This window comes from Mobula birostris, chromosome 8 (genome assembly GCF_030028105.1).
Source record: "Mobula birostris isolate sMobBir1 chromosome 8, sMobBir1.hap1, whole genome shotgun sequence".
Lineage (NCBI taxonomy): Eukaryota > Metazoa > Chordata > Chondrichthyes > Myliobatiformes > Myliobatidae > Mobula > Mobula birostris.
In genome coordinates this window covers 147,751,150-147,823,238 of record NC_092377.1, presented here as the reverse complement: position 1 = coordinate 147,823,238, position 72,089 = coordinate 147,751,150, and the positions used below count along the sequence as shown (strand labels likewise).

Below are 72,089 nucleotides of genomic sequence, written 5' to 3'. Positions count from 1 at the left end.
CCACTCCACCCCAAACACTTGCCCTCGCATCATAATCTTTGATGCGCTGACCGATCAGGAAATTATCTTTTTTCGCTTTAAATATACCCACGGTCTTGTCTATTGCAAGTATTTCATTGCATAGGTCGGGATCTATAGAGTAACTGAGCACAGAAAGAGCTTTTTAACTACCCTACTTATCCTATTGCTGTACACCAGGGGTTCCCAACCTGGGGTTCATGGACCCCTCGGTTAATGGTAGGGCTCCATGGCATAAAAAAGGTTGGGAACCCCCAACCTACACTAATCCAATTTATCAGTAGGTTCATAGCCTTCTATGCCTTGGATGAAGCCCCGACAGGGCCGATATAATTGGAGAAAGACATCTTTATTTTTCGTCTCAAATCCTCTAGTATCAAAGGCCAAAGTACCGTCTACCTACCCAACTGCTTGTTCAGCCTATGCATGAACATTCAGCAATTTGTGTACAAGGAAATTCTGACCACTGTTGTCCTCAGTCTCTCACCGTTCAAGATACACTCTCGTTTTCCACATTTTCTCATCAAGGCAGATGACCTGCCCATTTTCCACGCTATATTTCATCTGCCATCTCCTCCGTTTTTCAACCAATGTGCCCTCTACCTCAGCAATCACTTCCTCTAAGACCCCCATATTCACTTTTTCAGATCTTGACTGTCTATAGCATTATTTATTGACTTTGTAATTTTTATCTAGCAATAACGATTACTATAAGTTAATTCCGCCCTTTTGACCTCAGATCTCCGAATAAAAATGAGGTTTTTTTTAGCGTGTTTCCAAATCTCTGTCATTTTTCTTACTTCCCATTATTAAATCTCAAGTTTCATCCTCCAGGGACCAATACTTCTGTCAGTTCCTCTTTTCTATGTATATTTTTTCTATGAGATCTAACTGTCTACATTTATACTTCTTCTCAGCTTGCTTTCATATTCTGTCTTATCCCTCTTTATTTTTTAACTAATCTTGTATAGATTTCCAATACTCTGGCCTTCCACTGATCTGAAGTGAATTTAAATGCCTGGCTCCCGTGATGGAACCTGTTTTTACTTCACTAGGTCATTAATCCAGGCTTTTGCAGTGCCTGATCAATCCTGCAACTATACGTCTCCCTGTGTGATACAGAAGTTACATATCTCCTTCGTGTCCTTAGGGGTAAATATTGTCAGCAGTTTGTCCTGGGCCCGCCATGTGACTACAATGGCCAAGAAAGCACACCAACACCTCTACTTCCTCAGATGGCTAAGGAATTCCAGCATATCCTCATTAATGCTTACCAATTTTTGCAGATGCGATCCTTCCTGGAATAATCACCGCTTTGTATGGCAACTGCTCTGCCCAAGACCGCTAAAAGTTGCGGAGAATTGTGAACACAACCCAATCCATCACACAAAACAGCCTCCCCTCCAGTGACCACACCTACACTTCCCACCGACAGCTAGCATAATCAGGGACCCCTCCCATTCTGGTCATTCCCCTCTTCCCCTCTTCCATAGGGCAGAATACACAAAATCTTGAGAACATGTACTAACAGGCTCAAGGACGGCTTCTATAACACCGTTGTCAGACTTTGTAGCAGATATCCTATTGATAAAGATGAAGCCTACCCCATCGTGGCCCTTGCACTCTATTTGTCTCCCTGCACTGCATTTTCTCAGTAAGCAGAACACTATAGTCTGCATTGAGCTTTCCCTTTGTACTAACATGATGTACTTCTGTTTTGGAATGAGCTGTCTGGATGGCATACACTCAGCGGGTTTCACTGTATCTCAGTATTTTAGCCAGAGAATGGTGATTTTGTGGAATGTGTTACCACAGGCAGCTGTGGAGGCCTAGTCGTTGGGTGTACTTTAGGCATCAGCTTGCACAAACTAGACAATGCACAATGCAAAGCACAAAAGGTAACTTGATAGAGGAGTATAAGATGAGAGACATCGATATGGTGGACTTCCTCCTCTTCTTGTGTCCTTAAGTCCAGTGGAGAATAGGCCATTAATGACCTCCCATCTCCATCGTGCAAGGTCGATGGCATGGTTGAAGTTCGTCAACGTTTCCGTAATCTATTGCACGGGGGATTGGCCTCTGCAGCTTCCTGTTGGCCGGCCTTACCTGATTCCACCTCTCACGACGGGGACATAGGGTTGGACTTTGGGAGGCAGATTTAGTGGACAGCCGTAGAATTTTTTCCCAGGGCAGAAATTGTGAATGCAAGGGGGCATCATTTTATTGATTGAGGAAGTTGTAGGAAGGAATGTCAATGGAACGTTTTTTACACAGAGAGTAGTAGAAGAGGCAGATACATTTAAGGGACCCTTAGATAAGAAAATGGATGAAAGAAAAAAAGAGAGTTATGAGCTATGTAGGAGGGAAGGACGATCATGAAGTGAGTTTATATAGGTCAGTACAACACTGTAGACCAAAAGCTCCATAGTGTGCTGTATTTTTCTATATTCTATATCCCTTTAAACTTTTTCTATCCATGTACCAGTCCAATTGTCTTCACCAAGCCCGACAGCTTTTTCGGCAGCTCACTCCACATAACCATTATCATTTGAGTGAGAAGCTTGCCCCTCTGCTCCCTTTTAAATATTTCTGCTTTCACCTTAAGTGTATGCCCTCAGCCCTGGGCAAAAAATTGTGGCCATCTACCAACACGAGAAACTCTGCTGATGCTGGAAGTCCAAGGCAACACACACGAAACGCTGGAGGAACTCAGCAGGTCAGGCAGCATTTATGGAAGTGAATAAACAGTTGACTTTTCGAGCCGAGGCCCTTCTTCAGGACTGGAAAGGAAGGGCAAAGACGCTGGGATAAAAAGGTGGAGAGAGGGGAAGCAGGGTAGCTAGAAGGTGATAGGTGAAGCCAAGCGGGTGGGAAAGGTCAAGGGCTGGAGAGGAAGGAATCTGATAAGGGAGGAGGGTGGACCACAAGAGAAAGGGAAGGGGAAGGTGATAGCAGGTGAGAAAAGGTAAAAGGCCAAAGTGGGGAATAGAAGAAGAGGGGGGTGGGAGGGAAATCCTCATGATTTTATAATATTCTGCAAGGTCACCCCTCAGCCTCTTATGGTCTGTGAAGAAAAATCCCAGAATGTCCAGTCTCTCCCTATAACTCGATCCCTCCGGTCTAGGTAATATCCTTAGCAATCTTTTCTCACCTTTTCCCATCCTTATTTACAAGTTGGAAGAACAATCTTCAGGATTTTCCCAAACAGAAAGATCTGATGACTGAACAAAACTAATTTGCTTTTGGGAAACAACACTCAATTTCATGCAACAAACCTCTGATGCTGGTGTGGTGGTTCAGTGGGCAACGCCTGGGCAATCGGAAGACTATGCTGGAGGGAGGGGTTAGACTGAGTTATTTATAAAGTGAGTACACCATCATGGGCTGAAGGGACTGTACTACGCTGTGCTGTTCTGCCCAACACAGCAAGCCATAAGATGCACTTCCTCCTAATGTAGCAAAGCCAATTAGAATTGACCAACGTTCTATAACTCTGAAAAACATGACTCTGTGAAACAACAGCAAGCATCCTCTCAAAAGCAATTCAGGTTTTCTGGAGCGATGAGTGTTCACAGCTCACCAGTTACAATGAATTATGTTTGTGTGTTTTGGTGAATTGCGGGCTCCTGTTCCTCCTTGTGAACACTGTTCGAGGTCACTGGGCCATCACTGAATGAGTCTCTTATTTCACATTGAATTACTGACTGCCGAGCCTCCATCAGCACTGCTTGGGTTAGAAAGCAGGTCACGCAGCCGCTGTGGAAAGCACTGATGTCTAAATGCAGGGACATTTCTCAGCTGATTAATAGCTATCCTTCAAATTAACTTTCTCAGAAAGAAATCCTTCATTGCCACTGTCGGTCAACCTTTGCTTATTTTCCCCTCTAATGTCATTTCCACCACACTAGTGGAAAGGAGAATTTAAAAAATTGTTACCCTGCATCCGATACAGCACAAAAAAAAACACAATCAGATAAAGAACACAATTTTCTGGAAAAGAACTTTCTCTGATGGAGAATCATCAGGAAATAGGGAAGTCACTCTGTCCTCGAATTAAAAAAAAGGTTCGTGGTTCTTGTCTTAGAGTTAACTTTCTGATCAGAATCAGATTTAATAGCACTGGCATATGCCATGAAATTACTTGTTTTGTGGCAGCAGTACATTGTAAAACGTAAAAAAAACTCTAAATTACAACGAGAAATATAATATATATTTTTTTAAATCAAATGAAATAGGTAGTGCAACAGAGAGCAGAAATAATGAGGTAGTGCTCATGGGTTGGTTCATTGTCTGTTCAAAAATCTGAAGGCAGAGAGGAGGAAGCTGTTGCTAAGTGCGTGAGCTGACTGTGTCTTCAGGCTCCTGTACGTCTCTGATGGTAGTAATAAGAAAAGGGCATGTCCTGGGTAATGGGTGTCCTTAATGATGTCTTTTTGAGGCATCGCCTTTTGAATATGTCCTCAGCGCTGGTGAAGCTAGTACCCATGGTGGAGCTGGCTTAGATTGTAATCACCTGCAGCTTTTTCTGGCTCTGTGCAGTGGCCCCTCCATACCAGTTCATGATGCAACCAGTTAGAACGCGCCCTTGGTACATCTGTAGAAATTTGCTAGACTATTTGGTGACATACCAAATCTCCTCAAACTCCTAATGAAATATAGTTGCTGGCATGCTCCTTCGTAATTGCATCAATATGCTGAGCCCAGGACCTATCTTCAGAGATGCTCACACCAAGGAACTTGAAATCACAAAAGGGCATTCTCAAATCAGCTGTTCTGTCAGAACTAAAGGGAGAGGTGATCACAAGCCCAAAAAGACAACTGGTTCTCTTTCCATAGATGCTGCTTGACTGGCTGGGCTTTTCCAGCATTTTTTTGTTTAAATGATTCTATGTTTTAGATATTCTATATTTGGTTGTTGCCTCGCTGCTATTGGAGGAATTAACTGAGAGGAAAATTGGTCACTGCATTTCCTGCACTATCATAATGGATGCACTTCAAAAGCACTTTCATTTTGGCTGTGAATACCCTGAGGACCTGTAACGTGCAAAAGAAATGCAGGTCAGTGAGGAAATGAGGAGGGGGCATTGTGCACATCAATGGCTGGATAATGAGGTCAGGCCGAAGTGGGACGGGGGCGGGGGGGGTTGGCCATGCTGTGGATCAAGGTGTAAGGACTGTGGAGACAATCCTATCTACGGCTGTGCCAGAGAAAAGCTAATCACTCTTCTCCTCCAGAACAGAGCTGACTAGAACATAATGTTGAGGCTTTATAAGGCACTGGTGAGGCCTCACTTCAATAGTTCAATGGTTCCATTTAATATCAGGGCAAGGTATACAATATACAACCTGAAATTCTTGTTCCTCGCAGACATCCACGAAAACAGAAGAGTGCCCCAAAGAATACTACAACTACTACGTTGACTCAGGCCTAGGGGGCCGGCATCTGGCACGATGAGGGACTCTCCACTTCTCCCCCTCCCTCATCAGTGTGTTCAGTTCATCTACATTAGCCGCGCCACTGTCTTCTAGGAGCGTGTTGACCATAGTCTTGGGAGGGAGCCCAAGGTTCATCCTCCCATGCTTGGGCTCCCATACGATGACTAGGCTGGCAGGTAGCTTGGGGTGGTGTGGACAGTGCAAGGCTAGTTGCAGTATTCTAGCCTCGATTTTAGTGGTGAGCATCGGTAGGTCATCATAGAGCTCGACAAAGAATAAGTGACAGTAAAAATATTAAAACCTCAAAGCCCCCCTACTCCCCCCATGCACAAGAGCAACAAAGCAACAACCCTCCCCCTCCCCCTTACTTCAGCAAAAAAAACATCAGCACCCTACCTCACCAAGCAAGCAATAGCAAAGCCCCCAAGAAAGGCCATGATCTGCAGTACAACAAAAACTAATCGTTTCACCTGACAATTCAACATACCACAGACTCTCTCTCTCACCAGTAAAGAGGTGTCCCCTTTCACAACGAGACGGGATCATACAGGTGTCCCCCGCTTTGCGAACGTTCGCTTTACGAAACCTCACTGTTACGAAAGACCTACATTAGTACCATTTTCGCTAACAGAAGGTGTTTTCACTGTTACGAAGAAAGGCAGTGCGCGAAAAAAAGCAACGCGCGCCCCAAGCAGCCGCTCCTCCCCCGAATTCAGAACTGCATTCTAGCTGGCATTGCTTAAACACGTGCCTGTGAGCAGCCGTTAGCAAGATGAGTTCTAAGGTATCAGAAAAGCCTAAAAGAGCTCGTAAGGGTGTTATACTTAGCGTAAAACTAGACACAATTAAGCGTTTCGATCCTGGTGAACGAAGTAAGGACAAAGTGAGTTTGGCTTGTGGAAGTTGACGAAGATGTTGAAGAGGTTTTGGCATCCCATGACCAAGAACTGATAGATGAAGAGCTGATGCAATTGGAAGAGGAAAGGATAACAATCAAAACTGAGTGCAGTAGCGAATGGACCAAAAGTGAAATCGTCCAGGAACTGAACGTGAAGCAACTGCGTGGGATTTTCGCTGCAATGATAAAGTATGACTTTAACTTTGAAATGGTACATTGGTTTAGGGCATATTCGCAGGATGGTTTGAGTGCATACGAAGGACTGTATGATAGAAAAATGCGCGAGGCTAGCAGTCAAGCATACCGTCGTTTCAAGCCTTCCACATCAGCCACAGCAGACGACCAACTTCGACCTTCGACATCGAGGCAGGCAGACATAGAAGAAGATGACCTGCCTCCCTGATGGAAACAGACGACAATGAGATGACACCCCAGTGTCCCACCACCCCAACCCCCAGGCCGCGGACAGATACCGATCCGTGAAGAATGCAGCGGTAGCCGGAACACACCCAGCACATCTTAAAGAAGAAAAGCCGAAATAAACAAACTAATTGATTAGGTGCCACCCAGCACGTAAATGTCGGCCCAGATCAGAGGAGATTGTCACCTCTGATCTGGGCTGACATTTATGTGCCGGGCAGCACCTAATTAATTAGCTTGTTTATTTTGGCTCTTTTCTTAAAGACGTGCTGGGTGCGTTCCAGCTACCGCTGCACCACTGCCATGCTTCATGGTTCAGTATCGGTTGGCGGCCCGGTGGGTGGGGGCCACTGCACCACCCCAACCTCCGACGACTCAGCCTAACACACCATCATCAGTGTGCTCAGCGCTGTTTTCCCAATACTACACTGTACGTACATTATTTCTACTTTATATAGGCTGTGTATTTTTATGTGTTATTTGGTATGATTTGGCAGCTTCATAGCTTAAAGGTTACTGGAGAGAGTGTTTCTGCCGAGAGCGCTTGCATAAGATTTTCGCTACGGTGGACAGTGCGGCAATGATTGTAGAGAAGTATTTCTACTTTATATAGGCTGTGTATTTATCATATCATTCCTGCTTTTACTATATGTTACTGTTATTTTAGGTTTTCTGTGTTATTTGGCATGATTTGGTAGGTTATTTTTGGGTCTGCGAACGCTCATAAATTTTTCCCATATAAATAAATGGTAATTGCTTCTTCACTTTACAACATTCCAGTTTACGAACCGTATCATAGGAACACTCTAGGAAGACTGAGGAGCTGGTGGTAGACCTGAGGAGAGCTAAGGTACCGGTGACCCCTGTTTCTATCCAGGGGGTCAGTGTGGACATGGTGGAGGATTACAAATACCTGGGGATACGAATTGACAATAAACTGGACTGGTCAAAGAACACTGAGGCTGTCTACAAGAAGGGTCAGAGCTGTCTCTATTTCCTGAGGAGACTGAGGTCCTTTAACATCTGCCGGACGATGCTGAAGATGTTCTATGAGTCTGTGGTGGCCAGTGCGATCATGTTTGCTGTTGTGTGCTGGGGCAGCAGGCTGAGGGTAGCAGACACCATCAGAATCAACAAACTCATTCGTAAGGCCAGTGATGTTGTGGGGATGGAACTGGACTCTCTCACGTTGGTGTCTGAAAAGAGGATGCTGTCTAAGTTGCATGCCATCTTGGTCAATGTCTCCCATCCACTACATAATATACTGGGTGGGCACAGGAGTACATTCAGCCAGAGACTCATTCCACCGAGATGCAGCACAGAGCGTCATAGGAAGTCATTCCTGCCTGTGGCCATCAAACTTTACAACTCCTCCCTTGGAGGGTCAGACACCCTGAGCCAATAGGCTGGTCCTGGACTTATTTCATAATTTACTGACATAATTTACATATTACTATTTAACTATCTATGGTTCTATTACTATTTATTATTTATGGTGCAACTGTAACGAAAACCAGTTTCCCCCGGGATCAGTAAAGTATGACTATGACTATGACTCTACCTTCGGATGGCAGGGGAAACCTGTAACAAAACAACTTGCTGATTTGCAATGATAAAATCTGTCACGTCGCATTTACCCCCAGTTCCCCAGCTTGAGAATCGACAACCAACTCTCCCCCACCAATGAGAACGCACGTCATTCGCCAAGTATGGAGCCGCCGTCAGCCAATCCGGTGTTCCCGATGTTCCACTTTCTCCCGCAACACTTTAGCCAGTGGCACCAGCTTAGAATCCGCTCATCCCCAGGGATGCAGAACCTCAGAACCCCGAAGGTGCGCTCGTGTACTAGGCCACATCCTTGGGATTTCAAACAGTGGCCGGTCGTGAGCCCCCAGGAGCGGGCCCCACCACCACAAAGAACCAAAGTCTGAGTGTAACTCCTGGTCAGGGTTTCTGACAGAACTCCATCCACTCTGAAAAGGAAAAAGAGAGATGTTAAAGGTAGAAATTAAGCTGTTTCCGCAGATGAGCTGGAAAAGCCTTATCTTGGGCCCCTTATCTAAGAAAAGATATGTTGACATTGAAGGAGGTTGAAAGGACGTTTACGAAAATGATTCCAGGATTGGAAGGCTGATATGATGGCTCTGGGCTTGCACTCACTGAAATTCAGAAGAATGACGCGGGAAATCTCATTGAAATGTATTGAGTGTTAAAAAGCCTCAGTGGAGTGGATGTGGAGAGGATGTTTCCTTTGGAGGAAAGTCTAAAACCAGAGGTCACAGCCTCAGAATAGAGGGACGTCCATTTAGAGCGGAGATGAGCTAGAGAGTGGTGAATCTGAACTTTGTTGCTAATTTTCAGGCCAAGTCATAGGGTATATTTAAGGAAGAGGTTGATAGATTTTGATTAGTCAGGGCACGAAGGATATGGGGAGAAAGCAGATTGGGGCTGCTCACAAAAATTGTCCTTCCAGATCCAGACAGATGTTTGCAAAAGCTAAGAAGCCTCATTTCACCCATGTTGACCATTCAGATTCAGGTTAATTTATTATCATACACATGTAACCCTCTCACCGGGCTCATATGCAAACTTGGCTCGACGACTAACTCAACTATCAGCCATGTAACTAAGCGGTGAGGAGGCCACTTTTCATAAACCATATACGCCTAGGGTCAGTATGATCTGCGTTCAACCAAACAGGAACGTTGTGATGTTCTGGTTAAAGAAACCTCAATTTGGGTGAATGCTGTGTAGATCCTGCCCTTACACAATTATTGGTTGGCAAGAAATAACAGATTGTACACTGCAGGAGATTATATTTACCAAATTCAGCTTTATCAAACAGTTAATAGGAGGAAAAAATAGGGTTTGTCATGTGTTTTTGTGATATCATTCTGGAAAAACATTTTTATCATTTCTTAATGCATGCATTACTAAATGACAATAAAAGGGGACTGCGTGTCCTCATAATCATAATCATAAAATAAAAGGGCCCATTACAGTTAAACCAGGCCAATGTGCACACAACCATTGGAGCTCATACTGGAGTATTCAAGGTTGGATTTCTTACTCATACGTGGGACCACATTCTGCGTGAAAACACGCACCACATTTTCGAACTCTCCTTTAAGACCATCTCGAGCAAACTGGTTCACTCTCTCAGGAGTACTGCTCTTCTCCTTTGGAGCCGTTCATCTGCACAAAGCACTTCTTGCAATGCGGAGTCTCCTTCCGACGGCATCTTCCCTTCTGACACGAAAGAGTCTTTTCGGTTGATCAGCGTCAAAAAAGCCAAACTAAGTCCACTGTGACTCAATTTTGTAAAATAAAATAAAACATGAAAATTTGCAGGGGGGTGAGTACACTTTATAGGCGCGGTATATAGATTGATCCCATGACTGTAAATTGGCTGGGCACAAGAGTGTCTGTACAAAAGGTGACTGACAGGAGATGATAAAGTAGTGGCGGTGAGGGGTGTGGAGGGGCGGGCTAGTTGCTGGAGGTGTTGATCAGCCTTCCTGCTTGGAGAAAGGAACAGCTTTTGAGTGTGGTGGTCCTGACGTGGGTGCTACATAGCCTCCCTCCCTAATGTAAGTGGGACAAACAATCCATGAGCAGGGTGGGTGGGATTCTTCATGACGTTACTGGCCCTCTTCCGGCACCTTTCTGTATATGTGTCTCTGGTGGGTAGGCTGGCGCCAGTGATGCGTTGGACAGTTTTGACCACCCGTTGTAGAGCCTTCCTGTCCGTCACAATGCAGCTCGCGTACCACGCAGTGATGTAGTTTGCTCTGATGCTCTCCGCCCAGCGTTCGTAGAATGACGTGAGGATAGATGCACCTCCTCAGAAAGCAGAGGCATTGGTGAGATTTCCTGGTAATAATAAGTACATAGTAATAATAGGTATAAAAATAAATTCAGTGACAACTGCAAGAAGAGCAGAATAGTACAAAGTATATTCACGCAAACTGAGGCAGTGCAAGAGGAAATGGTGAAGTGACAAGAGCAGAGAAGATAGAATTGAGGGTTCAGTAATGTGGCAGTTCCACCAGGAAGGGATCTGAAAGAGAAAGTTTCTCAGGAAACTGATGGCAGCGGGGAAGACACTGTTCCCGAGTCTATTCATCCATGTTCTCAAGCTCCTATATCTTCTCCTAGAAGGCAGAAGACAGGAAAAGGAATGGCCATGGCGGTAGGCTTCCCTGATGATTCTGTTAACCTCCCTGCTGCAAGAAATCAGCACCCAAATCAGATTTGTTATCACTGATGTACGCCATGAGATTTGTTGTTTGGCAGCAGTGTGAAGTCCTTCGCTGCACCGTGAGATGGGCTGGAAGGAGGGAGGTGATAAGCCTGTGATGCGCTGGGCAGTGTTTACTGTTCTCTGCAGGTTCCAACAGTTCAGATCAGAGTAGTTGCCATGCCAGGCTGAGGTGCCAACAATCAGGAAGCTCTCTTTCTTTTCAAATCTTTTTATTGTTATATTATACAAAAGAAATAACATGAGTACATTGAAGTAACAACACTTACAATGTCTCAAAAAAAACATTATCTTAAAGATTGAAAAAATTTTGTGATAACAAAAAAAACCTACTAAGCAGAAAAAGTGAGAAAAAAAAAGAACCCATTAGGTGTACAACCCCGGAGCCATGCGTCATACAAAAAGCTTCTAAAAATAAACATCATACGGCCAGCAAGAGAAGAAAATATACTAAAAAAATTTACAATTAGATCGTGGAAAAAATCTATCAATTAGCTCAAATGATAATAACGAGCAGATGAGCCCCATCTTTTCTCAAAATCAAATAAAAGTTCAAAGGTTTCACTTCTAATTTTCTCCAGACTAACAGGATGCTTTCTAAAGATAAGGATTTTTTTAAAAAGTAAGCTTCATTTCTCACATGTACATCAAAACATCAAAACAAAGAGTGAAATGAGTCATTTGCGTCAAATCAGACCAGTGAGGATTGTGTTAGAGGCAACCCAGAGGTTTTGACATACTACTGACATCAACAGAGCATACCCACAACTCACTAACCCCAAGCCTTATGTCTTTAGAGTGTGGGAGGAAACTGGAGCACTCAGAAGAAATCCATGAGGTCATGAGGATAAAACACCAACTCGTTATAGACAGCAGCAGGAATCGAACCCCAGTATTACAGCCGGCGTTGTAAAGCAACTGTACTGACTGCTGTGTCTCCCCTGGACTCTATGGTGCATCTATAAAAGTTTCTGAGCACCCAGAGTAAATCAGAGGAGCAGGTGTAAAGAATCATCAGGATTTATGGCTTGGAAAAAGACCATCCGACCATTGTTTTCATGCTAGCCAAGAAAACTAATCTGGGCAAATCCAACTGCCAGCTCAGTCTAGAGCCCCTGTAGCCTCTTCAAGTGATGGGGATTTTTATCATCATTGTTGGAGAGCTTAATGGAGGCAGAGTCGTCTAACATTCTTCTCTACTGATTCTACCAGCCATGTCCTGTGAAGAGAATTACTTCCCTTTCATTGAGCTTTGTTAGGCTTTGCGTCCCTCACAACTCAATAAACTATCCCAGCAGCTTCCTTTGTTCTGAAGACAGGAACCCAGGATCTTTTCATAGAATTAAAACTCTCCAGATCTGTCAACATCCTCAGAGGTGTCTTCCTGTCCCTCTCCTTCCCAATCACATCCATCTTGTGAGGCAGAGAGAAACATCAATGCAATGCTCGAGGTATGGCCTGTCGAGTGAAGTGTATGGTTCATGCGCTGATATTTAATACAAGAGATAGGCATGTGTCTACCTGGAGACATGAGAGACTGCTGATGCCAGAAATCTGGAGCAACACAAAATGCTGAAGAAACTCTGTGAAGCATTGACTCTCCATTTCCCTCTAACAGATGCTGCTAGAGCCGCTGTGTTCCCTCAGTCTTGTGTGTGTTGCTTCAGACTGCGTGTCTACTCTACACATAACAATAAACTCCAATGATCTATATTAGACCTTATGTTACTTCCTATAAACCAGAACTCTGTGAAGAACCATTCTGAAACAATTGAAACTTTGTTGACAGAAGCTTTCTCTGTCTATCAGAAATATTTCAATGTTGTTCTTTTGTTGTTAATTGCATGGTAAACAAAGCTAAATAGTAGTATGAGTCTGTAGCCATTGGTCTGTTCATTTTCTTTATTCTGTCCTGGATATACTTTCCACTGCTGGGATATGGGTTCACACATACAGTTAGAAGTAAATGCCTATTCTCAATTACTCTGGAAGTGGCAGCAAGCTGTTTATTTGAAGTAGTAAGAGTATAATGTTCTCCTAAAGGGTTATTCCCTTAGTGGAGATCGCCTGTGTGATCGTGGGGAGGCTGATGTATGGGCAGCCACCACAGGTCCTTGAATACTGTTGAGATTTATCATCATCTTCTGCCAACTCCACCACTGAGGTCTTGTTTGGATCGCTCATTGTCTGGAATCTCCCCCTTGACCTTACCACCATGGGTAACCCTACCAGGAGCCAAGCACCAGACAGCTAAGCTCCAGACTGCATTATTCTGGGGATCTCAGGAACTCACAAGCCTTTCCACCGCAGGGTGACAATCCTCGGCAAAGTCCATGGTAAACTGTAATTGGGGATGAAAGATTACTGATGTACTTGCAATTTAGGGCAATGCTTGTGTTATGGAGAAGATCTTTCCAGTGTGTTGGCAGTCCTCATCTTTCTATAGTAGGCAGAAGGCAGAAAAGACCTGGGATGTGCTGCCAAACAAGGAGCCACAGTGTGCTTTGTAGATGGTCCACACTCCATCCATTGCCCCATTGGTGAAGGAGGTGGATTCTAAGGATGTTTGGTGGGTGCCAATTAGCAGAATATTCTTAGCAATATTACACCTATGAAAATTAGACTATTTCATAGATAGATAGATAGATAGATATACTTTATTGATCCCGGGGGAAATTGGGTTTCGTTACAGCCGCACCAACCAAGAATAGAGCATAAATATAGCAATACAAAAACCACAAACAATCAAACAACAAAATGCAAACTATGCCGGATGGAAAATAAGTCCAGGACCAGTCTATTGGCTCAGGGTGTCTGACCCTCCACGGGAGGAGCTGCAAGTTCCATGGCCAGAGGCAGGAACGACCTCTCGTGCCGCCAGGTGTTGTATCTCGGTGGAATATGGCCGAAGTCCAACAGTAAAAAGTTCAATGTCCAGTCTACAAACATGTTCCTCGATCGTAATATGACCCGGATTGCACCATCTGTTGTTAACCAGAACAGAACAACCATGTAACTCACTGTAGACACACAACAAGAGATGCTGAGAATACATAACAAGATACAGGAGATTGCAGATGCTGGAATCTGGAGCAACAATCAAAATGCTAAAGGAATTCAATAGGTCAAGCAGTAATGGTGGAGGGAAATGAACAGTTAACATTTCAGGTCGAGGCCCTTCATTGAGATTGAGCATATTTCAACTTGCTAGTCCATGGTCTCCTTTGGACTGGTGCAGGGAGAAGGGTTTCAGATCTCTGGAACATTGAGATCTCCTCTGTGGAAGGTATGGCCTGTACAAAAAGGAAATGTTATACCTGAAACTGAGGGAGATCAATATTCTTGCAGGCAAGTTTGCTCGAGTTGTTGGAGGGGGTTTCAACTAATTTGGGAGGGGATGGGAACAGAAATGATAGGGATGAGGATGGAGTAGTTGGTATACAAGAGGACACAGTGTGTAGTGAGACTGTCAGGAAGGACAGGCAGATGATGGGGCAAAATTGCAGTCAGTGGGATGAGCTGAAGTTTAACATGAGGCCAGAATCGAAAAGAGTGATGAATACAGGACTGAAGGTGTTATATTTGAATGCACAGAGTATAGGAGATAAGGTAGATGATCCTGTAGCATAGTTGGAGATTGGCAGGTATGACATCGTGAGCATGACTGAGTCACGGCTGAAAGAAGACCATAATTAGTTTAATATCCAAGGATACACATTGTGTTGTTAAGACAGGCAGGTAGGCAGAAAGAATGGGTGGCTCTGTTGATTAAAAAAAAGAAATCAAATACTTAGAAAGACATGAAGTAGGATTAGAAGATGAAGAACCCTTGTGGGTAGTGTTAAGAAACTGCAAGGGTAAAAAGACCCTGATGGGAGTTATATACAGGTCTCCAAACAGTAGCAAGAATGTGGGGTACAAATTACAAGGGGAAATAGAAAAAGCATGTAAAAAGGACAATGTTATGATAGACGTGTGGGATTTCAATATACAAGCAGATTGGGAAAATCAGGTTGGTGCTGGATCCCAAGAGAGGGAATTTGCAGAATGCCCATGAAATGAATTTTTTAAGCAGCTTGGGGTTGAGCCCGCTAGGGGACTATACAAGAATACCAGATACAACTTACAGAGGGCTAACTCAAGAGCAAAAGAGCAATTCTAGTTGAGGTTAGAGGCGGACTGGACCCACGTCAACTCTGACAGGGTTTGCAGGACATTACCTCCTACAAAGTGTAACTTAGTATCATAAATGCCAGCGATGCTTCACTCCCAGATGAACTCAATGTCCTTTGAAAATAAAACTACAGCTACGTGGATACCTGCAGCATCCGGTGACCCTGGGATGTCTGTCTCGGAGGCCGACAACAGAACATCTTTCAAGAGGGTGAACTTCGCAAAGCAACAGTGTATCTGGTAGAGCTCTGAAAACTTGTGCCAACCAACTGCCAGGTGTGCTCAAAGACTCCCACCTGCTTCAAAAGGGCAAGGATTATACCAGTGCCCAAACAAAGAGCAGGGTGAGCTGCCTTAACAACTATTATCCAGTTGCACTCACATTTATGGTGATGAAGTGCTTTGAGAGGTTGGTTATGGCTAGAATCAACTCCTGCTTCAGCAAGGACCTGGACCCACTGCAATTTGTCTATGGCCACAATAGGTCTGTAGCAGATGCGATCTCATTGCCTCTTCGCGTGGCTTTGGTTCTCCTGAACAATACTAATATTTATATCAGGCTGCTGTTTATTGACTACAGCTCAGCATTTAACGCAATTATTCTGATGGTTGTGATAAAGAAAGCTCCAACGCCTGGGCCTCTGTACCTCCCTCTGCAACTGGATCCTCAACTTCCTCACCGGAAGATCACAGTCTGTGTGAATCGGAAATAACGTCTCCTTGCTGATAATCAACGCTGGCGAACCTCAAGGACATGTGCTTAGCCCCCTGCTCTACTCTCTCTACACACATGACCGCGTGGCTAGGCACAGCTCAGATACTACGTATAAAGTTGTTGATGACAGACTATTGATGGCAGAATTTCAGATGCTGACGAAAAAGTGTACGGGAGTGAGATAGGTCAGCTGGTTGAGCGGTGTCACAACAACACACTTGCACTCAGCTTCAGTAAGACCTGTGACGACAAACCAAGTTATCAGAAGATTGGTGCTGATGAGAGAGATAAGGGAGACAATGGAGAAACATTCAAAATGCTAATAAGAGAGAAGAGAGAGATTAACGAGAAAGAAACACATTTCAGAGTATTGACAGACCGGTTGCTTTGAACCTGAACTGTCTGAAGTTTGATGGACAGGCAATACCCCAGCAGGGGGGATAAAAAGAACAAGTTCGCTAAGGCACGACACACACCACGAGATCACGAGATAACGAGACCCTGGAAGAGCAGTGTGCCCCCACAAGTTGGTGAGAGTTTGGAGGTCTGGTCGCGGGAACCGACCATAGACGCACAGGGTGAAAGGGTACGATTGGCGGGAACCTGGCGTGTGTGTCTGCCCTTGCCTGGGTGCCGGGTTCACCGCGGAAGAACAGTCGTATCCGGAGCAGAGGGGTCACAGTCGGTGACCACAGAAGACATAACAAAGGGTCCGCCTGAAAGCCAACTGTGAAGAACATCAAAGGTCTGCTGAATCAGATTTGCATATCTCTATCTCTCTCTCTCTCTCTCCAACGGCACAACAGCGATTACTGCGAACTGTACTAAGCTGAACTGAACTCTGTGTCACTTAAGACTGATCATTTTACCCCTAGACTGCGATAAAGCTTGGTTGATTCCTATTACCCTAGTTCTGTGTACATGTGTGTTTTATCATTGCTAACCTGTTGCATTTATATCCTTACGATTAGAGTACTGTGTTACTTATTTCTTTAATAAAACTTTATTAGTTTCTGTTAAACCAGACTCCAACCAAGTGGTCCATTTCTGCTGGTTTGGCAACCCAGTTACGGGGTACGTAACAGACCAAAGAATTGATTGTGGGCTTCAGAAAGGGTAAGACGAGGGAACACACACCAGTACTCCTCAAGGGGACAGAAGTGGAAAGGGTGAGCAATTTCAAGTTCCTGGGTGTCAACATCTCCGAGGATCTATCCTGGGCCCAACATATTGATGCAGTTACAACGAAGGCACAACAGTGGCTAAGTTTCATTAGGAGTCTGAGGACATTAGGAGTCCAAAGACATTCGCAAATTTCTACAGGTGTACCGTGGAGGGCATTCTAACTGGCTGCATCACCGTCTGGTATGGGTGGGGGGCACTGAACATGATAAAAATAAGCTGCAGAAAGTCATTAACTCCTTCAGCTCCATCATGGGCACTAGCCTCTCAAGCATCCGGGACATTTTCAAAGAGCGATGTTTCAAAAAGGTGGTGTCCATAATTAAGGACCCCATCACCCAGATCATGCTCTCTTCTCATTGCTATCATCAGGGAGGAGGTACAGGAACCTGAAGGCTCACATTCAATGATTCAGGAACAGCTTCTTCCGCTCTGCCGTCAGATTTCTGAATGAATATTGAACCCATGAACACCACCTCACTACTTTTTTTTTCCTGTCTTTACACTACTTATTTAATTTAACTTTAGTCCACCTTTGGTCCCCACCTGGCACTCAGCTCTCACCTGTGGCTCCCCGTAGCTGTTTGCATGCGACAGCGGCCACACCCCGGGCAACGGCTTCGACAAGCCGGCTAAACCAGGTGAGGGTAGCTGACGGGTCTCAAACCCTTGGTGAGATAGGGAGTTGTCTATTCCAGCATATGAAGACAGCCTCCGGCGGATTGAGCGGACGAGACCAATGGAAGGTCCAACGGTCAAGAAGGCGGTCTCTGCAAGCGTCGTGGAACGTGTAGAGCAGGGCAAGACACAGAAGACGTCCTGGTCATCCACTGCGCCTTGTCCCATCTCCAGCCGTCTAGACTCTGTCTTGCCACTGGATCCAGATGGGAATTGGGAAGTGAAAGTGAGGCTGACGTTGCGCAACTCTCCCTCACTTAAATCCAAATCATGCGCTAGTCTCGACACCATCATAATGGTGTCGAGGTCCTCATCGACGCCAACGATGGACGAACAACCAACCAACCAATTTAACTTTATAGATATACATACAGTGCTGAGTGCTGATAAAAAGATAAAAAGTATTTCAACCCCCTCCCCCCACCGGAAGTTTCCATGTTTTACTGTTTTACAACATTGAATCACAGTGGATCTAATTTGACTTTTTCTGACACTGATCAACAGAAAGACTCTTTCATGTCAAAGTGAAAACAGATCACTACAAAGTGATCTAAATTAATTACAAATATAAAACACAAAATAATTGATTGCATAAGTATTCACCACCTTTAACATGACACGCCAAGTCATCACTGGTGCAGCCAATTGGTTTTAGAAGTCACATAATTAGTTAAATGGAGATCACCTGTATGCAGTCAAGGTGTTTCAATTGATTGTAGTTGTAGTAAAAATACACCTGTATCTGGAATGTCCAACTGCTCGGAAGGAGCAAATAATTATAAGTGGACTGAGAATTGGGCACAGCAACCTTAATGGCACTCTGGCCATCATAAATAAGCATCCAACAGGTTTTTGCAATCTATGTCAGGAGACTGAAACAGTAGAGCATATCCTTAGTTCATGCTGGAAACTTGCACAGGAAAGGCAACAAATGTTACAACAATTACGCAAAATGGGACTGGTAGAGAACAGTGTTAAAGGTTTATTGGAATGTGGGGAGAGTGATCGGGGAGGAAATGGTAGGAAATGGAACAGTTGCCCAGGTGCTTTACCAGTTGCAGTTTTCGGGGGAGTGGCAAAGAGAAAGCCACTGTTGGGGGGGGGGAAAAAACTCGCATGAAATCTCAGCTAGAGTATGCTAGATGGCATGTGGGTGACTCTGAAGTTAGCTGGAAGACGTTGTATGGTCTAATGAAATCAAAATTGAGCTTGTTGGTCATCAGACTAAATGCTATGTTTGGCGTAAGCCAAAAGCCACACAACATCAAAAACACACCTTCCCTACTGTGGAGCACGGTGGTGGCTTCATCGTGCTGTGGGGATGTTTCACTGCAGCAGGCCCTGGAAGGCTTATAAAAGTATAGGGTAAAATGAATGCAGCAAAATACAGGGAAATCCTGGAGGAAAACCTGACGCAACCTGCAAGAGAACTATGATTTTGGAGAAGGTTTGTTTTCCAGCAAGACAATGACCCCAAGCATAAAGCCAAAGCTACACAGGAATGGCTTAGAAAGAACAAAGTTAATATCCTGGAGTGGCCAAGTCAGAGTCCAGACCTTAAACCAATTGAGAATTTGTGGTAGGACTTGATAAGGGCTGTTCACTCACAATCCCCACCCAATCTGACAGAGCTCGAGCAGTTTTGTAAAGAAGAATGGGGAAAATTGCAGTGTCCAGATGTGCAAAGTTGATAGAGACCTATCCACACAGACTCAAGGCTGTAATTGCTGCCAAAGGTCCATCGACTAAATACTGACTTGAAGGGGGTGAGTAACTATGCAATTAATTATTCTGTGTTCAATAACTGTAATAAATTTAGACCAGCTTGTAAAAAATTTGTTCTCACTTTGACATGAAAGGATTTTTTCTATTGATCAGTCAAAAAAGCCAAATTAAATCCACTGTGATTCAGTGTTGTAAAACAATAAAACATGAAACCTTCCAAGAGGGTGAATACTTTTTATAGGCACTGTACGTGCTGTTGTTTATTATTATGTATTGCATTGTACTATGGCTGCATAACAATAAATTTCATGACACATGCCAGTGATATCATTCTTGATGGAGATTGTGAAAGAGATGTTGTTGCCAATCCAAACTGACTGGGGTCTGCAAGTGAGAAAGTCGAGGACCCAGTTGCACAACGAGGTATTGAGGCCAAGGTCTTGGAGCTTATTGATTTGTTTTGAGGATATGATACTACTGAATGCAGGGGATGATCTGGATTATGTGTTTACATTTCTGTGTATATAAGTCGCAGGACATTCATAACCTTTAAAATTAGCACAGATTTGACCAAAACTTTGAGTTAGGAGGCTGAGATGATTTGGTATGTCACCAAAGACTCTTGCAAATTTTTGCCAGGTATGGAGGTTTCAATGCACGGGATTATAAGAGGCTGCAGAGGGTTCCATCATGGACATAACTCTCCTCACCATTGAGGATATCTTCAAGAAGTGGTGCTTCAAGAAGATATTCACCTCTGCAATTTGGGGGTTGGTCTATTTTCTTTTAAATTGTGTTCTTTCAGGTTTCTTGCTTTGTAAGTAAAAAAAAATGTCAAGGTTGTAAAATTTATAGATACTTTTGTAACTCCTGCATTGGCTAGCGGCTTAATATAGGGGGTGATAGCCCCCGGCCCGGCCAAACTTAAGAAATCTCATTTGGGTGGATGCTGCGCGATGTGTCCCCTGTTACAAATCAGTACCCAAAATGACAAACAGTACACTATGTGATTAAATGATTAAGCTTTATAATTCTTACTTTGACTATATGATTAGTAAAGAACCGAGGAGGAGGGAAAAAGGGCCCAATCTTATTAAACAGTCTGTTGCGCAATGTTGGAGCTCACTGATAAGTTGATCGTCCACCATCAACCTCCACCGAGCGTCGCTGCCCTTTGGATCCTCACTCCAAGTCCACCCCATCTGGTGGTCTACCAACTCTTTCCATTCGTGTCTTCTCTCCTCATCTCTCCCCAGCAAAAGATGGCGAAAATCTCTCTTCCAGCTCACAAGAAAGAACAACAGCATTCCAAACCCCATTATCTCTCGTCATAACCCAAATATTGCTGCTATAGAGAAACCATTATATCAGTGAAACCCTACAGCATGTTACACTTTGATAATAACAATACAGTACTTTGAATCACCAAACGCTAAACCCTGGGAGTCAATGCCTCCCTCTGCAACTGGATCCTTGACTTCCTGACCAACAGACTTGCTGTCAGTAAGGATAGGCACAAATGCCTCCACCACAATTATTCTAAACATCGATGCTCCTCAAGGATTGTCCTCGGCCCCCTACTCTACTCCCTGTACGTTCATGACTGCATGGCCAGATTCTGCTCAACCTTCATTTACAAGTTTGCAGATGGTTCCACCAAAGTGGGCCATGTCTCAAATAATGATGAGTTGGAGGAGATGAGTGAACTTGGTGCCATGGTATCATGACAACAATCATTCCCTCAATGCCAACAAAAGGGTGGTTATTGACTTTAGTAAGGGGGGTCAGTGAATGTGTTCCTGTCTACAGGGTTGAGAACTTTAAGTTCTCAGAAGCAAACATCACCAACAACCTGTCCGAACTCAAACCATAGAGAAGAGAGCTCATTAACACCTGCAGGAGGATAAAGACATTTGCAATGTCTAGTCCACTATTGATGCTCCACAACTAGCATTCTACCCAGAAGTTTGGTTATGGCAACTGTTCTGGACGTGACTGTAAGAAACGGCAGGGAGTTGTGGAAACAGCGCAGCATTTCATGGAAACCGGCCTCCCCTCAATGGACTCTCACTGCCTCAGTAAAGCAGCCAGCATAATCAAAGACCTCACCCAACATGGACATTCTCTCTTCTCCTGCCAGGCAGAAGATACAAAAGCCTGAAATCACATACCCCAGGCTCAAGGTGATCTTCTATCCCGCCGTTTTTTAGATTCTCGAATTGACCTTTTGTACTTTAAGAGGGGCTCTCGACCTCACGATTTACCTCATTATGCAGGCATCCCACCTCTCCTGGAAGTTCCGGGTGTTTCCTGCATATTGATAGCGGCCCCCTGATGCCTGGAAATTGTATACAATATCCCGGAAATCGATTTTTTGGGGAGAGTGAGCATCCTGACTGATCTCTCTTCGTGCTAAGTAGACCTTTCAGCTTTCTCTGTGGGCAGGCTTTACAGTCCACCTGAAAAATAATGACAGTGTTGGTGGCTGCACTGTTTGTAACAGTGACTTTTCTATTGCCCATGGTGGGTTAAAATGTAAAAGACATGTTGAGGGGAGTTTAACAGATGTCATTCGTTCATTAGCATAGCTAACGTTATTTAAACTAGCTGGCTGGCTACTAAGGAGCTACTCTATTGATATCCTACATGCTGTCAAACTCCCTGTAGACTTGCTTAAAGTTGGAATAGAATAAACATAATATACTATATTATCAATAAAGTATGACTTTGACTATAAGTACATATTTTAATGTCACATTTTCTGCATATACCCAACTTTGTTTAGTGATTTTGTCTAATATGTAAACCAAGTATTACATACACCCTTAGAGGTCGGCGGGGGTTGGAGATATGAGGTTGCGGGAGACGGGGGTGCATCCTCCCTGAAATGAGTTTTTGCATGGTGGGATGTCTGCATTATGACTTTACACTTTATTGTTTCTTTGCACAGCACTTTCTCTGTGGATTTTGCACTTTTTATTCTGCATTGTTTTTGCTCAATGCACTGTGTATTGATTTGATCTGTATGAACAGTATGCAGCACACAGTATCTTGGTCCACCTAACAGTAATAAACCAATACCCAAGAACGCTACCTCATTATTCTTAATTTGTACCGTTTATTTATTTTGTAATTTGTAGTAACTTTATGCTTTTGCACTGTACTGTTGCCGCCAAACATATTTTACGTCATATAAAACGGTGATAATACATCAGAATCTGACCACTAATTGATCATGCATTCCCTTCTACCGTTAGTCACCAAAGGCAGCTGGGGTATTTTCTTCCTATAGATACTGCCTGGCCTGCTGCGTTCCACCAGCATTGGCTAAGTCTAAGTCTTGTTGCTTGAATTTCCAGCATCTGCAGATATTCTCGCGTTTGGGGAATTTTTCGCCTTTAATCGCAATTCCGACAGTTCCAGTAGGGGGCGGTCTTGGACAGAGTGCCACTCCCGGTCACAGTTTCCTCTTTAATAACATAAACCCAGCGGGGGGGAAATGTTTGCATCGGCGCAATCTGCCTGATCAGGGAGATGATACAAAGGGCTACATTTGACAAGTCCCATCCACGAGCTGAGCTGACGCCGCTTGACCTTTGCTCTTGTTGACGTTTTATGAAGGACTTTGGAGTGGAACGAATGCGGTTAGAAACCTTCAAAGGACACAAAAGCGATGCGAAAGGGAAACATTGGAGAAGGCGCTGGTGGAAGAGTGGCGAAGAAGAGGAGGAGGAGGAGGGACGAATGAAACCGCTTAGTGCGTGTCTCCCAGAGACGGGCAGTGCCTAACTCGGCTGCAGGCCTCTGCTGCGGTCTCCAAGCAGGTTAATTTCAGTCCGCGAGCGGCACGTGTGCCCGCTTTTGGAACCTTGACCTGCGGATTTGTATCAACGTTCCATTTCGGAAATAACATTTTGAATTTGCAACATTTTGTTGCAGCTACTGCGCTGCCCGGGAAAGACTTTTTAAAAAAAACACACACACACACCAGGACTTCAATCGTCACTGCATTCAGTCGTCACTGGAACCGAGACTCACAGTTAATTATTCTTTGGCCGTCGTTTCATGTGAGTAACACTGATAACTCACATAACAGATCTTTACGGATTCAGGTTGTAGATACTTGAAGAAACCCCCACTCCCGACAGACTGTCCGGTACGGGAGGGGCGTGCTTGTTGTTTAAAGTGCTAAGGAGTCGCTCAGTTGAGGCCCTGTGTTGATTTTAGAGGATGTCGGGGACGTTTTCCTTGTTTACCCCCTCTAGTTAACATGTGAGTAACACTGATAACTCACATAACAGATCTTTACGGATTCAGGTTGTAGATCCTTGAAGAAACCCCCACTCCCGACAGACTGTCCGGTACGGGAGGGGCGTGCTTGTTGTTTAAAGTGCTAAGGAGTCGCTCAGTTGAGGCCCTGTGTTGATTTTAGAGGATGTCGGGGACGTTTTCCTTGTTTAGCCCCTCTAGTTAACATCAATCAGCAAAAAAAAATGATGTGATTATTATCTTATTACAGTTGGTATCGGAGTTTGAGTCTGAAGGAACCCTGAAGTACAAGTGTCACATTATTTGCAAATATGTAGTAGTAACACTGCCTTCCTAATTATGAATACCACTTTCCTACGCAGAGCTTCCTCACGTTTGCTGATGCACATGGGAAGTTTACAGCGCGGAATGCACTTTGACTCACTGTGCGCGTGACAGTTCCCCCACTCTTGTCCCACCTTTTTAGCACCTGCTCTATACTCCGGCAGCTTGCGACATGGGAAAGGAACTTTTGCCTCCAGCATCGTTTCAGTCCCCCCCCCCCCCCGCCAACTGAGAGTGGCCTTTCCTCTTCCCCCTTTCAAATCTTCTGCCAATTCGATTGTTGTTTGTCGTACAGTATAGTGGTGGTTTGGGTGTGAATGTAGGTGGCCTGGTTAGTAACTTCCTGGGAGGTGCCATAATTGTTAATATAGTAGACTCTGATGAGGGTTGTCTGAGATTACAGCAGGATATATCTCAACTAAGGAAAGTGGGCCAAGTACTTGCCAGTGGAGGCCAAGGTCCAGTATTTTGGGATGTTGGACCAGGACAGCACCTGTACAGTAAATAGCAGAGGCCTGGAAGGTGGTGTAGAACAGAGGGGCCTTGGGGTACAAGAATGTTTTTCACTCTGTGTCACAGCTTTTAGACAATTACATGTTTGGAACACCTGCCTGCAACAGTGGGATATTACAATGTATTTAGTTAATTGGGGCACGTTGAGACCTGTATAATTTGGCTCAGATGAAGCAACTGCTCCAATTAGCTGAAGTTTCATGGAAAAGTAAAAAGGTATTTTTAAAAAAAGACAGCCTACCATTTAACTGAGTAACAAACTATGTATTTAAATGAATACAGAACAAATTAAAAACTAATACTACAGTAATATAAACTGTTTTAGTTCCTAATGGTTATTGACTGAGGAATTCATCCAGTGTACACTGCCCTTTTGATTGACTGTAAATGAACAAATTCAGCACAGACACCTCATGTAGATGATAATGGACAGCCTTCATGCTGCAATGCTGTCAACAATTACATCCTCCAAATCTCCATTTTTCATTTCAACGTTCAAGATGATTGTCAAAATTCTTTGTAGTTCCTAACTTGTCAAAGTGGTGAAATTGTTTCATTTTTCACTCCTGGCCAATTCTGGCATTTCCAAGCCTGGTTGCTTGAAACTACAATAGTTGCGCAAAACAGTTCTGAATTGTCTTAATCAAATGCTGCTTTCTTGGCAGCTATCAGTGTCGAAAATCGCTAGTTTTTGAACACAAACACATGCAACTGACTCTATTTTTAAAAACTCTTTGTCCTAAAGGCCATACAAATAAATGTGACTGGCTCAAGTTAGAAACTGGCAACATTCTCCTGTCCTAATTGAGAGACGTGTGTCCCAAATAAATGAAGAGAATCCTGGCTATTTTCTGGATTAGTTTTAGTGTTTTAAGAGTTGTCCCAAATAATGTGGCTGCCCCAATTAACCGTTGGCCCAATTAACCGGAAACCACTGTACTAGATACTGAAGCCATATTTGTGTACAGTTTTGTTCACCTAGCCATTAAACTGCAAAGGGTACAGGAGAGATTTGTTGGTCCATGTCTCTACACTCTCACAGATGTTCCTCTGTTACCACAATACCAGCACAACCCCTCTCCAATTTTGGAAAGTGCTTGTTTTGTAACTTCTAGTTCGACTGAACGATGACCAACTCAAGATATTGGCTGCTTTTAATCTTCACACTTTCACAGGTGTTCTGATGTCTTCTGTTATAATTGCAGGTGTATGTTTCGTTCAGACATATCTACTAAACTTCTTAAAACCTCCCCAGGTCCTCAAAAGAGACCAGTTGCGATATGAAATAACTTTTCTTTGCACAAGCAGGTGTTCAATAGTAAGCAAAGCCAAACTCCGCATTCTCAGCATGCACAGATAATTTGAATTGATGTCCATTTGAGCCTGTTCCCTTCTTGGGTGTAAGGAAGGTAAAGAGAAGTCAGGGGTGGGGGTGGAGAAGCTACACGCACACGATGCTGGAGGATCTCAGCAGTGTCAGACAACATCTATGGAAATGAATAAACAGTTTCAGGCCGAGACCCTCCTTCGGGACTGGAAAGGAAGGAGGAAGATGCCAGAATAAATAGGTGGGTGGTGGAAGGGAAGGGGAATTCTTAAAGGTGATGGGCAAAGCCAGGTGGGTAGGAAAGACAAAGGGCTGGAGAGGAAGGAATCTGATAGGAGAAGAGAGTGGACCATAGGAGAATGGGAAGGAGGAGGGGACCCAGTGGGAGGTGGTAGGTGAGAAGAGGCAAGAGACCAAAATAAGGAATAGAAGCGGGGGAGGGAGGGAATTTTTTTAACTGGAAGGAGAAATGGAAATTCATGCCATCAGTTGGTGTGTACCCAGACGGAATACAAGGTGTTGCTCCTCCACCCTGGGGGTAGCCTCATCGTGGAAGGAGAGGGGGCCATGGGCTGACGTGGGGATGTGGATGAGGATTGGAATTGAAGTGGGAAGTTCCACTTTTGGTTGATGGAGCAGAGGTGCTAATTGGACAGAACATTCGGGGCTCAATAGTGGCATGATGGAACCCAGGGAAAGCTGTTGTGAGAGTAAATCCTGCTCAGTGTGTGGCATTGTGTTCAATTGTGCAGACAAACTATTGTTCTGAACTACGCAGCTTGTAAAGAACCGCCTGATGAAGCGGGCTTCGAAAATGTAATTTCTTTCTTTTCGTCTTAGCCTGGTAATCAAGACTGCTGTTTCTGAAGTGGCGGCCTTTGCTGTAAGCAGGGGATTTGTGCTGAGAAAGCTCCCACAGCCAGCATTGTGATGAGGATAAAAACCAACAGAAAGTGGTGGACGCAGGCCACTCTGTGCACAGGAAAAGCCCCACCCACCGTTGAGCATATTTACGTGGAGCACTGCCAAAAGAAAGCAGGGTTCACCATGTAGGCCCCTGGCCTTCCAGGCCCTGCTCTCTTCTCGCTGCTGCCATCTCACGAAGCTTCAAGATCCACCCCACCAAGTTCAGGAACAGTTATTACCCTTCAACCACTAAGCTCCTGAGACAGTTTAGTTAATTTCACTCGCCAGAGCTCTGAAATTATTCCACATCAGGAAGGAGGTACAGAAGCCTGAAGGTGCACACTCAACAATTCAGGAGCAGCTTCCCCTTTGCTTTCCGATTTCTGAATTGACGTTGAACCCATGACCACTACCTCACTTTTTCAATTTTTTTTCAGTTTTGTACTGTTCTTAATCTAACTATTTAATGTACATCTATACTTTTTACCTTTTTTTCCTATATTATGCATTGCATTGAACTGCTGCTGCTAAGTTAACAAATTTCATGGCACAGGCCGGTGATAATAACCCAGATTCTGAATTTGCAGGCTCACTTTCAGGGACTGTACAACTAGTGTTCAGAATCAGGTTTAATATCACTGGCATATGTCATGAAATTTGTTGCCTTTATGGTAGCAGTACAATGCAATACATTGAAAAAAACATGAATTACAGTAAACATATTAAATAGTTAAAGTAGTGCAAGATAGAATTTTTTTTGAAAAAGTGAGATAGCGTTCATAGGTTCAATGCCCATTTAGAAATCTGGTGGCAAAGGGGAAGAAGCTGTTTCGAATCGTTGAGTGTGTGCCTTCGGGCTTTTGTACCTCCTTCCTGATGGTAGCAAGGAGAACAAGGCCTGACCTGGGCGCTGGGGGTCCTTAATGATGGATGCCGGCTTTTTGAGGGATCGCTCCTTGAATTTGTCCTGGATACTCTGGAGGCTCGTGTCCAAGATCTTAGTATTCAATACTCACGAGTTCTCAGTATTATTATTTTTATTTTATTTGCTCAGTTCTTTTGCACATTGGTGGTCTGTCGGTCTGTAGCATTTTTCATAAATTCTGTTGTATTTCCTGCAAATGCCCGCAAAACAATGACTTTCAAAATAGAGTATATGGTAACATGGACGTATTTCGATAATAAATTTACTTGGACTTTGAAGGAGCTACAAGATTACTTTCAGTGATGTTGAGTCAGAGAAAACACTTGGTGGATGCCTTGTCCTTCTGTGGGTGGGATCTTTTACAACCCCCTGTAGGACAAGAAGTGCCCGAGTTTGCATCTCCAGCTATGCAGTTGTCCCTTGGTGATCCTAGACACGTGTGCCCAAGTCTACAGAGTAAGACTTGAGCCAGAAGGTACTGGTTAAAGGAGAAAAGTCTGCTTACTGATGTTAATATCTGGTTGGAGGAGCAACACCTCGTATTCTGCTTGGGTAGCCTCCCATCTGATGGCACGAAGGGTGATTTCTTGTAATTGCCACCCATCTCCGTTCCTCGTTCTGGTTACCCTCTCACCCCTTCTCCTCGCTGGTCTATCACCTCCCTCTGGTTACCGTCCTCACCTTTGTTCCTTGGCCACCTAACTAGATTTCTTTCTCTTCGGCCCTTTACCCCTTCCACCCCCACTCCCACCCCTTTCTTTGCAGTCCCAATGAAGGATGTCAGCTCAAAATGTTTATTCTGTTCCATGGATGCTGCCTGATTTGCTGAGTTCCTCCAGCATTTTGTGTGTGTGTGTTGTTAATATCAGTTGAAGGATAAGTTGCTGCCTGGGGTGATTGAACATCGCATTAAAGCTTGCAGTCCCCAAATTCCTGTTTGCTATGTAACCGTACCAGCTACAGCTCCCGCACGGTTCGCTGGCTGGAAAGTGCTTTGTGACGTCCTGAAAATAGTGGGAAAGAAATTCCCTACCTTCTCTGGGCGGGACTTGCGGAAGGAATTGCGATGACTCCTTGGGCTGGCGCGCGGTGATCTCAACACCCATCACCATCAAAAAATAGGGGCCGACTGCTTTTGTCTTACTGTGTAAGGTGCTGCCTTGCACAGTACAATAGTGTGCTCCTTCAGGCTCCACAGAAAGGGAGCTGCTTGAGAGGGGATGGGTGGAGGGGATTGGGAACTGTCTGTTCAGCGGCCACTTCATTGGGTACACCTGAACCTTGTTAATGTACCTAATCAGCCAATCATGTGGCAGCAACTCAGTGCATAGAAGCATGTAAATATGGTCAAGAGGTTCAGTTCAGGCCAAATATCAGAATGGGGGAAGAAATGTGATCAAAGTGATTTTTGACCGTGGAATGATTGTTGAAGGCAGAAGGGGTGTTTTTTAGTGTCTCAGAGACTGCTGATCTCCTGGGATTTTCGAGCACGACAGCCTGTGGAGTTCACAGCGAATAGCGCGGGAAGCAAAAAGCATCCGATGGACATCCCAGTATGGGTGAAAACACCTTGTTAATGAGAGGTCAGAGGAGAATGGCCAGACTGGTTCAAGCTGACAGGAAGGCGACAGTAACTCATAACCATGTGTTGCAACAGCGGTGTGCAGAGGAGCGTCTCTGAATGGACAACATGTCGAACTTTGAAGTGGATGGGCTACAGCAGCAGAAGACCACACTGGGTTCCACTACTGTACCTGGTAAAGTGGCCACTCAGTGTAGATCCCAGCCTTTTGGAATCGGCGCGTTAGAATTCAGACAACGCAGCTGAGGAGTGGCAAAGTAGCAAACTAAACCACAGCAGTTCAAGAAAGATTGCTACTATATAACATCTTTGATGGTTCAAACCTTTGGAATATATCAGTGAGGGTAGATTCACGGCTCATATTTATATCTGCTGTGGAACATGGAAGCTGGCTGCTAAAGCTTGCACGGGACGTTTCGACAATAGCAGTGTGAGGAAGTTTTATGTCATGTTGATCGGATGATAAATATTGGCTAGGAGTTAACCTAATTCATACGGTAGGGCAGGTGATCAAAAACAAAACTGTGATGGTACTGGAGCCAGTTTGCATACTGTACTGCGATTTTGGACTCTGTTAATTAAGAGCTTTGTCAACAGCGTTACAGCTGATGCTCTGACAGAACAGTGTTGTATTGAGTTGCATACCTTGAACAATTGTCTCCTGGAAGGTCTGCCAGACGTCTTTGATTTGCTTAACTTGTTAAACAAACAAATAGTCAGTTTCCCTGTAATCATACTGACAGCTACTTTGCAATCTATATTCTCTAGTATCAGCCTCCTCTGGTCATAGAAATTGACCTGCACTGTTGACACTCTATTAAGTCTTTCCAGTCGGTTTGCTACAAACAATTCCACCTTTCTCGATCTGCCAAGCGGAAACTATGATATCCTTGTATGTTCCTTCCGCGCCCTTAGAACTGCCTCGAATTTTCCGTGATGTCGTGACCTCAGCGTTGTACAAGACTTCAGGTGTAACCTGACTAATATTGTAATCCCGCTGTCGTGTATAATGTCCCTCACCTGACTGGGCAAATATCTGATGTGCCATATGTCAACTTGAGGACTTTGTCATTGGGTTAGATCTTGACTTGGGTGCCTAGTGTGCCTGTTCACTTAAAACATCGATCGATCTTGGGCCAGTGACTCGGCCTCAGTACACAGTGTAACGAATGCCAGAGGTTTACCTCCCTTGTGGGTGGGGGGAGGGAAAATTTCTCCTCAGTCTGGTCGCCCCACTATAGGAAGGATGTTGAGGCTTTGGAGAGGGTGCAGAAGAGGTCTACCAGGTTGCTGCCTGTTTTAGAGGGCGTGTGCCGTCATGAGAGGCTGGATAAACTTGGGACGTTTTCTCTGGAGCATCGAAGGTGGAGGAGAGATCTTATAGAGCTTTACAATATTAGGAGAGGCATCGACATAGAGAGGGCAGAGTATCTGTTTCCAGAGGGCATGCATTGAAGGTGAGAGGGGGAGGTGAAGGGTAAGATTTTTACTCAGAGTGGTGCGTGCCTGGAACGCACTGCCTGGCATGGTGGTAGAGGCAAATGTATTACAGGCTTTTGGGAGATGTTTGGATAGGCACATGGATGTAAGGAAAATGGAGGAATGTGGGCACGGTGTGATGAGTGTTTGGGTGTTTTTGAATTGCTTTTCAGCTGGTTCGGCGCAACATTGTGGGCTGAATGGTCTGTTCCTGTGCTGTACTCTTCTGTTTCTATCCTGAAACTCTCAATTGCTTTAGTTTCACCCCCTCAATGGCTCAATCTTGCCCGCATCTGCCCTGCTAGATAGATGTGTATCAATATCTCTTGCGTTTGTACAAAATTCCAATCCGCATTCCCATTCCGACATGTCAGTCCACGGTTTTGTCTACTGACGTGATGAGGCCACTCTCGGTTTGGGGAAGCAGCACCTCAAATTCTAGGAAGAGATATAGTTGACGTTCCGGGCCGAGACCCTTCGTCCTGAAACGTCAACTGTACCTCTTCCTAGAGATGTTGCCTGGCCTGCTGCGTTCACCAGCAACTTTGATATGTGTTGCTTGAATTTCCAGCATCTGCAGAATTCCTGTTGTTTGTCTCATATTCTATCTGGGTAGCCTTCAACCTGATGGCACGAACAGTGATTTCTCTAACTTCTGGTAACTTCTTTCCCCTCTCCATTTCCTCTTTTTTTTTTCATTCCCCATTCTGGCTTCTCTCTTACCCATTCTTTTCTCCTCACTGGCCCATCATTTCCTTCTGGTGCCTCTCCTCCTTTTCCTGTGATATTCCTCCCTCCTTCAGCCTGTTTCCACCTATCACCTCCCAGATTCTCACCATCCCTCCTCCCCCACCCACCTATCTTTCCCACCGCCCACCTGGTTTCACCTATAACCCGCCAGGTTGTGCACTCTCCCCTTCAGCTGACCTCTTGTGACTATTCTGAATGACTTTGGCTGCAAGTCACAGTGAGGTTCCCTCTGGAAGAACATATAAACAGGTAATTGGTATTGTCCATTTCAATATGTTCTTAAGGGGACCTGACGAGTTGGGCAGAGAGGAACAATTTCCCCCGGCAGCCGTGTATTAGATGGAGGGAAGGAGTGGGGGTGGAATGTTATTAGTCTTAATAGGGCAAAAAAAATTAGAGCTAGAAATTTCAGGTGTGAAATGAGGGAAAAGAGGCACGCAAGAGTACAGATGCTGGGATTTGGAGCAACAAACAGGGAAATGGTGGAGAGGAGGAATTGCTAATGTTTCAAGTTTAAGCCCTGCATCAGTAAGTATGTGAGGGAACGTTCCACCCATGGAGACAACAGAAATTTGTAATTTGCTTCTGGAGTGGCCATTGATGCTGGGTTGATGGTTTTAAATTGCAGTTTGGTGGATCTCCGTGAACCTGGCGTATACTCGGGTACCTCCTCTGTGGCCACTGAGGGTATGCTCGTGACCTGCTGCTGCCGTAGCCCATCCACTTCAAGGCTCAACGTGCTGTGTGTTCAGAGATGCTCTTCTGCACACCACTGTTGTAATGCGTAGTTATTCAAATCATTGTCGGCTTGAACTCGTCTGGCCTCCCTCATTGACAAGAAATTCCCCACCTCCCGCCTCCCACAAAACTGCTGCTCGCGAGACGTTTGGTTGTTTTTCACGCCATTCTCTGTAAACACTGGAGACTGTTATGCGTTTTTATATTTTTTTTAAAAATCGCAGAAGATCCACATTTCTGAGATACTCAGACCACCCCATCTGGCACCAACAATCATTAAAAGGTCAAAGTCAATTAGATCACAACTCTTCTCCATTCAAATGTTTTGGTTTGAACAACAACTGAAGCTCTTGACAGTGTCTGCATGCTTTGATGCATTGAGTTGCCGCCATGTGATTGGTTGATTAGATATTTGCCTTGACGAGCTGGTGTACTTAATAAAATGTATCCACGGAGGGAATGGGTAATGCATTGGGTCTGGTCCCAACTTGATCACAATGAATAGTGAGGTGGACTGGAAGGCTTTTTGCTCCCATGACAGAGATGGATACTTTATTGATCCCGAAGGAAGGTAGTGTCACAATAGCATTAGAGTGTCATAGTAGGTGGTGTTAGTGAAATCGGGTATTGAACAGCCACTGAACTCTTGTTTCCTCCAGGGCTCTGTAAGCTCCTCTGCCCCAAGAAATGGCCGGGACCCCCACTCCTGTTGTTCCTGCGGACGTTGAGCACCCAAGAACAGGCAGCGTTCTGGCTGATGGTGCGTGTACAGAGCTGACGGGATCGTTGCCACTGAGAACCGATGACCAGGCATCATCCTTGGCTCCAACGCCTTCCCTGCCAGAGCCCACGGGACGCAGCTGCCACCCACCTGCCCTCGGCCAGGTGCCTGCAGGTCAGGAAGCCGGTCGGGCTGTGGGCTCCGCGACTCGGGGGGATCAGGAGGTCAGCTGCGGCAAGCAGCAGGGGCACGGTGCGGGCAGTCCTCATTCTGACCCCCGGCACCACACTGCCGACACCTCTCCGTTACACCAGGTGAGTCTTGCCTCGTCCCAGAGCTGGCGTTTGGTTCAGTGGGACAACCGAATTTTATTTGAAAATCCAAAACACAAGTTGCCAATGTTGGAAGTCAGAAATGAAAACCAAAAGTGCTAGGAAGACTCGGTGGGTTGGGCAGCATCTGTGGGGAGAGAAGGGGAGAGAATGCTTCAGGTGAAAGATCCAAGCTCAGATCTAGATGAAGAGTTTAAAAACTGAAAAACTGACTGTGTCTTTCTCCATTGATGCTGCCTGACCAGCTGAGTTTCCAGTGATCAACTTTGTAAGGCAGGATATGCTCTGCACAAAGCCATGCTATCCCAGATAAGTCTATGCTTTTCCTAGTGTATTGAATCCCTAAGACTCTTCCCCCAATAATTCCCCTTATTATTGCCGACCTATAATTTGCTGGTTTGACCCTATTGCCCTTAAACAGAGGAACACACTGACCCTTGGGACCTTGCTTTTGGTTAAAGGGGATACAAAGTAGCCAGTGGCCAAACATTTTAATTCCCATTCCCAGATGAGGCAATCCTCAGAGTGGAGGTGCAGCATCTTATATTTCGTCTGGGAACCCTCCAACCTGATGGTATGAATATTGATTACTCCTTTCAATTTCTCTCTCTCTCCCCCCCCCCCCATTCCCTACTCTTACCTCTTCTCACCTGACTATTACTTCCTCCTATGTCCCCTCCTCCTTGCTTTTTTCCTATGGTCCACTCTCCTCTCCTATCAGGTTCCTTCCTCTCCAGCCACTTTCCCTTTCCCACCTGCCTGGCTTCACCTCTCATCTTCCAGCTAGCCTCTTTCCCGTCCCTTGACCTTTTTATTCTGGCATCTTCCCCCTTCCTTCTCAGTCCTGAAAATGGGCCTCAGCACAAAACGTCGACTGTTTATTCTTTTCCATTGATGCTGCCTGACCTGCTGAGTTCCTCCAGCATTTTGTGTCTGTGTTGCTTTACAAAGTAACCTCCAACTTCATGGCATGAGCATTGAATTCTCAAATTTGTGGTAATTACTAACCTGCCACCCCCATGACTTCTCTCTTTTTCCATTCCCCATTTCCCCATTCTGGTTTCCCTCTTACCCCTTCTCCTCACCCGCCCATTGCCTCCTTCTGAAGCTCCTCCTCCCTGTACCCCATAGTCCAGTGTGCTGTCCTATCAGATTCCTCCACCTTCAGCTCCTTTATCTCATCCACCTATTTCCTTCCAGCTTCTTACTTCATCGACCCTTACCTGGTCTCAACCTATCACCTGCCAGCTTGCACTCCTCCCCCTGCCCCTTCAACTTCTTATTTTGGTTTCTGCCCCATTCCTTGTGTAGGGTATCAGCTCAAAATGTCGACTCCCCCCCCCCCCCCCCCCCCCATAGATGTTGAGTTCCTCCAGCTTGTGCGTGTTGCTGGGAATACTGAAGGAACCTAATGGTGCTCAGTGACTGACGGTTCAGACCAGGATTGGAGTAGCAGGAACTGAAATGTGTGGGTGGATGTGTGACACGATGGTATGACACCGAAACGCCTGAGCTTCCTCATCTGGGCACCGAGGAAATCTCTGGTGGTTTCCATTGAGGCAGGTTATGAAAATGACTCTGTTTACTTTTCTGGAATGTTTCAGGATACACCAGGAACAATGGATCGGGGAGAGGGGCTGCCTGATCGCCCGGTGCCCACAAGTCATGGGGAGTCGGCCAAGGAGGACCCCGTGATGAGCCCTTACGAACTGGTGCAGCCTCACTGGTTCCACTGCAAGTTGGAAGACTCCAGGACCGTGTGGATTCCCTTCAGTAAACTGGACTCCCTCGTTCTGGAGGAGAAGTATCGTTCTGGTGGGTACCTGGCAAGTAAAGTCGCAAATGTGCAGCTTGGGACAGGCCCTTCTGCCCATTAAGTCTTTACTGACCATTGGGCATCCATCCAACCTGATCCTACATAATTCACCCCCGCTGTGCCAAGCACATTCTCATCAACTCCTTTCAGATTCTACCACCACGAGGGGCAAATTTACAGCGGCTATTGAATCCACCTTGGAATGTGGGAGGGAACCAGATCACCTGGGGGGAAACCCATGCGGTCACAAGGAGAGCCTGCAGACTCCACTTGGGCAGCAGCCGAGGTCAGGATTGAACCAGGATTCTGTCACCGTGAGGCAGCAACTCTGCCATTTGCAGACCCAACTCGATGGAGGTTGGTTGACTGATCCGGGGGATGTAGAGAAGTTGAGGTTCGTTCGGAGAGGGAAGAGATGTGGAGGAATTGTGAGACTGTGCTTTGGCGACGGATTTTGTTTTAGTTTGGGCTGCAACAATTGCATTTGTATGACACCATGTAAGAAGATGCTCGGTCAGGCGACCAAAAGCTTGGTCAAAGATAGAAGTCAAAAGAGTGAAATGGCAGGGAGAATTCCAGAGCTTGGAGCCTTGTTAATCACAGGAACAGCTCCCTGTGGGGAGGGGGGTGGAATTCAATTCGAGTAAGAGAGCAGAAGTCCCGATGAAGTGGCTGGGCCCCAAACATCAGCTGTTCATTTCTCTGCATAGACGCTACCTGACTTGCTGAGTATCTCCAGCATCTTGTGTGCGCTGCGTGAGACCAGAAGTGTTCTAATCAGAATCGAGTTTATTGTCACTGACGTGCAGTGTATCGTGAAATTTGTTCTGCGGAAGCAGTACAGTGCAATATATAAAATATACTATAAATTACAATAAATGTATATTAAACAATCCAATGAGAGAGCAAAAATAGTGAGGTAGCATTCATGGGTTCACTGTCCATTCAGAAATCTGATGGCGGAAGGGAAGAAAACGTTCAGTGAGTGTCTTTGGGCTCCTGACCTCCTGTCCGACGGTAGTAATGAGAAACGGTCTGTCATGGGGTGAGGTGACGGTAGTAATGAGAAACGGTCTGTCATGGGGTGAGGTGACGGTAGTAATGAGAAACGGTCTGTCATGGGGTGAGGTGACGGTAGTAATGAGAAACGGTCTGTCATGGGGTGAGGTGACGATAGTAATGAGAAACGGTCTGTCATGGGGTGAGGTGACGGTAGTAATGAGAAACGGTCTGTCATGGGGTGAGGTGACGGTAGTAATGAGAAACGGTCTGTCATGGGGTGAGGTGACGGTAGTAATGAGAAACGGTCTGTCATGGGGTGAGGTGACGGTAGTAATGAGAAAACAGTCTGTCATGGGTGGTGGTGAGTCCTTCGTGATGGTTGCAGCCTTTTCAGGAGTCACCTTTCGAAGGAGTCCTCTGGTGGGAAGGCTAGCACCCGTGCTGAAACTGGCTGAGTTTATGACCCTCTGCAGCTCTTCCTGATCCTGTGCAGTGGCCCCTCCCTACTAGACAGTGGTTCAGTCGGTTAGAATGCTCGAAATTTGTTAGTGTCATTGGTGATATGCTAAATCTCCTCAAACTCCCAATGAAGTATATTTGCTGGCGTGCCTTCTTCATAATTTCATCACTATGTTGGGCCCAGGATAGATCTTCAGTGCCGTTGACACACAGGAACTTGAAACTGCTCACTGCTGATCCCTCAGTTCAGACTGGTGTGTTGTCCCACCACTTCCCCTTCCTGAAGTCCACAAATCAGCTCCTTGGTCTTACTGACACTGAGCGCAGGATTGGTGTAGCCCCACTCAACCAACCAATCGGTCTCACTCCTATACGCCCCCTCGTCACCTTCTGAAGCTCATCGGCGAATCTGTAGATTGCATCTGAGCTGGGTGTTGGGACTGTACCAAGTGCACGTTCTTGCTTGGTGGGAGTGGGTGGGGGGGGGGCTTACAGTGGGACAAAGTTGGGGGTTCCCCAGTTCGAGGCCTCCCTCACGCACGTTTCCTCGAGCCTCTCTGTCGCCGTGGCATTGCATCCTCGGCAGGTGGAAAGTTTGCAGATCACAGGGAGCTGGAGAAACGAAAGGTGAGGGGAGGCTGTGGAGGGTGAAGTGGTCGGAGGGTGTGGTGCTGCTGGGCTGTCGGTTCTGAGTTGGAGAGACCACTGCTGTGCCAGATAAGTATCCTAGGTTTATGAACACAACCCTTTAAGACCATAAGACGAAGGAGCAGAAGTTGGCCATTCGGCCCATCAAGTCTGCTCCGCTATTTTATCATGAGCAGATCCATTCTCCCATTTAGTCCCACTCCCCCGTCTTCTCACCATAACCTTTGATGCCCTGGCTACTCAGATACCTATCAATCTCTGCCTTAAATACACCCAATGACTTGACCTCCACTGCTGCCCATGGCAACAAATTCCATAGATTCACCACCCTCTGACTAAAAAAAATCTTCGCATTTCTGTTCTGAATGGGCGCCCTTCAATCCTTAAGTCATGCCCTCTCGTACTAGACTCCCCCATCATGGGAAACAACTTTGCCACATCCACTCTGTCCATGCCTTTCAACATTCGAAATGTTTCTATGAGGTCTCCCCTCATTCTTCTAAACTCCAAGGAATACAGTCCAAAAGCACTGAATCTACAATAACCAGCAAGCATTTGTTCTTTCACATTATTTATTAAGTTAGAGGTACAGCACGGTAATAAGCCCACACCGCCCAATTACACCCCTGTGACTAATTAACCTACTAACCTGCATGTCTTAGGACTGTGGGAGGAAACCAGAGCACCCAGAGGAAACCCACACGGTCACGGAGAGTAATGTACAAACCCCTTATAAGCAGTGGTGGAGTTCAACCCCGGCAGGGTAACAACATTACACTACCGTGCCGCCCACACCCCTCCACCCAGGTTCCCACATGCATTCGCCAATTAAGCTGTCAACCCGCACATCTTTGGGATGCGGGAGGCAACAGGAGCTTCTGGGAAACTCCATGTGGTCACGGAGAACGTGCGGACTCCACACGGAGAGTGCCGGAGGTCAGGATTGAACCCAGGTCTCTGGCATTGAGAGGTGGCAGCTCTACCCACTGTACCACTGCGCCCCAGGGTGGAGTGGTGACGAAACGGGCACGTGGTTATCCCGTGCTCCTTGGTTTGAAAGGGCAGATCTGAATGTGAATAGCATTCAAAAATGAATACAAGGGGGAGCAGTTCGTCTGGAATGGCTTTTCTCTCTCTCTTCCAGCATCGGACTCGGACGACGTGGTTGTGGCGACGGATGGTGGGCGTTACGACGTGTTCCTTGCCCGGCGCTCCAGGCGTGCGGTGTACTGGCAGGAGACTCCCAGCAAAGTGCGGAGATGCACCTGGTTCTATAAGGGAGAGAAGGACAGCAGGTTTAATCCCTACACCGAGGAGTTCAGCGAGCAGATCGAGGTACGGTGTTGTAATCCAGAATCTGTCTCTAACCACTCCCTTCCTCCTCCTCAGCAGTCGCCCCCTCAGGGGAGACGCCGCTGTTGGATGGTCTCTCACTGGCTGGTTGTTGGCATCCCGTCCTGCTGTCCTTTCCCCTTCCACTGGCGGGAGCAGCTTGTCCGAACTCACCCGGGACCCCTGCATTGGAGGGCTTTACTTGCTGAGGAGAGATCGGAGTGGCTGCTTTAAGTCCCAGAGGAACTTGAGGTCACCCCTCACTCCTTATCAAGACTTCAAATTATGAGGAGCATGGGCAGAGTGGATGGTCCAGCATGGGCAGAGTGGATGGTCCCAGGGCGGGAGGGTCTTGAAGTAAAAGACACTGGTTTAAGTGAGATCTGAGGGGTAGGTTTTTCCACACGGAGGGTGGTGAATCAGTTTCTCAGAGGAGCTGGTGGAGGCAGATAAAATTACAATGTTTGAAAAAGTATTTGGACAGATTTTAATAGCAAAGGCTCAGAGGGATCTGGGCCTAATGATTGAAAAGGTATTTGGATAGATTCTAATAGGAAAGGTTCAGAGGGATCTGGGCCTAATGTTTGAAAAGGTATTTGGACAGATATTTTTACAGGAAAAGTGCAGGGAAATGGGCCTATTGGAGGCAAATGGGATTTGTGTAATAGGCATCACTGTCAGATCGGAGGAGGTGGCCAGCGAGGGTGCAGAAACAGGAGTGAAGGCAGGCTGAAGGAACTGCTCCACCAGGTGAGCCCACAGCCGTCTCCAAATAGTTGGACAGCAGATTATTGGAGGCTTGCTGTATAATCCAGATTCCGTGCTTATGTTCTCTGACCCAGCCAACAGAGCAGAGTAGCTGAAATAGCTTGACCAACCCGGGCCCCGGAGGGATGTAGGCCTAGCACTACATCTGTTCCTCTGCACTCTTCCCAAATGCATGAACTCAGACCTCCAGCATCAATCGGGGCGCCAAGGTAGCGTGATGCTATCACAGCTCGGCGCGCCGGAGTTCAATTCTGACACCGTTTGTAAGAAAATTGTATGTCCTCGTGAGCATGTGGGTTCCCTCCAGGTGCTCCTCTTTCCTCCCAATTTCCAAGGACTGTGCAGTTAGTAGATTAATTGTCCGGTGATGGAGGCCCTCTGGTTGGGGTCAACCATGGATGTTGCACTCGGAAGTGTACGCGCTGCACAAGCCAGGGCAGAGTGTTGTGGAGAGCAAGCTGTTGCCTGTGTAGCAGCTCCCCCTCTCCACACAGCTGATGAATCCAGAGGAACTGCAAGAGCCCATACAGGCTGGCACCAGTGGTGTTGTAGGAGTCGCCAGCCAGCGTTGAATTCAACGTGAGACTGCCTTGGAGATGCCAGAGCTTTTCCTTCTCCTAAATGAGCTGTCAGCCACTACTATCGAGCCTCATCTGCCCGAAGTGACGGGCTTTGAGGTGCCTTTGCTCCTTCTCCCGTCAGTAGAAGCGGTTCTGCCAGGCGGAGTAGCTAAGCCACACGTGGATAGACAAGATGGAGGCAGGAAAGTTGTTTCCACTGGTAGGTGAGACTAGAACTAGGGGACATAGCCTCAAGATTCAGGGGAGTAGATTTAGGACGGAAGTGAAGAGGAATTGCTTTTCCAAGAGGGTGGTGAATCTGTGGAATTCTCTGCCCAATGAAGCAGTGGAGGCTACCTCAGTAAATATATTTAAGACAAGGTTGGATAGATTTTTGCATAGTAGGGGTATTGAGGGTTACGGGGAAAAGGCAGGTAGGTGGAGATGAGTCCATGGCCAGATCCGCCATGATCTCAGTGGGATGGCGGAACAGGCTCGACGGGCCAAATGGTCTACTCCTGCTCCTGTTTCTTATGTTCTTGTGAAGGCCAGGAGCTGGACTTGGTTGTCAGAGGCTATTTGAGCCACGCGCCACTGTGAGCATTCAATAGGTGGTGGGGACTTATCCCCACTACCACCCCCAGGCTGTAACAAACTTAAGGAACCGTGATTAGGCAAGGGTTAAATAGGTGGGCGGCTGGGTGGCATAACTCGTTGGGTTGGAAGGGCTTGTGTCTTCGCCTTGTAGCACAAGTCGGTCCTTGTTTTGTGACTGTCGTGAATATCCCAATTATTTTGGCCCTTCTTTCTGTCGCAATGAAAGTAGATGGTGTTAGAGGAATTAGATCTGTGTTAGCTAAACAAATGGCCGAGAGTTGTGTTGAGAATTGCTTCACCAGAACAAGGTGAGACTATTGACTAAATTGATGTTTTCTGGCGTGAAATCGCCAATACCCATGAATGGAAAAGCCTACATAAAGTAATGGATACAACCCAGTCCATCTTCCACGTCATTGGGCACACCTACAAGCAGCACTGCCACAAGACAGCAGTGTCCTTCACCAAAACCTCCCACCATCCAGGTCCTGCTCTCATCTTGCTGCTTCTCCTCCCCCCAGGAAGGAAGTACAGAAACCTTGGGTCCCACCACCACCAAGTTCAGGAACAGTTATTACCCTTCATCTGCTGAGCCAACGTGGGTAACTTCACTCACCTCAACTCTGAACTGATTCCACAGCCTGTGGATTTTGCAACCGATGTTCTCAGTATTATTTATCTTTGTATTTGCAGTTTGCCTTTTGCACATTAGTTGTTGGTCTCTCTTTGTGTGTGGATTTCCATGCTTTCTATTGTATTTCTGTGTATCTGTTGTGAATGCCCACAAGAAAATGAATCTCCGGTTATTACATGGTGGCATTTATGTACTGTGATAATAAATTTATTTTGAAGGTCTTACTCTGAAGAAATTTCTCCAGGTGCCAGCATAGACTTGATGGGCTGAATGGGCACCCCACACTCAAATTATTTTAACAAATAGTTTTTTTTTAAGGAGTTGGGCAGAGCTGGGAAAGAAATTGGCTCTGTTTCAGTGTTAATAAACATCCTCCATTAGACTTCACGCCCGGGATCAACAACCTTTTCTGTTTCTTTCTTTCCGTTCACCAAGCACGGCACTGCCCATTGAATGCCCATAGCTGGGTGGTTTGTATAGCCAGGCATGGATCGGGTCAGGTCCAGATCCATTACATTAGCTCCAAGCTTGTACAATAATCGAGCAGCTTCAAGCTTGATATGAGCATCTTGTCACAAGACCTTTAATTAACTGCTGTTCATTCTTTTGTTGCCCTGGAGGGATTTGCGTCTCTCTCTCTCTCTCTCTCCCTCCCTCCCTCCACAGATCTGAGAACTGCAGCTCAACAGCCAGAGTCCTCGTGTCTAAATCCGAATCTTAAAGCAATAATCCCAGTAAAATAACTGGTAATCTCTGCTTTATATAAATGTGGAATTTAAAGGCTAATAGTGCCAAACTAGCAGACTGTTAGAAGCACCCAGCTGGCTCACTAATTTCATTTGGGAAAGCAATCTACTGTTCTGTGGTATGGACTCCAAATCTGGGCCAACACTCTTACCTGCCCACTGTGAAATGGCTCAGCAAGGCTTTCTGTTCTGGAGCAAGTTGGAGATGGGCAATAAATACTAGTTAAGCCAGTAATGTCCATATTCTGTCAGCAATTCACTTTATTTTAAAGAATGTTCTGTTTGAGAACGCGGTTCCTCTGTCCCTGCTTGATGGAAATTCTTGCCTCCACAGAAAATGTACGAATCGTGTGTGGTAACTAACGAATGGAACCGGAGAGTGGAGTTCCCCACAGGAGAAGTCATTATCCTCCACAATCCAAAGGTGACTGCGTGGGGGGGGCGACGTGTGCTCTGATTTCACAGAATATTCGCGAGACTTTTGAATGCTTTGTGGGTGAGGCAGGTTTTGGGGACTTGTGAAACCCAATCATTGTAACTGTGGAAAGTGGGCTATTGGCTGATACGAGTAACTGCAGAAAACATCTATTTATATAGCAACTTTAATGTAGTGAGGCTGTCAAAGTGAATTTCATTGTTTTATGTACAAGTGTAATGTAAAACTTGCTTGATAAGATTTTAAGGCAGATGGTCAAAAACTTGGTCAGGGATGTTGGGACTTCTTGAAAAAGAGAAGGGCAGAGGGAGAGAAAGAAGAAAAACAATGGGAGAGGTTTCAGGAGGGAATTCAGAACTTCAGATTTGGTCAGTTGAAGCAATAGAGTGGGAGAGATTAAAATCAGGGATGTTCTGATGAGTCGCGGCTCAAAACATCAATTGTACTCTTTTCCGTAGATGCTGTCTGGCTTGCTGAGTTCCTCCAGCATTTTGTGTCTCTGTGTGTTGCTTTGATTTCCAACATCTGCAGATTTTTCTCTTGTTTGGGATGTTCTAAACTCAGGATTGTAGAACTAGCGATGTTTTGGATGTTTTTACCCATAGGGGAGTTTGGAAATGGGAAGGGCAATCTATGTCAAGTATGGATACTATATTCCAATTTACCTCAATTATAGACACTATTTTGGCATTGAAATATGAGTCGGGACATTGTATCCACGTTCTTGAAAACTGCCTGTGTTTAACAACATTAGAACAGGACTCTTACTCTTCAAAGTAAAGCGTTCTTATTTCATTCACAACAGAGGAAGGGGGGGGAGGGGGTTGCCTCACTTAATGGTCAGTCCAGAAGCTATATCTTTCAGCAGTGTAGCACTCCCTCGGTGCTGTACTGGGAGTGCTAGTCTGCATTAAGCCCCAAGCTGTTGAGCTTTGACCAGCTCCTGCCTTGGGTGGAATGCTGTGGTGTTGTAATAGGAGTGTATTAACTATGTCTTGACGAACTGTCTCATGTCTACTACCCAACTGTGTGTGTGTTCTCTCTCTCTCTCTTCTGGCCTTTCCTCAGTTGATGATACATTTCCAACCATCGCGATCATTGGATGAGTGGGGGACTCCCTCCACCGAGCAGAGTAAACCGTGGGTCGTGAAACGGGGCACAGAGCAGACCTATGCGGATATCTTCGCCGGGGAGCCTGTGAAGGTCGATCATTTGGTGTTCATGGTGCACGGAATTGGACCAGCCTGCGACATTCGATTCCGTAGCATCATTCAGTGCGGTGAGCTTTCTCCTATTCCTCTGGATCTGCCCATCACCTGCCAGCCCATGCCATCCACCTTTTCACACTGGCTATCTTCCCCTCTTGTCCTGACGAAGGGTTTTGGCCCAACACACCGACCTCTGTTTCCCTCCGTAGATGCTGCCTGAGTTCCTGCAGATTCCAGCATCTGCAGTCTCCTGTGTCTCAGGTTTTTTTCCCTGTTATGTAGTTAAAGGTTGTTGGATACAGCTCCTTTCTTCTGGAAAGGTAACTAGTATTTTAAGCTGACGCATGGTTATACTGATTGTCCCAGGTCCAGTTCTGGGATGAGCAGAAATTCCTTCTGGCTGAAACTTTGGGAAGATCAAAGTCATTGTCTTCATTCCCGTCACCAGCTCAGTTCAGTGACCCCCGACTCCTGGTTTGTGTCTGAAGCTGAAGACATTCTCCTTGACTGTCCCTTCAATATTTGAACTGCAGCATAATAATGCTATAATGTTCAGTCACGCCTCTTCAAAAAGATAGAGTAATAGACACAGTTGCCTGAAGAATAGAAGACTACATAATCTAGAAATTGGAAATTGAATTAGAAAACACTGGAAATGCTTAGCAGGTCAGGTAACAAGTGTATTGCATGTCAGAGTCATAGAGCACTGCCACACAGAAATAGGCCCTTCAGTCCATCTAGTATGTGCTAGTCCCATCAACCCACACCTGGACCATAGCCCACCATTTCCTTCCCATCCAAACTTCTTTTAATATGTTGCAATGGAACCCGCGTCCGCCACTTCCATTGGCAGCTCATTCCACACTTGCACCACCCTCTGAGTGAAAATGTTCCCCCTTGGGGTCCCCTTAAATATTTCACTCTTCACCTTTAACCTATTATCTCTAGTTCTGGTCTCAGTGGAGAAAGCCTGCTTGCATTTATCCTATCTACACCCCTCATGATCTTCAACACTGCACAGAATAAAGTCTAACCTGTACAGCCTTTCCCTATAACTCAAGTTCTGGCAGTATCCCTGCAAATTTTCTCTATACTCTTTCAATATTATTAATATCTTTCCTGTAGGTAGATGACCAAAACTGCATTCAGTGCTCCCAATTTTGCCTCACCAATGTCTTACAACTTCAACAAAGTTTTCCAACTCCTGTACTCAGTACTTTGGTTTATGAAGGGCAATATGCCAAGGGCTTTCTTTACTGTCCTATCTGTCCAAGACCACTTTCATGATTATGGATCTGTATTCCCAGATCCCTCTGTTCTACCACACTCCTCAGTGCCCTGCTGTTCACTGTGCAAGTCCCACCCTGGTTTGTCCTCCAAAGTGCAATGCCTCACACTTCTCTACATTAAATTCCATCTGCCATTTTCAGCCCATTTTTCCAGGTGGTCCAGATCATGCTGTAAGCTTTGATAGCCTCCTTTACTGTCCACTAATCTCCCAATCTTGGTGTCATAACAAATTTGCTGATTCATCTTGCCACACTAGATCATTGATGTAGATGACAAACAGCAATGTACCCGGTCCCGATCTCTGCAGCACACTTGTCGCAGGCCTCCAGTCAAAGAGGTAACCATCAGTCACCGTTCTCTGGCTTCTACACAGCCAGCGTCCAATGCAAGTTGCTGCTTCCAGAGTTCCAAGTGAGTGAGCATTCCTGGCCAGCCTCCCATGCAGGACTGTGTCATGGACCTCTTCCTTTGTATCTACTCGGACCAGCGGTCCCCAACCACCCGGCCGCTAAGCATGTGCTACCGGGCCGTGAGGAAATGATATGAATTAGCTGCACCTTTCCTCATTCCCTGTCACGCACTGTTGAACTTGAACATAGGGTTGTCAACTGTCCCGTATTTGCTGGGACATCCCGTATATTGGGCTAAATTGGTTTGTTCCATACGGGACCGCCCTTGTCCCATATTTCCCCCGCTAAGGTAGAGCGTTCCTGTGAAACCTTTCGTGCCGAAATGGCTTAAAGCGAAGAAGCAATTACCATTAATTTATATGGGAAAGAATTTTGAACATTCCCAGACCCAAAGAAATAACCTACCAAATCATACCAAATAACACTAACATATAGTAAAAGCAGGAATGATATGATAAATACACAGCCTATATAAAGTAGAAATAATGTATGTACCATATAGTCGGGAGGATTAAGCCAAAACTGATCTGTGGAAAAACAATCGGCACGTATGTGCATGCGCACGTCACACATGCGCACACAGGTTCCCACGCAAGGCTTCATGGTCATGGTAGTCTTTCCTGGGGTAAACACAAGTGTCCCGGGATTTGACTGCTAAGTTTGTCCCTTATTCGGGAGAGAGAAAGCTGGCAACCCTAACTGTAAAAGACATGCAGAGGTGAGTTTAACCCCCCCCCCCGCCCCCCCCCGGTCCGCCAGAATATTGTCAATATTAAACCGGTCCACGGTGCAAAAAAGGTTCGGGACCCCTGTACTAGTGTAGGGGTTAGCAGCACTAGTGACTCGTGTTCAGTTCTGCCACTGCTGTCTGTAAGGAGCTTGTACGTTCTCTCCGCAACTGTGTGAGTTTGCTCTGGGTACTCCAGTTTCCTCTGCATGTGGGTGAGTGAGTTAATTGGTCACAGTGTAATTGGGCAGCACAGGCTTGTTGGGCCCGATGGCCTGTTACCATACTGTATCTCTAAATAGGTGTAAATATACCGTAACTTACCAAGGGCATCCTTCACCCGGCTGTCAGAAAGTTGTTAATGGTGCATTCTGCACCACCTCTGTATTGTCTGATGAATTGTTAGAGGCTGGTGTGATCTTTCATTATATTCCGGAAATGTCATTACACATCAAGCTCACAATAGAGCACTGTGATCTCAAAGTAATTTCATTGTCAATATACTACCCTGATACTCGTTTTCTAGCAGGCATTCAAAGCAAGTACAAAACAAAACACACAAGATGAGCAATCAGTGTGCAAAAGACAGCCAACTGCAAACACACAAAAGAAACAAACTAATATAAGTAAATGAATAAGCAATAACTATCGAGAACCTGAGTTGAAGAGGCTGTGAAAGTGAGTCTATAGGTTGTGGGAACATTTCAGTAATGGGTGGGTGAAGTTATCCCCTCTGGTTCAAGAGCCTGATGGTAGAGGGGTAATAACTGTTCCTGAACCTGGCAGTGAGAGTCCTGAGGCTCCTGCACCACCTTCCTGATGGCAGCCGTGAGAAGAGAGCATGGCCTGGTTGGTGGAAGTCCTTGATGATGGATGCGGATTTCCTGCAACAGCCCTCCTTGTCGATGTGCTCGGTGATAGGGAAGACTTTATCCATGATGGACTGGGCTAAACCTACTACTTGTAGGCTTTCCCGTACAAGGGCATTGGTGTTTCTACACCAGATGCAACCAGCCAGTATACTCTACTGCACATCCAAAGTTTTAGATGACAGGCCAAATCTTCGCAAACTTTTTTTTTTAAAAAAAAGGTGCTGTCGTACTTTCTTTGTAATGGCATTTGCGTGCCTGACCCTATGAAATGATCACACCGAGGAATGTGAAGTTGCTGGCCCTCTCCACCTCTGATCCCCTGATGACCCCCAGTTTCCTCCTGAAGTCAATAATCAGCTCCTTGATCTTGCTGACATTGAGTAAGATGTTCCTGCACCATTTAGCCAGATTTTCAATCTCCCTCCAACATGCTGATTCATCACCACCTTTGATTCAGTCAACAACAGTGGTGTCATCAGCAAAGTTAAATATGGCATTGGAGCTGTGCTTAGCCTCACAGTCTTAAGTTTAAAGCAAATAGAGCAGAGACTAAGCACTCAGAATTGTGATGCACCTGGCTGATGGTTATTGTGGAGGAGATGGTGTTGCCAATCTGAAGATGGGGTCTACAAGTGAGGAAATCCAGGATCCAGTTGCACAAGGAGGTATTGAGGCCCAGGTCTTGGAGTTTGCTGATTAGTTTTGAAGGGATGATGGTATTAAATGCTGAGCTGTAGTCGATAAAGAGCATCCTGATGTATGCATCTTTGCTGTCCAGATGTTCCAGGGTTGAGTGATGAGCCAGTGGAATGTCGTCTGCTGTTGTGACGGTAGGCAGAGTGGAGTGGGTCCAGATCACTCTTCAAGCAGGACTTGACCTGTTTCATTACCAACCTCTCAAAGTACTTCACCACAGTGGATGTAGGTGCGACTGGAAGACGGTCATTGAGGCAGGTCACCACGTTCTGCTTGAAGCAAGTGGGTACCTCAGACTGCCGAAGTGAGAGGCCCAATATCTCAGGAAACACTCCAGCCAGTTGATCAGCACAGGTCCTTAGAACTCGGCCAGGTATCCCATCTGGGCCGGATGCTTTCTGTGTTTCTAGGTTGGTCCAGAATTGCCACTCTGCATGTGAGATGTCTTTCTGGAGGTTGTATCTGGACAACTTGTATCTTACTTGGTCACCAGATCTGAACACTACTGACCTGGCCCTCAGCAGATTGCGGATCTCTTGATCCATCCAGGGATTCTGCTTGGGGAAGTCTCTGATTTTTGCGGGGACACTGTGGCATGTTCATTCAGATCCTCTTGAGTCCTTGAGCACGGCCCAGTCCACTGAATCGAAGCGAACCCATAACTGCTCCGCTTCCTGCGACCCCCTCTTTGTTGTCCTTCCTTCTGGGGCCTTTTTTTTTTTTGTTTAGCCTTTGTTTTATGCAGCAAGGAAGACAGGCAAATGATCAGATTTTCAAAAATGTGGTCCAGGGATGGAACCCTTGTGGGTTTCCATATAAGGGATAAGGAATTCCTTATGGTGGAATAGCAGTGGTTGAGTGGATTGGAACCCCTGGTGCTGCAGGTGATATGTTGATGATAATTTGCCTTGGGTTTCTTCAGATAAGCTTGATTGAAGTCCTGGTAATGATTTGAAAGATGGCAGGCTAGGCTGTTTCTTGTTGCTGATCGTGACACTCAATACATCGAGTGTTTGCTTCACATCGGCCATATTGACGGTATGTAAATTACGGTCAGGATCACAGGGGAGAATTCTCTCAGTAAGTCGAACAAACTGCACTTAGTTATTAGACGTTCCAGATCGGGGGAACAAGAGTGCAACAAGACTGCTACATCCAGGCACTATGAAAAGATGTTATCGTGAAAGGCAAACCCCCACCCCCACCCTTTTGCCCTCTTCGAACCAGCAGTCCAGTTGATCCGGTGGATTGAGAAACGTGTCAGGTGTGACCAACATAAACAGTATGTCTGTGGTGAGCCACATCTCCATGAAACAGAGAGCACAGCAATCCCTCATTTCCCTCTGATACGGCAATCTTGCTCATAGGTCCTCTATCTTGTTCGCCAAAGACCATACACTTGCTAACATGATGCTGGCTAAAGGATGCTTTACACCCTGCTGTTTTAGTTGGCTCGGAGTCCTCCCTTCCTTCCTTTCATCCAGCCATGGCAATGTGCCTTCGCCTGCTTAGTGGCGGCATACCTGTATTCCTGAGAGACGAGTCTGCTGAGTCCTTCAGGATATTGTAAAATGACTAGTTCATTAAGATGGTTTAAAAGTACATTACGTAAAGGGAAAATACGGGCTGCATATTGCAGCAACAGTAGTTCAGAAGGTGTATATCTAGAAGTTTTGTGAGCAGCCCACAAAACGTCACCACTTGTCATCAGCGCCAGTAGTTAAGCAAAGCTAAGCCTGCTGCCCTTGTGATACATTGGGCAACGCTGTCTGGGGCCCTTCTGCTGACTAGCGCACTCTGCCCCTTTTGCAGTGAATGATTTTCGGAACACATCCCTCAGCCTGCTGCAAACACACTTCAGGAAGGCACAGGACGAGCAGAAGGTTGGTCGAGTGGAGTTTCTGCCCGTCAATTGGTACTGCACTTTGCATGGAGACGCAACAGGGGTGGATGAGTGAGTGTCTCTTCCCGCTATATTGAACAGTGTGTGCAAGTTAATTTCAGATTAGTTTGTCATATACACTGTGGTGCAATAAAATGCTTTGTTAGTGTGAAACTCAGAGTAAACTGCATACATGTTAACAGAAAGCGTGTGCAAAACAATGGAAATACCTCCCCAGAACAGAGTGCGATCTTAGCATGAATTTTAACTTGAATGTGTGTGCATCTGTTATTGTATCCTTACATCTTGTGTGCGTGTGTTAATGAATCGATTTATTGTGTTTGCACATGGTATATGTATGCATGTCATTGTGCTTATTGCATGCTTCTCTGTGTCTAATACACTTTGTGTACATTGTTGTCCTCTCATCATCGTTTTGGTTCTGTTCTGTGCCTGGTCGTGGTGAGGGATGCGTCACAGCCGAGTGTGTAGAGGCTGTCTCTCGGCAGTGGGCAGCACTTGCTTATTGGGAACCTGGTCTCTCTCCCCTGTCCTCAATACTGTTGGGTTGGGGTTGGCACAACTCAGCAGACCAGAGGCGGGGGGGGGGGGGGGGGGGGCTTCATTCTAACCGCCCCAACTCATTAGTACAAAATTCCTCTTTGCCTTGATGAGTTAGGTGCAGGGAGGGTGGGATCGCCTGGCTTTGTGTCAAGAACTTGGTCTCGAAACAAAATATTCAGTATATTCAGAGAAGAAATCTTTTTACCCACAAGGGAGTAAATGTTTGTAATTCTGCTGGTATGGAGCCTCCATCCCCGGGTACATTTTAGCTTGGGGGATGTGGGGTCAGTGCAAACTAGAGGATTGGCCTTGATAGCAATGAATGATGGAACAGGCTTGGGGCCAAGCGGTCTTCTTGCTACTAGTCCCCAGTGTAAACCAAGCTCTGTGCATTCCCACCGTATGCCTCCTCCAGCGTTCTCCCTGGCAAATTTCATGCCATCGGTGAAGTGTTAGTGTTGTTGCCACTTGCCCTGACTCCCTCTCTTCCTCTCTGACTCCTGCCAGAGATATCCGGAGGATCACGCTGCCCAGCATCAGCCGTCTGCGGCACTTCACCAACGAGACCCTGCTCGACCTTTTCTTCTACAACAGCCCCACCTACTGCCAGACCATCGTGGACACCGTTGCCAGCGAGATGAACCATCTCTTGACCGTCTTCCAGCAACGCAATCCGCACTTCAGTGGCGGTGTTTCGGTGACAGGACACAGTCTCGGTAAAGCAGTGACGACCATCAGCTAAGTGTTTACTCCTCGTGTCCCTCGTCCCCTCCACCTACCCCAGGTCTGTGAGATACCTGAGCACCTTCAATATAGTCTCCGCGTTTAATTGCTCCATCCAAGATGTACTGACCTTGTTTCACTGAGAGAATCTGAGTATGCAGTTAAACACACAAGTCCAAGTATGCCATCAGTGAACCCTGTCTTGGTGGCTGTTATAATGCCCTGCTTGTAGTAACATGGGAGAGCGCACACCAGTCTCTTGACCTGCTGACAGTGCAGGATGTTGCTGGTGTAACCTGTGTCAGTTCCAGGAAGCGGCTCGCTATCCCGCGCTGGCAGCCTTCCAGTGCTGGGCCAGGAAACCCGCCGTTCTCCAGCCTCGTAAGTCTATTGTACACGCCCTCCAGTCCCGCCAAACCGCTGAGGTTGGGGTGTCTCTCCCACCCAAGCGCTGGTTTGTGTAGATGCCGCGTGATTTGAAGCCCTGTTACAGCCTGTCACAGGAGGTAACAGATCGCACACTGCATACAGTTAAAGGAAGTATGTTTGTGAATAGTAACGACAAAGTGGTTAGTGAGAAAATGGAAGAAAAACAAATGAAAAGGGCCCATTATCCTTAAACAGCCAATTGTGCAGAGGCTGGAGCTCAGCTCTTCCAAAAGTCATATCCACTGCTCCTCAGCGGATTTCTGCACCTTGCTCCCATCAGATCACGGTCCCCACCAGGCCGAATCCTACGATCTGTTCCCTCCAGCATCTTTCTCTTCATCCGCCACCGAACAAATTTGAAAGCTCACACCGGTGTCAGGCAACACAAAACAAAACCCGCTCCCCTGACTGGATCGCTCACATTCCGAAGCACTGGTTATCTCTACCATAACCCAACCACGGTTTCTACGGGAAGGCCATTACATGAAATGGCCTACAACGTTAGCAGTGAAACCTTTACCAGGACATTACACTGGCCAATCACAAACAAGAAAACCCGCAGAGGCTGGAAATCCAAGCAACGCACACAAAATGCTGGAGGAACTCAGCAGGCCGGGCAGCACATATGGAAGGGTCTCTTTTCCATAGATGCTTCCTGGCCAGAAATGTTGCTGGAAAGCTTGCTGGCAACACAACGTCTATCTAAACAAAGAAGCCTTTCTGTCTAAGTGTATGCTCTGCTCCACAGGTTCCCTGATCCTCTTTGATATACTGACAAACCAGCTAGATGCTGGATCCAGAGAACCTACACCAAGACAGCCACTTCTGAGGAGGAATTGCCATTCCTGCACCAAGGTACTTCCTGGTATTCCTGGGTTGGAGTTCAACACAACCCACTTCCCTGTAGAGCACAGTAAAAGGCCAGTGAGCAGATTGTAGATGGGCTGATTACTTGATAACCAATTCTCACTCGTGCACCTGAGAGATAAAATGAGCTGTGATCCAGGAGAGAGAAGTTAGTACAACTTTCTTAGTGGTAGTTGGCCACCAACTGCACCACTTCTCTAAATTTGGACCTTGACCAAGGAGAAAGTTGGAAACTCCAAAGCAGATCTGTGTGGATCTTCTGTATTAGACTGGGACTATGTGGTTATTGGAGTTAATTTGTAATGCGGATGGGTTGGTACCTTTGGGATTTGGAACAGACAGTAAACTGAGTGTAGCTTTGAACATCATAGCAATGGACCTGGTGTGAGGGTCTCCTCTTGTTACAGATTTGAATTTTATAAAATTTACAAGGATGTTTCCAGGACTGGAGGACCTGAATTATAAGGAAAGATTGAATACATTAGGACTTTATTCCTAAAAACGTAGAAGATTGAGAGGAGGTTTGATAGACGTATACAAAATTGAGGGGTATAGCTGGGTAAATGTAAGCAGGTTCCTTCCCCTGAGGTTGGGGTGAGACTACAACTCAAGGTCATGGGTTAAGCGTGAAAGGTGAAATGTTTAAGGAAAACATGAGGGGAATATTCTTCACAGAGTGCGGTGAGAGTGTGGAAGCTGCCAGCACAAATGGTGCATGCAAACTTGATTTCAACATTTAAGAGAAGTTTGGATAGGTACATAGATGGTAGGGGTATGGAAGGCTGTGGTCCCAGTGCAAGTCAATGGGAGTAGGCAGTGTAAATGGTTCGGCATGGACTAGATGGGCCAAAGAGCCTATTTTTTTTTTGAGCTGTAGTTTTCTGTCACTCTAAAATTGAAATTTCTCCTGACACACTGACCATTTGGCCCATTGAGACTCCTGTTATCTTCCTCTGCCTACTGATGTACACTCGTGTGTTCTGATATACCCTGCTGTTTAATGAAGCAATCCTTCTTTTGGTGTCCTGTTGAAATGCTGAAGTCATCGGCTTCAGGGATGCACCAACGATTAGTTTGCCAAGCCGGTATCTTAATTTTTGTCTTTTGTTCAAGTTTCCACTGCCACCCCTTGCATCGCTGACTGTTGGTTTGAAGACAGATCAACAGGTTTGCATTTTCCTAATGCCTGTTGTCCCTTCTAAGATAACCCCAGGTGCCTTTCGATCAATGAAGCACCCGTTATGGTGTATTTGTCATTGTAAAGTGTGAATTGCTAGAGGCAGTTCACAGCTGGCAAGCTCACCCTCTCCCTAGGTGTGCTGAACATCAGGCTATTGGATTTGGCAGTGTTAAGGGGTAAATATTGGCCAGGACAAGGGGTAGAGTGCTCCTTCTACCCAAAATACAGCCTGGCATTCATTGGCTCTTCCTGCGCCCTGAAAGAAGTCTTTTACAACTCTTGTAAGGCAGCTCTCAGGAGGGTGTGCCTGGCCCTTTGCCCAGGTCTCTGTGGAGTGGAATTTTAAGTCACTATTTTCTGACCCAGAGTTGAGAGGAAGCCCCCCCTGTGCCAGGACGGTACCTGATGTCACCCCCTCCATGCAGCCACCAGTAAACCTCGTGGGGTTGAGCTAGCGCTGTGGGGAATCGCTTGATCGCATTCATCACCAGGTCCCAGCACCCCGATATCATTGGACGATGTTTGCGTCAAGCAGGTTCGCCAAGAGCTTACACAGAAATAACGTGTTCTCTTTTCTGCTGGGCTCAGCAGGACCCGCCGAGCTTGGAGGAAGCCCTGAAAATGCACAGGTTGTCTGAATTCCAGAGTGTCTTGGAGAAGGAAAGATTGGACTTTGACTCCTTGGTAAGATCTGTGTCCAAGTCCCCTCTCCTAATTTTCCTCATTTGACAGATATAACACTTCTGGTCACCCCCTGCCCCCTTGCCTACTCCTTAGTGAAATGATGGACAGGTAAAGTTAGTCCTTTGTCATAGTGGAGACTATCAGACATTTTGGAGCATTCACTAATTGAACCCCCAGATCAGTGAAGGTTTCAAAGTTCAGAGTACATACATGTCACCACATGCAACCCTACAACCCTGGTATTCTTTTTCTGCAGGCATACTTAGTAAATCTATAGAACAAATGCAGATAATAAGTAGCAATATAAGAGTCCTTAAGTGAGTGTAGGTATCTGTTTTTATTCAAGAGCCTGATTGTCAAGGGGTAGTAACTGTTCTTGAACCTGGTGGTGCAGTCCTGAGGTACTTGTACCTGCTACCTGATGGCAGCAGTGAGAAAAGAGCCTGGCCTGGGTGGTGACGATCTTTGATGGGTGCTGCGTTCAGTAAGAGTGTTGTAAAATGCTGCTCTTGGAAACTCACTGGAAATGCTCTCAGAAGTTAACATCAGTCCCTCAACCACTTAATCCCTGGACCCAGTTTCCTGGAAACCCTGTAACCATCTCACTGTAGGTTCGTAATGACTTGGCTATTGCTCTGAATTCAGCCTAACAGCAACATAACTCAACAATGCATGGGAATAACGATGAAAGAGGTAGTTTCCATTAAATAAACACATCTGGGGTAAATATGATTTCGGGTATACACAACCATAAAAGTTTGAATGTTTCTGCTAAGGAAAACTAAGGCATTTACTTGTATGAACACTGACACACATGCAAATTTACCATTCAGCAGGAAACAATAATTTAACTTGCACCAGTATAAACTTAGATCCAAAATGTATGGGCAAAACATTTTTAAACTATAACAAAAATCAATAATACTTTATATACAAAATAAAGTAAAAGCCCATTATATGTATAAATAATTGTTTATATCGTGCACATAATCACTGGAGCTCATTCCTGCATAATCAATCCAGTTTACTTCACTTTGTTTACTCACAGTACTGAAACTTTTGTGCTGAAGAACCTGTCCCAGGAAACAAATATTCATTCCTTCAACATCTAAGGGAAAAAATATCAAACTTTTTCAATGTCCTGTTCTAACTAATTAACTATGTTGTCTGCCCATTCTCTGTGAGACCATTGTCTGCATGAGGATTTCCCAGCATCAGTATCTGTCCTTCCAAATGGGTTCTGTCAACATTTCACCATGTCCTTCTCCAACGTTCGTTGACCGTCTCTATTCTCCTTTGATCCCGTGCTCTCCCTTGAAAAATGTCTCCCCGTTTTTCCTGTGCTTTCTCCAAAAAAAGTGTTAACAAGACAAATCCTATTGGCCAATTCAACAAGCCTAACTTAATCACTGATTTTATTTTATTTTAAATGGCAAAAATGAAATACTCGATTATATAATGTAATCTAAGGAACACCTACTTCATTTGGAGAAAATCTACAGCAAATAAAATGCCCAACAGCATAACTGCATTAATAAAATAAAGCATGATCTTAAGCCAGAGTAATACATATGCAATTCAGAATCTGATTAGAATCATGTTAATTATTGTGAACTTTGTTTTGGGGCAGCAGTACAGTGCCAGACATAAAACAATTTACTCTAAATGATTATATAAAATAGTGCAAGAGAGGAATAGGGAGGTGGTGATCATGGGCTGTTCAGAAATCTGATGGCGAAGGGGAAGAAGCTGTTCCTAAAGCATGGGATGTATGTCTTCAGGCCCTTCTACCTCTCTGATGATTGTAATGAGAAGAGAGCATCTCCCAGATGGTGAAAGCCTTTAATTCTTGAGACATCATCAACGGTGGGGAATAATTCCATCAGCTGGTCTCGGCCTAGCTGACAAAGCACTATTGAGACACAATTCACCACGTGCTATCTCATTCCCGTAAAATTAGATTAGATTCAACTTTATTGTCATCGTGCCGAGTACAGATACAAAACCAATGAAATGCAATTAGCATCTGAACAGAAGAGCTAAAGAATAGTATTATTTACAAAGTAACTGCGAATAAAAAGTAGGTGCTACAGCACACAAATATAAAAGTACAGAGACAGTCCAATATGGGTTCAATACTGCTTAGCGCTGTGATCCAGAACAACCGAGCTAGATTGCTGTCCCTTCCCTGCAAGGATAAACATTATGATCCTGATCTCGTGGATTTATTTGTTTGGGCCTCTGCTGTTACCAGATACACTTTCTGGTTGGCCTAATGTTTGCCTTTTCTAGACCTCATTTCCAGAAGCTCTGGGAAATGTTGTCCAGTCCCTTCCTTCAGTGGGTTAAGGGTTCTCTCAAACAGCCATGACATTTTCTTCCACCTGTTAAACTCCTGTATCAATGTCTTTGATGCTGCACCAACAACCCGAGGAAGGCCATGACCAGGCTTGAGCTTCAGGACATGAGCTCTAGTATTGGGAGCATTGTACGTCAGCTGCTCTGCAACTTTGGAGTATCTTCAAACCCAGCGAGAGGTGCATGCGCGTGGATCTTCCCTGCAGAAAGATGGGGATGCATCTTTGACAGAAAGAAAGTGATGGAACTCCTTCAGGTCAAGTACAATGAGTTTTGATTCGCGCTGTTTCTTTTTGGAGACTATATCTGTGAGTGTTACAGGAATAAGCCCTTCACCCAAAAAAAACTTCACTTGCCCCATCATTGCAAAGTTCCCACAACCTATCGACTCACTTTCTAGGGCTCCTCATCTCATGGTACTGATATTTATTGATATTTATTTCTTTGTTATTATTTTTGTATTTGCACATTGTTGTCCTTTGTACACTAGTAGAATACCCAAGTTGTTGCAGTCTTTCATTGATTCTATTGTGGTTATTTTTCTATTGTGTACTTATTGAGTATGCCAGCAAGGAAATGAATCTCAGGGTTGTTATTTGGTGACAAATATGTACTTTGATAATAAATTTACTTTGAACTTTGACACCCAGCTGGAAATGTCCTCCCCTCCCCGCCTCGGAAGTTTGTGACTAAACTCTGGTGTAAGTTGCTCAGACTTGGTGAAAGTGCAAAGTGATTTGAAACTTGTTGGGATCAAAAAAACTCATTAGACTTCAGAAGAATGAGGAGCTTTCTTATAGATGCATTAAGAAATTATGAAAGGGGTAGATAAGACAAAGGCAGGAAAGTTGCTTCCATTGATAAGTGAGACTAGAATTAGGGAACATGGTCTCAAAACCTGGTGGACAGAGATGAGAAACTGTTTCTCCCAGAGATTAGTGAATCTGTGGAATTCTCTGTCCAGGGAAGCAGTACACACTATCTCATTAAAAGTACTTAAGACAGTGGATAGATTTTTGCATAGCAGGGGAATTGGAGTTTATAGGGGAAAGGCAAGTGGGTGGAGCTAAGTCCACCTGCAGATCATCTGTGACCTTAGTTGATGGCAGAGTAGGCTCGATGGGCTAGATGGCCAACTCTTGTTCCTGTTTCTTATGTACAAACGTAAGTCCATAGTATCAATAAGAGAGGAGTTTTCTTTGTGGAGCCTTTCCATTTCCTGCAAAGCACAAGTCAGGAGCAAGAACAAAGCACCCCTCCACCCTGTGAATCCAATCTCTATCCCTCTGGTCCACACTGCCTGCTGTGTACACCAGCTGCAAAATACCTTGTGGTCACTCACTCAGTTGACTTGGACCTCACCTTTGCTATCCAAGGAGAGCAGTTCATGGCACTCCCATTCACCTGGTGGTTCCCCTCCAGGTCGCACTCGATCCTGGCTTGGGAATGTATCAGTTGTGGCTAAGGCTTTATTTGGCGTTTGTCCGATGGCACTTGGAGTGTTCTGAGCAGCTTTGGGGGTCCTTTTCCGAGAAAAGATCTGCTGACGTTGGAGAGGGTCCAGAAGAGGTTCATGAGAATGATCCTGGGAATGAAAGGGTTAACATATGAGGAGTATTTGATGGCTCTGGACCTGTACTTGCTGGAGTTCAGAAGAATGAGGACGTTCTCATTGAAACCTATTGAATATTGAAAGGCCTAGATAGAGTGGATGGGGAGAGGATGTTTCCTGTCGTGGGGGGGGGGGGAGGGGTTGAATGCATCTCGGTCCAGAGGGCACAACCTTAGAATAGTGGGGCGTCTGTTTAGAACAGAGGGCAGGAGGAATTTCTTTAGCCGGAATCAGTGGAATTCATTGCCGCAAGTGCACATGGAGGCGAGGTTATTGGATATATTTAAAGCAGAGGCTGACATGTTTATGGTTAGTAAAGGTATCAAAGGTTACGAGGAGAAGGCAGGAGAATCCATTGCAAGGGAAATGAATCAGCCATGGTGGAAAAGCAGAGCAGACTCGATGGGCTGAATGGCCTGATTCTGTTCCTATGCCTTATGCTGGAATCTTCCTCCCTGACAACAGTTTGGGAGCATCATCACCAGCAGGCCACTGCAAGCAAGAAGGCAGCTGGCCTCCACCTTGAGCACAGTGAAGTAGAGGTAATATATAAATGCTTCACTTTTCTTCCCGTCTCCCCCCAGGCACTGTGTTCAGATGATGAACTGAAGGACTTGGGGATACCTCTGGGACCAAGGAAGAAGATCCTCAGTTTGGCAAAGAAGTTGGCCCACGTCCAGGTACTCTGTGCTCACTGGATGGTTTAGCAGTTTGTGTTTTGTCTCGTGGACTACTCAGCACCTCCAGAGCACAAAATTCATTCCTTCCAACCACCGCTGTCACAGAGATCCAGTACGACACACAGCCAGAGGGAAATGGCATGGGTGTCTGGATTGTAGAATATTCTGAATCTGTGGTTTACAAAGTACCGGGGACGAGGGGATTTGGGTTCACGTGAAAGGGGATTTAGCTCTTTTGGTTTTTCTTCCGTCAAATGGTTCTGTTTCCTCAATGGCCTTGTTGTTAGTGTGTCGCTCTCTCCTTGGCAGGAGCACAGGGAAGAGGAGCAGATCGGTGAGCCGGTGGTGAGAGCCATCCCGGAGAAAGTCAGCCCGCCCTCAGAGGAAGGGGGTGCCGGTGAGCAGTTGCAGAGACCCCTGTCCACCAGCAGCCTCACCTCCGTGAACTACGAACAGTTTGACGTCGGCATTGGTCAGGTGAGTCATGGCCAGCCCAGGAGGGGCAGGCACCTTGTGCAAATGCAAACTGCAAATGCCAGCAAACACCAGTCCCGGCTTGGTTGAGTTTATAGGTTATAGCAGAAGTATATGTGGGTGGGTCTGCTGATGAGCAAATCCAAGTAAAGGATTTGGTCTGCACAAAGGTCGATGCAGTGCTTTTTTAAACCCAAGACCCTGTAGCTGGTGATCTTTTTTCAGTTTTTTAGAATCTATGTAAGCACTGACGCCAAACCAAGTGTCGGCAAGCGCTAGTTTGGTTGGTACAGAGGTATTCTTCTGGTGGATTCTGATGTTTTCGATCCAAGGTTCTTTCTGGAGTCAAGAACGAGGCATTACATTTGTTGCTTCACGACTGTTTTATAAAGCACTAATAGAACAAGGAGAATTGGAAACAGGAGCAAGAATCTAAGAACAAAGAAGGAAAAAAACAGAATAGAGACGGCAAGCCTATGTGCTCTGCCCTTCGACTCAATTGATCAGAGACATTCCATTCAGATCTGTAGATAATTTAACCAACCATATAGCCCCCACTCCAGTAACGTGACATCAGAGACGCTGCCAGAACTATACAGAGAACTAGGGGACGCTGAACAACTGCGTATACATACTGTGACCGCTAGGTAATATACTAAGCAGTTGCATGCCTATAGGAAATTGTATAAAATACAAGCAGGCATAAATTGTTTAACTGCAAAGGTAATAAGTATACAGTCTAATCCAGAACTTCAGAAGACGGCTTCTACAAATAGTGGTACATGGGACTCATCAATAAGAGAGACTGCTGTCTGCTTTGGGCTGATCCCATCAACTATCCTTGCTGCGATAACAACTCCTTGAATTTTGTCCGTTGGAAGCACAGTTTTTGGATTTGATAGAATATTGGTGAATATAGCTATTGTGTGTGTCCTCATCCATGATGGCCACCTCAACCTCCAGTCAAATGAACTGCCAATCCATGTGGTGCATTTCTCCTCACCTTTGAACTGGACTATGCAGTTTAATTGGCCAAGTCTGCTCAGTGTGGAGCTATTCATAAGTAGTATTTATCTTGAAAATAATAATAAAAAAAAAAATACTAGAGTCTGGAAAACTGAATCAAACAGAAGATGCTGGAAACACTCAGTGGGTTGAGTAGCAACTGTGGAGAGAATAGTTCCCATTTTAAGTCAAAGTTGCTGAGTATTTTCAGTCAGTAACTTTTTTTAATCCCTTGCTCTGTGCTGTTTAGGGTAATTAATTGCTAATAACAAGCTCCTTTCAATCAGCAGGAATACCATAGGCCTAGTGGCTGCATTGTGCATCTTAAATGATCATTAATTCCAAATTGGTTTGGGTTGTGTTATTATTGCTTCTGCATTGACCTATGGGATGATGGACTGAGAAGTTTCTAGTGCTGAATCTGCTGGGGAGACTTTTGCCACCCCAGACCTGGTGCCATAACTTTCATTCCCCCATATGTCAGTGTCTTGTACCAGTTGACACATTGTCTCTTTTGTACCACTGCACACTTTTTGTCGTTAAAAGTTAAAGCTAAATATTGCTGGAAATCTGAAATGGAAAAACAGAACATAATTAGTCACTCATGCAGAACTGGGTTTACTATCACTGTGTCATGAAATTTGTGGCTTTGTGGCAGCAGTACAGTGATAGGGAACAATACTATAGGTTACAATACAATGAGACGGATCAATACTATAGGTTACAATACAGTGCGGAACAATACTATAGGTTACAATACAATGATATGGAACAATACTGTAGGTTACGATACAGTGGTACGGAACAGTACTGTAGGTTACAATATGGTGAGACGGAACAATACGGTAGGTCTCGACTCTTGTCTTGCCACTGGATCCAGATGGGAATTGGGAAGAGAGAGTGAGGCTGATGCTACGCAACTCTCCCTCACTTAAATCCAAATCACATGCTAGTCTCGACACCGTCAAATGGTGTCGAGGTCCTCATCGACATCGATGGACGAACGCATAGGTTACAATACAGTGATACAGAACAATACTATAGGTTGCAATGCAGTGATACAGAACAATACTATAAGTTACAATAAGAAATGTAAACAAAATTAGTAATGCAAGAAGGAAGATGGTGTTTGTGATCAATACAGAAATCTGATAGCGGAGGGGAAGAGGTTGTTGATAAACATTGAGTGTTTCTCTTCGGGCTCCTGCATCATCACCTTAACGGTAACAAAGATAAGAGGGCGTATCCTGGATGGTGAGGATCCCTAATGATAGAAGCTGCCTTCTTGAGGCTGTGCCTATTGAAGATGGCCGTGATGGAGCCGGCTGAGTTTATAGCCCTCTGCAGTGAAAACTTTGAAAAGAGGAAGATAATTTCTCAGACATTCCCTCTCTTGCAGCTGCTGGCAATGATCCTGCTGTTCAAATGTACTTTTCCTTTGAAGAAGTTAAAGAGGTAATGGTGTTTGGTCACTTTCAGAGGGTGGGATTGGGAGGCTACTGAACAGTGAAGGGGGTGTACAGTAGGGTGATGCCAGAGAAAATGAAATGACAGATGAGGAATGCAAACCAAAGCTGAATGGAAATGGGCAGTGAAGTGTGGAACAAGAGGAAAGGTGCATCTGAGCTGCTGAAGAGCTGCCTGTAGCTGCTGACCAGTGAGGTTAGGCAGGAAGTTGCTTATTGATTACTGAAGCCCAGAATTGCAACTCTCTATTAGTTTGCATTGAGTAGGCATGAGCTAGAAGCAGGTACTGTGGAACAGCAGATTGAAGGGTATTAGTGTCTGGAGTCTCATGAACACTCCAAGTTAGTGTAGCAATAGAAGAAAACAATTAACAAGACAGAAGAAATGTTGGTCTTTCTTTTCTAGACAGTTTGAATCCAAAAGTGAAGATGTATTACTGAAATGACATAGAGCTCTGGTGAGACTGCATCTGGAATTTTGTGACCAGGTTTGGTCCCCCTACCTAGGGAAGACAAGTATTCACGTGACAGAGGGAGTGCACCAAAGTTTTACCAGATTGATTTCTCCTTCAGTCTATTTCAGTGCTTGAAAATTTACAAATTTCATTGTGCGAGGACTAACCCCCACCCCACCCCCAAATCTCGACCTCCAGCTCTTCAAGCCTGGTGTTTAACTCTCCAGCCAATTGTGTCACAACATCTTCCCCGCCAACTCTCGGAGCTGTGCCCGTTCTCTTTGGCCCTCCCACTCTTGGTAACAGTTCTGAGCAGAATCCGTACGAGCCAGTAGCTTACCTGCCAAAGGGCTTGTGCTGTCTGGTTCCACGTTAAACTTAACAAGGAATGGTGAATGGTTAGGGCATGAAAGGAGACCCTTCAGCCCATCATGTCTGCACTAGATCGCTACCCGAGCAAGTCACTTGTTCCACCCCAGCTATTTCCCTGCCGCCTTGAAAATGGTAAATTTATTAAAATTCCTTTCTTTAATTCCTGCTCAAGGTCTTGGTAAATTATCCGCGCCTGAGTTTTGAACCCGAGGTCTTCTTCGCGTTTGGCTCGCCCATCGGTATGTTCCTCACTGTCCGAGGACTGAAGAGAATCGATCCCAACTACAAGTTCCCCACGTGCAAGAGGTTCTTCAACATCTACCACCCAGTAGGTACCATCTTGGCAAGAGTAACAGTAGCAAGTTGTGAGAAAACCCTTAAGTGTTCCTGGTGTGCTAGTTTAATAGAGGTTTTGACCTTGAGTGGTATGAATAATGTTTTCACGCTGGCTGAGTATAAAATAATCCAGCATTGATTTTTTTAGTTCTAAAGTTGTCACTTTAATAGTTAAACCACTATCATAACTTGTTCCAAACAAGAGAAAATCTGCAAATGCTGGAAATCCAAGCATAACTTTTTGAAGCTTTTTATTTAAAAACAAAAGAAATTGGAAACCAAAACTGAAAATGGTGGAAGCACTCGTCCAGTTGGGCAGCATCAGTGGGGCGAGAGAAATAGTTCTTTCATGCGAAAGGACCTTCTGTAAATCTGAGAAGAAGAGGAAATAGTTGAGTTTTGATTTGGAGGGTGGGATGGATAGGGCAAAGGAATTAACTGTGGTAAGACGAGACCAGGGATGCCATGGGGATTAGCTGCTGATGAAGCCCTATTGATGAGAGGTGTGTGTGAAAGAGTGAAACCGACAAAGGAGCTGTGGGATTGGCTGATGGTTTGCCCTACTAGACAGTGGCACAACTAGAAGAGCGGCTTCCTGTCAGCATCCGAGACCAGTGTTCAATTCTGACCTCGGGTCCTGTCTGTGTAGAGTTTGCACGTTTCCCTCTGACTGCACGGGTTTCTTCCCACATCTAATCATGCTGCCTGCAGATTGGTAGCTGTAAATTGCCCCTCATGTGGATAGGTGATAGAATTTGAGGAAGGCTACTTGGCTGGAACGTGGGACGAAAGTTGGTGAGTACTTGAAGGCTGGTTTAGAGGGTGGACCACCACCCTGTTTCTGTGGTGTGTATAACCAGCTCGACTCACCAGAGATGTCTCTTCTGATTCATTCCTTCTTCCTTAATGTGTTGGGTTTGGAAAGGTAATTGGTCTGAGGAAAGTCTTGAGTTTCTCCGGTGATAGTAAATGTTTTCCCTTTTTTTTTTGCCCTCTGTAGTTTGACCCCGTTGCGTACAGGCTCGAACCCATGATCGTCCCGGATATGGACCTGGAGCCCATGCTAATCCCCCATCACAAGGGCAGGAAGAGGATGCACCTCGGTAAGGTACCTGTAGTATGGTCAGGTCCCAGCAACACTCCAGTTGGTGAACACAAGGTTCGTTCACGTTTTCCCCAGTGACTACTTACTGGCCATGTTTAGTTGGAGATCACTGTGCTTCTGCTCAAAGTTGAGGTGGATCCCAGTTTCCCTTGCTGCAGAAGCCCCATTGTATGGGTGCATTGTAGCGGGACAGGGAACAGGCTGGAGTTCTGTCCTGTGGTCTGTGTGCGTGGGTGAGAAGGAGGAATGGGCCTTGGTTTGCTGCTGTTGTTTAGATGCTTGTTGTGTTCTGTGTTGTTATGCTGAGCGTTGTGGGCATGCAGTGTCGGTGGCAGGATGTGTGTAGCACTTGTAGGCTGCCTTGGGTGTGCTGGTTGTTAACACGAATGACACGTGTTCTTGTGATAAATAAATTTGAAACATGGATGTGACCTATCATACTTGAGTTTTCCCATCCAGTTAAGTCTCAATTTCCAACTAGTGACTACCATCAGCCATTAGGGCAGAATTAGGCCATTCAGCCCATCGAGTCTGCTTTACCATTCCATCATGGTTGATTTATTATCCCTCTCAATCCCATTCTACTGCATTCTCCCATAACCTTTGATATCTTGATTAATCAAGAACCTTACAACCTCCATTTTAAATATACTCAGTGATTTAGCATCCACAATCATCTGTGGCAATTAATTCCACAGGTTCACTACCCTGAAATTCCTCCTCACCTCTGTTCTAAAAGCACATCTTTCTGTTCTGAATCTGTGCCCTCTGGTCTGAGACTCCCCCACTATCAGAAACATCATCTCCATGTCCACTGTATCTACATACCAGGATTACTTCCATGTCTGGGATGTCCTAGAGCATTCTGCCAAAGGCATTATGGAAAGCTCTCTTAAAAAATTAAAATAAATCCTGCTTTAAATGAGGATTGTCCAAACCCAGTAGTCCTGTTTAACTGCCAGTAACTGGCCACATGGTTTGTCAGAGGTGGCATTGGCCACTGAAGCAACATAACAGGGGCAAAGGGTTATTGCCTGAAATTGACTGTAATTTTTCAAAAGAAAATGAGTGTTTGTCAGTCATCAGGTCTTTCTGTTTGGGCACAAGTGAAGATTTGCCTTCCAGTTTCTTGAGATAGATTAGAAAGAGTGCAGAAAAGATTCATAAAGATGTTACTGGGACTGGGGGTCTTGAGGACCTCCTTGTGGACTTCAGGAAGGGGAAATCGAGGGAACACACATCAGTCCTCTCGAGGGTTTAGCAGTGGAAAGGGTGAGCAGTTTCCAGCTACTACTTTGGGTCTCAACATTTCTGAGGATCTATCCTGGGCCCAACATATAAATACAATTACAAAGAAGGCTGTACTTCATTAGGAATTTGAGGAGAATTGGCATGTTGTCATAGACTCGCAAGCTTTTACAAATGTGCTGTGGAGAGCGTTCCAACGAGTTGGGTCACTGCCTGGTATTGAGGGGCCACTGCACAGGATTAGAAAGAGTTGCGGAAGGTGGCAAACTCTGCCAGCTCCCTCATGGGCACTAGCCTCCCCAGCATTGAGGACGTCTTCAAAAGGCAATGCCTCGAAAAGTGGCATCCATCATTACGGACCCCCAGCATCCAGGACCTGCCCTCTTCTCATTGCTACCATTACAGAGGGAGTACAGGAGCCTGAAGGCAAACACCTAACGTTTTGGGAACAGCTTCTTCCCCTCTGCCATCAGAATTCTGAATGGATAATGAACTCATGAACACTAACTCGCTATTTTTGACCCTTTTGCACTACTTATTTTTAATATGTATGCTACTTATTGTAATTCATAGTTTTTTTACAATTATGTATTGCAAAGTACTGCTGCGAAACAATAAATTTAAGACATATGCCAGTGATATTAAACCTAATTCTGATTCTGAGTTACAAGGAGAGACTGGACATAGCTGGGTTTTTCTTCCGGACTATAAGAGGCTGAGGAATCTTACTGACCCTTTCAGAACTCTGTTAAAATCATGAGGGTCACAGATGTGGTGGATGGCTGCAGTCTTTTTCCCAGGGCATACTAGAGGTCATGCACTTAAGGTGAAAGCAGAAATATTTAAAAAGTGGCTTGAGGGGCAAGCTTTTCACTCAAACGATAATGGTCATGTGGAGGGAGCTCCGGAAAAGCCATAGAGCTGGGTGAAATTGCAGTGTTTCCAAGACAAATGGACTGGTACATGGATAGGAAAGGCTTAAAGCAGGGGTTCACAATCTTTTTCATGACCATTAGCCGAGGGGTCGATGGATCCCAGGTTGGGAACCCCTGGTTTAAAGGGATATTGAACGTAGAACAGAACAATACAGTACACTACAGATCCTTCAGTCTACAATCTACTGATCTGTATAAATCTACTCCATGATCAGGCTCGTCCTTCTCTCCTACACAGTCCAGAACCCTCGATTTTTCTTGTGTCCTATCTGTGAGTCTTTCAAATGTTGTGAGTCTTTCAAATGTCCCTGTTGTACCACTGCACCCTGCAGTGCACACCAGGCATCCACTACTCTGTGCCTTTTTAAATAAATAAAATAAAACAGCCTAACTCTGACATCTCCACTAAACTTCCCTGCATTCACCTTAAATAGATGTCCTCTGGTATTGGCCATTGCTACCCTGGGCAGAAGAAGTGCTGGCTAACACCTTTATCAAGTTGCCTCTCATCCTCCTTCACTGCAAAGAGAAACACCTTATCCTTACCTCATAGGACGTGTTCTCTAATCTAAGCAACAGCCTGGTAAATCTCTGCACCCTCTAAATTTTCCACATCCTTAATGAGGCGACCAGAATTGAACACAAAATTGTATGTGTAGTCTAACTGGAGTTTAGTAGAGCTACAGCATTACTTTGCAGCTTTTGAACTCAATCCCCCAACTAATGAAGGCTCTATATGCCGCCTTAGCCACCCTATCAATCTGCGTAGCAATTTTGAAGGATTGTTGTCTTGCACCCCAAGATCCCCGTATTCCTCCACACCAGTAAGAATCCTTCCATTAACCTTGTACTCCACCTTCAAGGTTGATCTTCCAGAGTGTATCACTTCACTTTTTTCTAGACTAAACTCCATCTGCCGTGTCTTGGCCCAGATTTGCAACCTATCTATATCCCGTTGTATCTCCACACCACCTCCAACCGTCGTGGCATCTGCTAGCCTACGCCTCTACTTCATTATCCAAGTCACTTTATAAGAATCACAAAGAGCAGGGTCCCAGAAACGCCAGATATGAGCCAACCCCAGGCAAATTGCACCAGCTTGGATAGATGTTCTGGTTTGCCTGGATGACTTGGGCCGAATGGCCTGAGTTCATGTTCTGACTTGACAACTACAGTATTTTCTAATTCGCTTCACTTCCTTAGTGCCCAGGGTCTGCTCTGTCAGGGGTTTGTTATCCTTTGTTGTAAAGGAGTCCCAGTAGAAGAGAAAGGAAGTCCCACTCCAGTTGTACTGAGTTGGTGAGATCCCACCGGCACACAGTGTGCAGTGTCAGCTTCTGTGGTCTGGTGTTTAGCTCTGCATTGATGAATTGGATTGAGGGTTTTATCCTGAGGCGGGATCAAGTGAGGTGATTAGAGTTTGGGACGATGAGGGATGAATTCTTTATGATGTAGAAGATTCGGAGGAAAGTTGAGTGGATTGTTTCCTCTGCACTAAGAGTCATGAACCAGTGACAAAATCTTGGAACAGCAGGAAAAACGGAAGTGTCCTCGCCTTCCTGCTCTCTGCGTATCTTCACTGAGTACTTCTGTGTCAGAAAAAGGGAATTGAGAGATGTGGTCACTGGGCAAGAACGGGCAATCAGAGTTGGACTTCTTATCACTGACATACGTCGTGAAATGTGTTTAGTGGCATCAGTGTGGGGCAAGACATTTTTTTAAATTACTGCGTTGTAAGGAATAGTGAGGTAATGTACATAGATCGTTCAGAAATCTGATGGCAGAGGGGAAGAAGGTGTTCGTGAAACATTGAGTGTGCATCTTCAGGCTCCTGTACCTCCTCCCCATTTGTGACAACGAGAAGAGAGCATGTCCTGGGTTGTGAAGGTCCTTAATGATGCCAGATTTTGAAGATGCCCTCTTCAGTAGAGACTGGTGTGTCCGTGATGGGAGCTGGCTACTGCAACCTGTAGTGATTCTGTGCATTGGAGCCTCCATACCCAGTGATAGGATAGTAGACCCGATGGGCTGAATGGCAACCTCCCAATCCCAGAACTGGTGCATTGCTGAATTTTGTTTTTCTGCCCTCCCTCTGTGTGCCAACAGAACTGAAAGACAGCCTGACGCGGATGGGCTCTGACCTGAAGAACGGCCTCTTCTGCTCCCTGCGGAACGCCTGGCAATCGTTCACCCGGCTCCAGTCCCCCTTGCCCCAGCTGCTGACTGACACGTCCGCGGCTGCCATCGAGTCGGCCGTCGCTGAGAGTGAAGGTGGGACCTTCCCCTGCGGCTCACGCGTGCTTTAGAACTCCCCCCTCCGCGTGTCACAGTAGCAAACCCTGCCTATCCGTTCTCAAAGGAGTTATCCATCAGGAAGCATTGGCCCCAGCTGGAGGTAGGAGGGAGATGGGTCCAGAGAGGCAGGAAGACATTTAGACTGAGCAAGGTTGCCTTCGGTGAAATCCTGTTAAAATCACAGCCATTCCTGAGAGAATGGGGTCACCAGGCAAATAACAATAACCCTCTACCCAGCGGGACAGGTCCCACAGATCCTCTGTTCTTCATCTGGGCTCCAGTGTCGGGTTTGTGCCCGATGCCCAGAAAGGGCTTCAGGGTGAGAGGCCCCTGCTCTGAACGTCACAAGCAGGAGTGGGAGAGTGCTCCCCATCCCCTCTGCCCTGCTCGATTGGCTGGACTTTCCCAGGCAATGTCCATGTCACCTGCCAGCCTCGGTGGGCAACAGTACTGTGTGCCCCCTCCACAGTGCATCCACGACCCTCCGCAATGCCACCTTTCCTCAGCCAGCTCCTTTCGCCTCCCGGCCCCCCTCACTCTGCATGTTTTTGCGCCCTCCTGGCCTTTGTCCTAGGGTACTGCTGGTCCAGAGAGGACCAGGGCCGCGCAGTTACCCACAGCCCGTAACTGAGCCGGGCACTGCTGCTCCTTTCCCTTGGCATCTTCTGCCCCGCCCGACCGTGCCCACTGTGCGCAACACTCACTCCGGGGTGCTGCCCCTCGCCACCCTGTGCCCTGCTGCCCCTCGCCACTCTAACCTGCGCCTGTGGTTACTTTCTAAGCCGGGTCTGAAGCAGACGGAAGCGGCTCCCTGCAGGAGGAGGAGAAGGAGAAGAAGGTCAAGATCGGGATGTTGAACGGTGGACGGCGCGTTGATTACGTGCTTCAGGAGAAGCCTATCGAAAGCTTCAACGAGTACCTCTTCGCTCTCCAGAGCCACCTCTGTTACTGGTAAGGGGACGAAGGGGGCGCTGGTGCAGTAGGTGAGGGAGGGCAGGAAAATGCCACCCACATCTCAACGGCTGCTGGTTTGGTGCTTTCGTGAAGCTGCATATTGCTTCTAGTGTGGAGGGGATTGGTGGAACCTAGAGTTAATTGGCTGGTGTGGGATTAGGGCTAATGGGCACATGATTGTCTTCACGTTGGTGGGCTATAAGGGGCTGTGATATCCGTGACCTCAAAGGATTTTGGACGGGTGACATTTCAGTGCCTTGTGATGTTTAAGATGTCACACCACTGCCGTTTAGGACAGCAACGAAGGTCCTCCATCTCTGGCAGTGTTCGGGGCTTCCTTCATCGTGTCAGTAGCTTCCTCACGGTTTTCACTGCTGTCAGTCGCTCAAGTCCCAGGTGGAGGCTCAGGAATACCATCACACTCAGATGTAGAAGGATCACCATTTGCTGTTTCTGTCACAGTTTTGCTTGACCAGTCAGGGTTGTTAGCCCTGAGCTGAACCCCTAAATCTGGAGGACCGGTAGACCTCTCTTAGTCTGGCCTCTACCCTTTGACCTGTTTGGCATGGGTGACCCTACCAAGAGCCAGAGCACAAGGCCCTGACTCCAGCCAACATAACACTCCAGGTCATTGAGGCACACAAGCCTCCGAACCACGACATGGTTGTGATACTCTTGGAGGTGTCGCACAGCGAGTAGTTGGTTTATTTGAGCCTTATCCGGGCACATCATGGGCGGCATGGCAACACAGCAGTTAATGTAACGCTGTATAGTGCTGGCGATCAGGGTTCTATATTCCGCCCCACTTGTTTGCACATTCTCCACGTGACTCTGATTTCCTCCGAGTGGTCCGGATTCCTCCTCCATTGCAAAGACGTCCGGGTTGGGGTTAGTGAGTTTCGGGCACGCTGTGTTGGCTCTGGAAACAGGGTGACACTTGGGGAGGAGCTCCCAGCGCACCTTCAGTCTGTGATGGTGGTGGACTCAAACGACGCACTTCACTGTAATTTAGTGCACGTGCGACGAGGCTGATCAAACAGCCATTGATATCCGGAAGACCATTGGGACAGGATTCGGCAGAAAAGCCCCTCGAGTCCGGAACACCTGGGCAGCTTGGATTTGAATTGTCATTTCTCTCCTCGCCTCCGTAGTGCGTCGGCTGCAAACCTTGCCGTTCCTTCAGCACTTTTTGTCGTTTATTTCAACAAGGCCGAGTTGCTAGCTTACCCCAGGAGCCGGCTGGAGTGGAACCACTCACCTCAAAGTCCAGTGCTGGTGCACTGCTGTACCGGCCGGCTTTGGACTTGAAGTGAAATGCCCAAAATACTGAAAGCACAAAGCTGGCCAGGAGAGACAGGAAAATGGAGTTTGCATTTCGCATGTTGATGTTCAGTATTTCATGTTGATTTTGTGTTTTGAATGTTTACCCAACAATTACATTGTTTTGTTACCTGTGTTTGCCAACTCTTGTTTCTCGCCCTCTAGGGAATCTGAGGACACAACACTGCTAATTCTGAAGGAAATTTATCAAACACTCGGTGTCAGCCTTGAACAAGCACAGCACTAACCAAGACCTACACCAGCGGGGATCTCCAGCGCACCCCAATGCCGACAGGGTTGGACTCTCCAGCCCACTAAGCGTGACTCCATTCCTTCCCTCTTCCTTCTTTCAAAGCCAAGCTGCTAATTGTGAAGGTGTTGAGGATGACATAGACTTCCACTACCTTCTGAAGGTGGCAAATAAGGTCGGTTGCCAAATGCATTGGAAAGCTTGTCTGCCAGACGTTTGGATTTTGAACACTGTGAGGAAATGGCGAGCCGCCTATATCCAGCAGGTGCAGGGCAGGGAACCTCTCCAAAGGTTGCGTCATCTGTAACTCCCTCAGATATTATCAGTAATGGCATCCAATTAAGATTAACTTTAATCGGTGATGTGGTCTACATCATCAGCAAGAGTGTGTTCTATGACGGGAGCTGCGGACGGGAGCTTGACTACAGACCAGCAGGACAGACTTATTTAACCATTTTTATTCTGGGTTTGAATTGCAGATCTACTTTTAATCTGAGTGTGGATTTAAGACAGGAAATATTCTCACTCGCAATACCACTTTGCAACCGAGCATCCCTGTGGCGTTCGTGACAGAACATTATCTTTGAGTTCCCATGCACACTTCTGAATTGTCCTTGTCACACAATGGTGCGACGCAGTAGTGTTGGAGTAATTGTAACTCGGTCGGAAGTGTATTTGTCAATGCACAAACAATAAACTAGCACCTCTGTAACATAGAAGCAAATGGTGTTCTGTGAATGTTGGAGAGGCTGGAACCAAGATTGTTCCACAGTGTTTCTCTTGCCGGAAACTCCCAATGTAATGGCTTTAGAACAAACGAATAGCCATGACGTTGGAATAGAATTCCACCCACCCCAATCTTCTTTGCTCTATTTCTGTGAAGTCAAACTGAGTCGTTGTCAAGTACTTTTTTTCCACTGACCCCGCTACCATGAGTAACGTCACCAGAGTGAATTAACTGACCTGTGTGCCAGCTTGCTGTCTACCAACTGCATTTCCAAAGTATTTCAGATCAGCTATGTTAATTTTGATTTTAAAACAATACTATTTAGAGCATAGAAGAGTACAGCACAAGAACAGGCCCTTTGCCCCACAATGTTGTGCCGAACCACCTCAAAAGTAAATCAAAAACACCCAAAAGACTAATTCCTCCTACCTACACAGTCCATATTCCTCCATCTTCCGCAGATTCATGTGCCTATGTAAATATCTCTTAAAAGCCTCTAACGTATTTGCCTCTACCACCACACCAGGCAACCAGCACTCTGAGTAAAACATTTACCCCTCACATCCCCCTTGAACCTACCCCCCCCCTCACCTTC

General features: G+C 45.8%; 1 protein-coding gene across 2 annotated transcripts; it reads left to right on the top strand.

Annotated features, from left to right (window-relative positions):
* The first annotated feature begins 22,978 nt into the window (after positions 1-22,978).
* On the top strand, positions 22,979-71,491 carry LOC140201819 (triacylglycerol hydrolase DDHD2-like). 2 transcript variants are annotated; one of them, XM_072266522.1, is made up of 17 exons: positions 22,979-23,573; positions 32,979-33,354; positions 34,977-35,187; positions 38,442-38,632; positions 42,269-42,358; positions 43,439-43,649; positions 49,386-49,527; positions 50,527-50,735; positions 51,920-52,026; positions 53,810-53,902; positions 58,457-58,552; positions 58,862-59,029; positions 62,497-62,652; positions 63,661-63,763; positions 68,055-68,219; positions 69,026-69,194; positions 70,683-71,491. In XM_072266522.1, exons 2-17 carry the CDS (start codon positions 33,007-33,009, stop codon positions 70,762-70,764), a joined length of 2,541 nt encoding a protein of 846 aa, XP_072122623.1. In that variant the 5' UTR covers positions 22,979-23,573; positions 32,979-33,006; the 3' UTR covers positions 70,765-71,491. The 2 variants fall into 2 exon arrangements, with proteins under 2 accessions (XP_072122623.1, XP_072122622.1); XM_072266521.1 differs by having other exon boundaries at positions 53,807-53,902.
* The last annotated feature ends 598 nt before the right edge of the window (positions 71,492-72,089 follow it).

Coding starts and splice junctions, on each gene's coding strand:
- LOC140201819 (XM_072266521.1), top strand. CDS start 33,007: ATGGCCGGGACCCCCACTCCTGTTGTTCCTGCGGACGTTGAGCACCCA. Junction 43,650..49,385: donor CCGTAGCATCATTCAGTGCG/GTGAGCTTTCTC, acceptor CCCCTTTTGCAG/TGAATGATTTTCGGAACACA. Junction 58,553..58,861: donor AGAAGTTGGCCCACGTCCAG/GTACTCTGTGCT, acceptor TCTCCTTGGCAG/GAGCACAGGGAAGAGGAGCA.